This window comes from Helianthus annuus, chromosome 1 (assembly GCF_002127325.2).
Source record: "Helianthus annuus cultivar XRQ/B chromosome 1, HanXRQr2.0-SUNRISE, whole genome shotgun sequence".
Classification (NCBI taxonomy): Eukaryota; Viridiplantae; Streptophyta; class Magnoliopsida; order Asterales; family Asteraceae; genus Helianthus; species Helianthus annuus.
Window position 1 is genome coordinate 121,145,921 of NC_035433.2, and position 72,089 is coordinate 121,218,009.

At 40.0% G+C, this 72,089-nt stretch overlaps 2 protein-coding genes and 2 pseudogenes across 3 annotated transcripts; 1 reads left to right on the forward strand and 3 right to left on the reverse strand.

The window, feature by feature from the left end:
- Positions 1–16,162: 16,162 nt before the first annotated feature.
- LOC110875341 ((R)-specific enoyl-CoA hydratase) lies at positions 16,163–18,056 on the forward strand. Of its 2 annotated transcripts, none has more exons than XM_022123541.2 (4): positions 16,163–16,319; positions 16,779–17,112; positions 17,541–17,656; positions 17,727–18,056. In XM_022123541.2, exons 2-4 carry the CDS (start codon positions 16,855–16,857, stop codon positions 17,824–17,826), a joined length of 474 nt encoding a protein of 157 aa, XP_021979233.1. In that variant the 5' UTR covers positions 16,163–16,319; positions 16,779–16,854; the 3' UTR covers positions 17,827–18,056. The 2 variants fall into 2 exon arrangements, with proteins under 2 accessions (XP_021979233.1, XP_021979240.1); XM_022123548.2 differs by having other exon boundaries at positions 17,745–18,056.
- Positions 18,057–18,680: 624 nt separating this feature from the next.
- Positions 18,681–22,491, reverse strand: LOC110875354 (ruBisCO large subunit-binding protein subunit alpha). Its single transcript, XM_022123554.2, has 8 exons — positions 22,331–22,491; positions 22,057–22,246; positions 21,502–21,623; positions 20,898–21,105; positions 20,674–20,819; positions 20,280–20,586; positions 19,273–19,724; positions 18,681–19,183 (listed from the first exon to the last, which is right to left on the reverse strand). Exons 1-8 carry the CDS (start codon positions 22,382–22,384, stop codon positions 18,896–18,898), a joined length of 1,767 nt encoding a protein of 588 aa, XP_021979246.1. The 5' UTR covers positions 22,385–22,491; the 3' UTR covers positions 18,681–18,895.
- Positions 22,492–23,812: 1,321 nt separating this feature from the next.
- LOC110929586 lies at positions 23,813–24,243 on the reverse strand (annotated as a pseudogene).
- Positions 24,244–58,131: 33,888 nt separating this feature from the next.
- Positions 58,132–65,521, reverse strand: LOC110929602 (annotated as a pseudogene).
- Positions 65,522–72,089: the final 6,568 nt, after the last annotated feature.

The following is a 72,089-nucleotide window of genomic DNA, read 5'->3' on the forward strand; positions in this document are numbered from 1 at the left end:
GATTAAGCATATGCCAAAGTTGTAAAGACGCGTCCCTTGATTGTGATGCTAAGAGCGAATCCTGCTAGACATTCCTGCAAATTGACATTTAAGTTTAATGAAAGCAACTGTTATCATGAGGATCCTATGATGGTCCGTGATCCTGATTCTGGAACTCTGCTGAGGATCACTATCTGCCAAAGAAACAAGGATCACTGGTTAGGATCACATGTAAGGATCATGTATTATAAAAATCCAGCCCTAACAGTGATCAACAGGAGGCTAAGAACTGCTACACCTCGTCAATGAAACCAGCCTCAAAGTCAAGGGAGCAATAGCAATCAAAGCATCCTCCAAGAGATGTCTTGGAGGCAACAGAGCAGGATGTAGTAGAAATCCTTATGGATCCTGATGATCCTGAATCTAAAATTTACATAGGATCAGGGATCCTTGGCGAAATGAAAGAAGACCTAATATCCTTCCTCAAAAGGAGAAAGACTACCTTTGCATGGAAACACGAAGATATGACAGGTATATCTAAAGATATAATCACTCACAAACTTGGCATTGACAGGTCGTTCAAACCAATCCATCAAAAGAGGAGAAAGTTTGCACCAGAAAGAAATGCCATTATCCAGGAAGAGGTAGAAAAGTTACTCCGAGCAGGTATGATTAGGGAGGTCAAGTATCCAAGATGGTTAGCCAATGTGGTTGTAGTACAAAAGAAAAACGGAAAGTGGAGGGTGTGTGTCGATTTTACAGATTTAAATAAGGCATGTCCCAAGGATCCTTTCCCATTACCCCACATTGACTCCATGGTGGATGCAACCGTGGGTCATGAACTGTTAACTTTTATGGATGCTTCATCTGGATTTCAGCAAATTCAGATGGAACCATCTGATCAAGAGGATACAACTTTTATGACTCCAACTGGTATATACTGTTATATTGCTATGTCGTTTGGACTAAGAAATGCAGGTGCAACTTATCAAAGGCTAGTGAATATGATGTTCAAGGATCAGATTGGACACACTATGGAAGTTTATATAGACGACATGGTGGTTAAATCTAAAAAAGCTGAGGATCACCTGAGAGACTTGGAGGAAGCGTTCAATATCCTTGATAAATATAATATGAAACTTAATCCTTCCAAGTGTCACTTTGGTGTTAAAGCAGGTAAATTCTTAGGGTATATGGTGACAAAGAGGGGCATTGAAGCCAGTCCAGAGCAAATCAAAGCTATAGTAAACATCAAGTCCCCTGCCAATGCTAAGGATGTTCAAAGGTTAACAGGCAGGATTGCAGCTTTAAACAGATTCATATCAAAATCCTCAGAGAAATGTAAAGAATTCTACGATATTTTGAGGAAGAACAAAAAGTTTGATTGGACTGAAAAGCATGAAAATGCTCTCAAAGCTCTCAAGGATTACCTGTCCTCGGCCCCTGCCTTGATGAAGCCAGAAAAAGGAGATGTATTATCCTTATATCTGGCGGTATCCTCAAAAGCAGTAAGTGTTGTCCTTGTTAAGGATCACGAAGGTACACAACATCCTGTTTACTATGTAAGTAAGAGTTTGCTTGATGCTGAGTCCAGGTATTCTCATTTGGAAAAACTTATTCTTGCTTTAATCATGGCATCAACTAAATTAAGACATTATTTTGAAACTCATGCAACTATTGTTAAAACTAATTTTCCAATTAAGAATGTTCTCAGGAAACCTGAAATGTCAGGAAGGATGGCTAAGTGGGCAGTGAAGCTCAGTGCTTATGATTTAAGATATGAGCCTAGGACAACCATTAAATCCCAAACCTTAGCTGACTTTGTGGCAGATTTCAGTAGTGACTTGCAAAGGGAAGCCGAGTTAGAAGTCCAACAGCTAGAGGAAACTAAGGATCATTGGATACTCTATACTGATGGATCCTCGAATGTCAAAGGAACAGGGCTTGGAATACTACTAAAATCGCCACAGGGGGACATAATACCCCACTCTATAGCTTGTGAGTTCCAAACTACTAACAATGAGGCTGAATATGAAGCCTTGATAGCTGGTTTGCAAATTGCCAAGCATATGAGGATCAGGTATCTTGAGGTACATGTAGATTCATTATTAATCACCAATCACTTTAATGGATCATATGTTGTTAAAGGTGAAAAGCTAACCAAATATTTGGAGATAGTCAAAGAATTGGCACTCTCTTTTGTTTCCTTTAATTTGACACAGGTACCAAGGGAAGAAAATACAGAAGCTGATGCATTCGCTAATTTAGGATCATCTTTGAAGATCCCAGAGGATATAAGTATCCCCATTATCCACATCCTGACCCCTGCTATTGAGGATCATGTGGCTATGGAGATAGGAGAGGATTCTGCAATTATCCCTAGTAATGATACTCAATCTCATTCAGGATCATGGATCCTCCCAATCATGAGATACATACAACATGGATAGATTCCTACAGGAGAAAACCCTAGGGCTTTCAGAGCTAAGGTATCCCAATTCACAATATTAAATAATATGTTGTATAAACGATCTCTTGCAGGACCGTACTTGAGATGCATTGAGGATCCTGAAATCCAAGAAGTGTTAAAAGACTTCCATGAAGGAGATTGTGGAAATCACACTGGGGGCAGGGAATTATTCTCAAGGATCCTGAGGACAGGGTACTATTGGCCAACTATGAAGAGAGATGCTGTGGAGTATGCCAAGAAATGTGATCCTTGTCAGAGACATAGTAATATCCTTCATCAACCGGCTGAATTCTTGCATCCTATATCCTCCTCTTGGCCATTTATGAGATGGGGAATGGATATAGTTGGTAAGCTTCCTAAGGCACCTAGTGGAAAAGTGTTCATGCTTGCTATGACTGATTATTTCTTTAAGTGGATAGAGGCTGAAGCCTTTGCCCAAGTCAGAGAAAAGGAAGTTATATCCTTTATTAAAAGAAACATTATTACTATATTTGGTATTCCTTCTGAAATTATATGTGACAATGGTTCCTAATTTATTGGGAGTAGAACTACTAACTTTTGTGACAGCTGAGGGATTAAGATGTTAACATCAACACCAGTCTACCCACAAGCTAATGGTCAGGCAGAATCATCTAACAAGATCATCATCAACAACTTGAAAAAGAAGCTTGGGTCCAAGAAAGGAAAATGGGCAGAAGAACTACCTTAAGTGCTTTGGGCTGATAGGACAACCCCTAAGAATGCTACTGGCCAAACGCCATTCTCTTTGGTATTTGGGGCAGAATCAGTGATCCCTACAGAAATGGTGGTTCCAACTGCAAGAACAAGCATTCGTGATCCTGAAGAAAATGATGGAAACTTGGTTCAAGATCTGGATACTATAGAAGAAATTAGGGATTTGGCAAGGATAAGGATGGCCAGTTATCAGCAGAGGATGGCTGGAGCATACAACAAAAATGTCAGGATCAGGAAGTTCCAAGTTGGTGATATGGTACTAAGGAAAGCGTTTCAGAATACCACCAATCCTGCTGATGGAAAGCTGGCACCAAAGTGGGAAGGTCCTTACTTGATTGAAGCCGAGGCAGGAAAGGGGGCATATCGATTGCTAACAATGGAAGGTGATTTGCTACCAAGAGCCTGGAATGCTGTCCATTTGAAGAAATACCTCATGTGACAAGGATTTGTGATCCTCACCAGATGAGTATCCTTGAAGGATTCCTACAGAATAGATGATCCTCATTATGGTAACATTCTAATCCCAAACCATTTCATTCTTTTATTTTCTCATATAAGGATAGGGATCCTGCATCCTTATCCTCCTTTCACTTAATGCTGAGTTTTGAAGGTTCAGGTATCCTTAGCAAAGGGTTGATTATCCACGGAAGTATCCAGTTATATGGGCTTGACCCCAGTTGTTTGGGCTTGACCCCAGTTTCGCCAGTAGCGCACGATGATCCTGGTGCAGTTCATGGCAATGGGACCAGTACTCGTTTTAGGGGCTGACAATTTCATTGTACTGGCTGTACCCAGGATCCTACGTATAATGGTAGACGTACCATACATCTGTTCCTAAGGTTTCTAACGTTTTCACGTTAGCTAAGGTTTTGGCATTTTCATGTCACTAAGTTTGGATAGTCGCCAGTAAGGGCCATACTCCAGTTTACACACGATCCTTTGGGCTTGTCCCCAGTTATCCTTTGGGCTTGTCCCCAGTATATTGGGCTTGTCCCCAGAATTGTTGGGCTTGTCCCCAGTTACTAACTTGTCTTATATGTTGGCTTAGTCCCAAGTTATGTTCTATTTCAGGTTGTCGAAGTTAAACAACTAAGGATCCTTGATCCTTATCTCTTACTAAGGTTTGTCTTATGGTTATCCTGATTATAACATTAAGGGTTAGGATCCTAACTTGGATTCTCAGGTATGATCCTTAACTTTTTTGATTTTATTCATTGTTCATTTGAATAACCCTTATACTTTGACAACTGAACTTATGATCCTTAAAATATACTACTTTTTGGAAATTTTCGACTATAGGACATTTGATCTTAGATCATATCCTAGAGTTTTTAAGCTTCATTTATTTAACTTTTCTTATTTAGACAAGTATATATCAAAACAATCAAAAAATTTAAAGGATACACAAGGATAACGTCACAGGATAAGTTAAAAGTTAAAATTTTATTTATTAACAAAATATTTAACCCTTTAAGGTTGTCAAAATTGCCAACTCATGCTTCTACCAGCAAAACGTGGCCCGTCCACATGGGTTGGCAAAGGGTGTCCATTGTTCATGCGGTCATAGCAGTGCAGGAAATAAAAGTCGGCAGGATAACAAGTGGCTTCATCCCCCAAACAGAGGATCCCTCCACCACCTATTATCCTACCTATTGTCCAAAGGATCCTTCATCCTTAAACCTAAAGCTATTGTTCAAAGTACAGACCATCATTGTTTAAAACATCACAACCAAAAAACCACTACCAAATTTAAAAAATGGGCTCCGGCTATGTCTAGAAGTGTCCATCATCGCCCATTCATGCAGCCTACACCTTCGCTGCATCATCCTCATCTGCTCCACTAGCTTCTCCACCATGATCCTTTCCACTGCCTCCAGCCTCGATAGCCAAAACCTCCTCAGCCTCCTCTTCCTCATCCAGCTCAGCCAGCCTTGCCTTCTAGCCCTCAACATCCCAGTTCCTTCTATCGAAGTCAGGATCCTGAGCTTCCTGGGCCATCTTCAGTTTGGTCTTGTACATGGCAATAGCAGCGGAGACCTTGGCACCTTCCATGAGCTCATGCTTCTCATAGTCAGTATTGATCAGGACTTTAGCTGTCTGGGTCTTGGCGTCTTGGAGGGCTTTTTCAAGATCGGCAATCTTATGATCCTTGAGCACTGCAACTTGTTGAAGGTCTGCATACTTCTTATCCAGCTCTTCAACCCTCCCAACGTAGTCTTCGATCTCAGCAAATTTCTGCAAAAAAGATAGAGCACAGTTCAAGATCGTGTGATCCTTAAGTCAGCAGGATATATAAGCAGGGACAGTGATCCTTACATCATTGAAGTATTCAAGGAACTGGTGGCGGATCAAGGGCAGGCCTTGCAGATCCTCAACCTCAGAGGTTTTTCTTTTCTTGCCACCCCTTCCTTTGGTGGGTGCCTTGGGGATCGAAGCAGTTGGGCTGGCAGGGAGCTTCTTTTTGGAGGATCGTACAGTGTCCAGATCGGTGACGCTGAACTTGGAGGCAGATTTTGAAGTTTTTCCAGCACCTACATATTCGAAACAAATAAGTATCCTTATTTTTATTTAATCATTTAGTCACACACAAATACAAATACTTACTTGACATGGTGACTGATCCTTAGGAGACTTCTTGTGAATATTGGGTGTTTGCTTTGAATGATCTTGTCGCAGGGTCAAGCCTTCGAAAAGCAAGAAGCCTTTCTCTTGTTGCAGGAGTTTTGAACAGGTGTGAAACAGAAATAGCTGCACAAAAGGATGAAAACATGTTAGTGATCCTGGTCAGAAGCAAGTTTTCATCTAGTGATCCTTTTAAGGATCCTCTGTCCTACCATGAGTGGTCCATTTGCTAGGCAAACCCTTTCCGTCAGGAATGGAATCCCTTCTGATGAAGAAGAATCTCTGTTTCCAGTTGGTGTCGTTTTTGGTAGCTTTAAAGATGGGATGTTCTTCACCCGGCTTGTGTTTGAGAAGGTACCGGTGAGATCCATGGCTGACAAGGTCATACATTTCAGAAAGCTCTGGCATTCCTAGATCGATACCATGTTGCTCAATGATCCTCTCAAGGGTGATCAAAACCCTCCAGACCATGGGCATCGCTTGGATGAAAGAAATGCCGGTAAGAGAGAAAAAGGATTGGGTAAAGGCTGGAAAAGGATAGATGTATCCTATGCTGAATGGGGTGACGGGAAAGGCAATCTAGGTTTCAGAAGAATAATCACTCAAAATGGTGGGATCAAACGGTTTGAAAACAGTGTTCGCCGGAAAACAATGGCGAATTCTATCAATTTGTGCATCGGTGAAGCAACAGCGTTCTTTAACGGAATCTTTGATGATCCCTTGGCTCTTCAAGGGGATGTCCTTCTTGTGATCCTTGCCCGGTGAGGATCGGAGCATCATTTTTGTTGTGATGGTGGTAAAGAAAGAAAAACAGAACAAGAAGATGAAGAGAGAAAGGAGAGAGGAGTACCTGAATAAGTCTTCTGATGAGGATTTAAAGAGAAAACGCTCGAATTTAAATGCCCTCTAGCTCTTATCTCTAACTGCCATTTATAATGATGATTTTGCAGGATAAGTCACCTCAGTGACGTCAGGATCTCAACGGCTAGTCCGCATATAACGGCTAGTTTGGTGAATGGTTCGTTGCGGATAGGGACGACAAAATATAACTCATTATTTACAATATTACTCCTTATATTTTGGGGGCAATTGTTAGGGGTGGATTCACCTATGATCAGTGATCCTCATTTAATGATTGGATGTGGTGATCCTTATTTCTGCTTCAGACAGTGATCCTCAGGAGGGTTGCAGGATCAGGATCATGGTAAGGATCCTTATTCTAACGGTTGTCTACTTTGAATATGTTGTTGTTTTGCAGGAGTACGAGCTTGGACTTGGTCTTGACGAGATTCCTGGAGCATGTTTTGGTCAAAAATCAGACAAGGATAATGCAACCAAACTCTCTGTCACGGGGTTTGATGCTTGAATTGGTAAACAACAATGAGGATCACCCAGAAATGTATTGCACAAGTGACACAAATATTTATACGAGGAAAAAGCCCTTGATCAATGAATGATCTCCGGCATAAAAAACCTCGGGTGATGGAAACTACCGATCACCAACTCAAATTAAACAATAATTCTATACAACTTCGGATGATAGCGAGCTAGGTACAAGGATCACTATAGTGTATCGTGTAGAAATGTATGAAAATTGCTAAGTGTTTTGCTGTAAACTGATGAGTGCAGTTGTACGAGTGTGTGTAGCCAAAATTAGCCAAGTGTTCTAAAAACTAGCTCGCTACCCTTTTAAAAATAGAAGTTAACTATGCTAACTAACATCCCACAATTCATGCAAGCCTTCCCACGACTCCATAACGTCCATTTTCAGTCAAGCACGTGCGGAATAACCGTGCAATATTCTTCAGGAACGTTGCCAAGACCAAGTCCAAGCTGTTACTCCTGCAAAACAACACTGAATTCAAAGTGAACAATCGTTAGTATAAGGATCCTTAGGATGATCCATGATCCTGATCCTGAAGCACTTCTGAGGATCACTATCTGTCACAGAAGTAAGGGTCACTAAACAGGATAACACATGAGGATCACAGGTCATTAGGAAATCCTCCCCTAACAATTGCCCCCAAAATATAAGGAGTAATTATGTAAAATAAATGAGTTATATTTTGTTGATCTTATCCGCAACTAACTAACGGATATATAGCCGTTTAAATCGAACTATCCGTTGCAATCCTGACGTCACAGAAGTGACTACCCTGCAAGATCATGATTATAAATAGGAGTTAGAGATAGGATCAATTTGCATTTAAATCTTAGAGAAACTCCCTTTATATTCTCATCTGAAGATCAATCAGGTATTCTCTTTTCCTCTTCTTCCTTCTCTTACTCTGTTTTACTTCTTTTATCATCATCTTGCCGAAAATGTTGCTCCGAAACTCTCCCGCTAAGGATCACCAGAAAAACAGCCCACTGAAAAGTCAAGGAATCATCAAAGATTCCGCAAAAGAACGCTGTTATTTCACTGATCCACAGATCGATAGAATCCGCTATTGCTTCCCAGCGAACACCGTGTTTAAATCCTTTGATCCCACTGCTCTGAGTGATCATGTTTCTGAAAATTGGGTTGCCTTTCCTGTTACCCCGTTCACCATAGGCTATACCTATCCTTTTCCGGCCTTTACCCAATCCTTCTTCTCTCTTACTGACATTTCTTATATCCAAGCTATGCCAATGATCTGGAGGGTTTTGTGTACCCTTGAGAGGATCATTGAGCAGGAGGGGATTGACCTAGGAATGTCAGAGCTGGCCGAGATGTATGATCTCACTACCTTTGGATCCCACCGATACTTGTTCAAACGTAAGCCTGGTGAAGAACACCCAATTTTTAAAGCCACCAAGAACGACACCAACTGGAAACGGCATTTCTTCTTCGTCAAAAGAGATTCTATCCCCAATGGAAAGGATCCACCATGTCAAAGGCACAGGGCTTGGAATACTACTAAAATCGCCACAGGGGGACATAATACCCCACTCTATAGCTTGTGAGTTCCAAACTACTAACAATGAGGCTGAATATGAAGCCTTAATAGCTGGTTTGCAAATTGCTAAGCATATGAAGATCAGGTATCTTGAGGTACATGTAGATTCATTGTTAATCACTAATCACTTTAATGGATCCTATGCTGTTAAAGGTGAAAAGCTAACCAAATATTTGGAGATAGTCAAAGAATTGGCACTCTCTTTTGTTTCTTTTAGTTTGACACAGGTACCAAGGGAAGAAAATACAGAAGCTGATGCATTGGCTAATTTAGGATCATCTTTGAAGATCCCAGAGGACATCGAGATCCCTATTATTCATATCCTAACTCCTGCTATAGAGGATCATGCGGCTATGGAAATAGGAGAGGATTCTGCAATTATCCCTAGTGAGGATACTCAATCTCATTCAGGATCATAGATCCTCCCGATCATGAGATACTTACAACATGGAGATATTCCTACAGGAGAAAACCCTAGGGCTTTCAAAATTAAGGTATCTCAATTCACAATTTTAAATAATATGTTGTATAAACGATCTCTTGCAGGACCATATTTAAGATGCATAGAGGATCCTGAAATCCAAGAAGTTTTAAAAGACTTCCATGAAGGAGATTGTGGAAACCACACTGGGGGCAGGGCATTATTCTTAAGGATCCTGAGGATAGTATACTATTGGCCAACTATGAAGAGAGATGTTGTGGAGTATGCTAAGAAGTGTGATCCTTGTCAGAGACACAGCAATATCTTTCATCAACCAGCTGAATTTTTGCATTCTATATCCTCCTCTTGGCCATTTATGAGATGGGGTATGGATATAGTTGGTAAGCTCCCTAAGGCACCTGGTGGAAAAGTGTTCATGCTTGCTATGACTGATTACTTCTCCAAGTGGATAGAGGCTGAAGCTTTTGCCCAAGTCAGAGAAAAGGAAGTTATATCCTTCACTAAAAGAAATATTATAACTAGATTTGGTATTCCTTCTGAAATTATATGTGATAATGGTTCCCAATTTATTGGGGGCAGAACTACTAACTTTTGTGACAGTTGGGGGATTAAGATGATAACATCAACACCAGTCCACCCACAAGCTAATGGTTAGGCAGAATCATCCAATAAGATCATCATCAACAATTTGAAGAAGAAGCTTGGATCCAAGAAAGGGAAATGGGCAGAAGAGTTACCTTATGTGCTTTGGGCTGATAGGACAACCCCCAAGAATGCTACAGGCTAGACTCCATTCTCTTTGGTATTTGGGGCAGAATCAGTGATCTTGCAGGGTAGTCACTTCTGTGACGTCAGGATTGCAACGGATAGTACGATTTAAATGGCTATATATCCGTTAGTTAGTTGCGGATAAGATCAACAAAATATAACTCATTTATTTTACATAATTACTCCTTATATTTTGGGGGCAATTGTTAGGGGAGGATATCCTAATGACCTGTGATTCTCATGTGTTATCCTGTTTAGTGACCCTTACTTCTGTGACAGATAGTGATCCTCAGAAGTGCTTCAGGATCAGGATCATGGATCACCCTAAGGATCCTTATACTAACGATTGTTCACTTTGAATTCAGTGTTGTTTTGCAGGAGTAACAGCTTGGACTTGGTCTTGGCAACGTTCCTGAAGAATATTCCACGGTTATTCCGCACGTGCTTGACTGAAAATGGACGTTATGGAGTCGTGGGAAGGCTTGCATGAATTGCGGGATGTTAGTTAGCATAGTTAACTTCTATTTTTAAAGGGGTAGCGAGCTAGTTTTTAGAACACTTGGCTAATTTTGGCTACACACACTCGTACAACTGCACTCATCAGTTTACAGCAAAACACTTAGCAATTTTCATACATTTCTACACGATACGCTATAGTGATCCTTGTACCTAGCTCGCTATCATCCGAAGTTGTATAGAATTATTGTTTAATTTGAGTTGGTGATCGGTAGTTTCCATCACCCGAGGTTTTTTATGCCGGAGATCATTCATTGATCAAGAGCTTTTTCTTCGTATAAATATTTGTGTCACTTGTGCAATACATTTCTGGGTGATCCTCATTGTTGTTTACCAATTCAAGCATCATACCCCGTGACAGAGAGTTTGGTTGCATTATCCTTGTCTGATTTTTGACCAAAACAGAGCATATTCGTTATTTCTTCTGCACGTGCTTGACCAATATGGACGTTATGGAGTTCGTGGGGGACTTGCATGAAATGCGGATAGTTAGTTAGCTTAGATATTTTCCATTTTTTAGGGGATAGCGAGCTAATTTTAGAACACTTGGCTATTTTTGGCTAAACACACACACTGCAAACCGCTCTCTTTAGCTCGTTACCATTCACTTGGTGATTACACATTTCCATACACTTTACACTGTAGTGATCCTTGTAACTAGCTCGCTATCATCCGAAATTGTAACACATTTCTTGTTTAATTTGAGTTGGTGATCGGTAGTTTCCATCACCCGAGGTTTTTTATGCCGGAGATCATTTATTGATCAAGGGCTTTTTCCTCGTATAAATCTTGGTGTCATTTGTTCATTACATTTTAAAGTGATCGTTCATATCGTTCAATAATTCAAGCATCATTCCCCGTATCATAAAGTTAGGTTGCATTATCATTGCTTGATTTTTTGACCAAAACAGAAAGCATACATGAAAAATAAAGAGGGAAGAAACAACAATAGATGTAGCTAAAAAAGTTTAATGTTGTTACCCATTCATTATGTATCAAAATCATCTGGCATGGATTTCATCAGCAAAACCGTGGACCATCCATCCAGGCCGGACAGGGCTATCTAACAGTTAAAGTGTCTATGCAGAAATTAAAATGCAGGAAGGTTAATAGCGAACGGTGTAGAAGGATTCATCCTCCATAAACAGAAGGATCTTCTGATCTTTAAAGACACTTGAGGAGTTATCTCTAACTCTATATTTTGCAATGATGATTATAGCAGGTCTTATCGGTAACGACAAGCAGTGTAACGACTAGTTACCAGCAGCAACGGCTAGTCCGCTTCTAACGGAAATATGACAGCTGTGAATCCTTATCACAACTGCCATACTGGGGGCAATTGTTAGGGCATGGATTTTATGCTAAGGATCATCTATCCTGAGACTGGGCATGGATCACGGATCCTTAACAGATAATGTAGGGAGTCTGAGGATCAAGGATCCTTAGTATTGTTTATGTTTTTAACATTGATATGCAGATAATGGACGTAGTGGACTAAGGGGTTGTTTGGTAGCCTCTGAATGGTCATTAAGAGGCTACCTCTTAATGGAACCATTAAGAATTTTACCAATGAGAAAGTAGAAGAATGTGACATGTGATGATTTACCATTCAGAGGTTACCTCTTAACCATTCAGACTTGAGGTTACCTCTTATTCATTCAGAGGTTTTAAAGCATTAAGAGGTAGCATCTGAATGGTCATTAAGAGGCTACCAAACAGCCCCTAAATCTTAGCTGGAATTTCTGGGAATATTCGTTCTTTATGCTGCATGTGCTAATTCCATTAACGGTTATGAGAGTGGACATGATCTTCCTAGAAAATAGGACTTTTTGTTAGCTTATTTATTTTAGGGGGTATTGAGCTGATAGAACACATCTTTTTTCAACACAACACCTCTGCTACTCGCTCTCTCTCTCACACACACACACACTAGAATTCATTGTAACAAGCTCAATATCATCCAAATTTGTAACCTTTTTTGTGCAATATAGTTGGTGATCGGTAGTTTCCATTACCCAAGGTTTCTTATGCCGGAGATCATTCATTGATCAAGGGTTTTTTCCTCGTATAAATCCTTGTGTTCATCATTGTTTACATTTCATACTTGTTCATACATTTGAGCAACACAATACGCACTCAACCTCACAAAAATCAGATTTGGTTACATTATCCTTGTGTGGTTTTTGACCAAAACAATACGACATGATAAATTTTTAAAAATATTTTTTGTTTAGAAAATAAAAGAATTCTTTTATTAAACTTTGTTAAAACTATAATTAAATGTATACAAAAATTTGTAAAAAAAAAAAACCAAAGCAATACGACCCGTATTAGTCCAGATTAGGTATAGGTCCTGTATGAGCATATATAGGTGTAGTAAATGTCCCGTGTATGTATCGCATCTACACCCTAATACGACACTTACAGACACTAAACATGAGAATACCAAACGTCATTAACACGACCCGTACTGTTAATATATGCCATAATATGGAACATATTGACAATATACGTCATAATACGACATTTAATGACAAAATATGCCAAGTATACGTTAAAATACGCCGAAATACGTTAAAATAACCTAAAAATAGGTTAAAATAAGCTAAAATACGTCAGAATACGCTCAAATATGTCAAAATACTCTAAAATACACAATAATACGATAAAATACGTCAAAATACGCAAAAATACGTCAAAATATGCAACTAATGATATTTCCACACGCGTATACATATAACACGGCACTATACAATACAATTGGATTTCAAACAAAACTGTACGTAATCATAGAATACGATAATCGCACGCAACCGAACTTATTGAAGGTATACGTCATAAAATGACAAAATATGCGAAAGTTCGTCAAAAAACGACACGTATACGCGTCGAACCGAGGAAAACACGATAAAAACAAATTTTCTGATTATGCTATATACGATCGTATAGGCCTATGTTGTATCGTATAGCAGATTAATACGTATCGTATAGGCCTATATAATGCGTATTAACCTCTGAATTTCTCAAAAATATCCCTGAATTTATCAAAAACAGGGGTACTTCAGTAATTTCAAGGATATAATACGCATCGTACATGTTTATACGATGCGTATCAGATGGTTTGATACGATGCGTATGGCCCTATACGCATCGTATTGATTCAAAATTCATGTTTTTTTTCTGTTTTATAAAGTATAAAAAATGTTTTATATCTTAGTTTTTTTAAATGTTTTACTTATAAGTAGAAATAAAAAAAAAGTGTAGTATATAATATGGTTGTAACATAGATAGTATAGTATAATAAACATGTACCAAACCTATACGCATGATAAATTTTTAAAAATGTTTTTTGTTTAAAAAATAAAAGAATTCTTTTATTGAACATTGTTAAAACTATGATTAAATGCTTACAAAAATATGTAAAAAAAAGTGTAGTATATAATACGGTTATAACATAGATAGTATAGTATAATAAACATGTACCAAACCTATACGACATGATAAATTTTTGAAAATGTTTTTTGTTTATAAAATAAAAGAATTATTTTATTAAACTTTTTTAAAACTATGATTAAATATATACAAAAATTTGTAAAAAAAATAAAAAAACAAAGGAATACGACCCGTATAGGCCTATACGATGTGTATTGAAAAAGTCAGCCACCCGACAAGAACTGACACATGCAGATTTGACTTTTGACTTTTGAACCAATACGCATCGTATAGGCCTATACGATACGTATTGAAAAAATAAGGTGTGCAGATAAACAAAAGGGGTGTGCCAATAGATTCTCCCTTTTCGAATCCATCGTAGTTTTTTTTTTTAAGAAACGGAAACAATTATTTGATTAAAAAATATAATGGGTAAAATAAATTTTAATAGAAAAGGAATTAGATAAAAGGGAATTTCTAGGATATCTAAATTACATATTTGTGTAAGATTTTTTAATTAGTATAATGATTAGTTTGCCTAGAACTTTCGGGGCCAAACCGTAAACTTCCACTAAAGTAATATAAGTAGTTATTCAAAGTAAGTAATTGTAACAAGGGAAAAGATCAAATAGGAAGTTAATTTTCGCTAGGAAGGATAGGAAGTCATAGGATTATGACATGTGGCAAATTTTAAAATAAAGAGAAAGGGTATTTTAGTCAATCCAACTCCTTCTTCTTCCTTTTTCAAAACCCAGTAAATTCAAAAACCTACCATTTTCAAAACCCACCATCTTCAACTATTTCTTCACTTTCCATCTCAATAATCACTACATTATAGTGCGATTTTCATCACCAATCAATGATTCAGAACCCGATCAACGTGTTCTTCAGCTTTTTTTGAAGAAAACCCAGTTTAATTTCATAAAAAAAATCTCTGTGTTTCCGGTGATTTTGGAGATAATCACTCGATTCGTTCGATTCGAGTGTTGATAAGTGTTTCTATCATTCAAATTTCGTCAATTGATGAAGAAATCGGCTTCAATCCATGTAAGAAATTATTTAATTTCATTTTCATGATCTGGGTTTTTGATTTAGTCATTGCGTTTTACGATCTTTGCGGGGGTCCGGGGGCGGCAGCCCCTGGTAGCGGGGTCCCAGGGGCGGCAGCCTCTGGCGGGGTCCAAGGGGCAGAGCCTCTGGCTGGGGTTGAGCTGCTGTACTAAAAACGCATCAGAAAAATTAATTTTCCATAAATTGGCTCATTTCGAAGACAGTAATTCATAGACAATTCAGACAGTTCACAGTGACAGACAGTTTTATGTGTCCATTGCGTTTTAGAAATAAGAGAGTTTTATGTGGTTTCTGGCTATTGCGTTTTAGAAAAAAACACATCTTTAAGTGTTTTTAGTCATTGCATTTTAGGTAAAACACATTTTTTAGGTGTTTTCAGTCCATTGCGTTTTAGAATGAGTCATTTTTAAGTGTTTTCTGGCCATTGCGTTTTACATATGAGACATTTCTTTGTGTTTTTGATGCATTGCGTTTTAGGTAAAAACACTTTTTTATGTGTTTTCAGTCCATTGCGTTTTAGAAAACAGACATTTTAAGTGTATTCTGGCCATTGCGTTTTACAAATAAGTCATTTCTTTGTGTTTTTGGTGCATTGCGTTTAGGTAAAACACTTTTTATGTGTTTTCTGGCCATTGCGTTTTACAAATAAGACATTTCTATGTGTTTTCTGGCCATTGCGTTTTACAAATAAGTCATTTCTTTGTGTTTTTGGTGCATTGCGTTTTAGAAAAATGTCATTTTTTAGGTTTTTTTTTTCATTGCGTTTTACGTGGTTTTTCTATTGCGTTTTACGCAACTGGGTTAAATTTTTTTTTTTTAAATATAGCAATAGTATACTCGTTTTAAAGATAAAAAAACGCTCGTTTTTTTGGTGCAATTTTTATAAAAAAAAATAATGTCGTATGAAAGAGTTATTAACGTTTAAAAAATGGGGGGGGGAATTGGAGGAGAGAGAAACTATTGGCTTGGATTGACTAGAATACCCTTGAACAAACTCACGCGCCTATTTTCTTCCTTTCAATTTCCCTGATTTAATCTTAGCCCTTGATTAACTTAATGGATGGTCAAGATCACTTCCTATTCTTCCTAGCCAAATAAACTTCCTATTGTATCTTTGTAACAATACAGTTTTATTTATTATCAACTTTACGACAAAAGAAATAAACATTTTTACTATTTATACTTTTTTTATTATCTAAAATTCACTAAAAGCCCACATGACCCAACTTGTACAAATCCTCCCAATCTTATGTTAGTATTTGATTGACTTTTAAAACTGAGCCATCTCGCTGTAGCCGTTAGCTGGAAAACCCCCCTCCGATTTCTGCTCAGCCGGCGCCATAAGGTTAGGGTTTTGCAATGTGCAAATTGATGATGAATTTATTGTAATTTTGGTTTGACACATTGGCTGATTTATGCAAGTTTTTGCAATCATTTTCGATTTAGTTAGTAAGGTGATATAAGTTATAACCACATGACTCGTTACCCGTTTTGACCAGTTACCCAATCGGTCTGACCCTCTTGTTCTGCACCTCATATGTTGAACTCTCATGGGGTCTTGGGTTTTTATGTGTGTAATTTGTTTTTCTTGTCATATGTAATTTGCACGCCAAGTGTTTGATAAAATGCTTGATAGAGTTGTGACTTTCGTAATCTCGTTGTCAAGCTTTCGTTGATGATTAATATATATTTACCTTTGCGTTAGATCTTGTTTTGAATCATTACATCATTGATCATGGCACTTGGTGTGGTAATAATGAGATAGATTAGAATCCGCTTTTAACACTTTTGAAATGTACTTCAGGGGTTTCTGATACTGGTTAAAGAATTAAAGACCCTGAAGAAACCTATCATTCCGCCTTTAAGAAGCTTTTAACACAATGGCAATCAAGCGCGCGTTGTTTAACTACGTTTCAGTGTCGAGATACTCCTCAACATCGTTACTTAAAACTGGCGACAAGTTGAAACAAACAAGAATATTTTCTACTCAAGATCTTGTAGACTATTCAAAGGTGAGTTTTGACGCAAACCCTTTACATCTTGATCCTCAATATGCACGAGATGCTGGATTTAGTGATATACTAGTTCCTGGAATGCTTGTGGCCTCTTTCTTCCCGAGGATCATTGCTACTCACTTTGTAAGTCGTTTACTCTTTTCTTGCACATACGTCACCAAGATTTAGACTTAGGAGCTGTTTGTTACATCTTAATGAGACTCTTAATGGTTCAGACATCTTACTTGTTCAGCACTTAATGGTTCAGACTGTTTGTTTCACAAGCAGATGTCTGAATGGTTCAGACATTTGTCTCTGAATGGTTAAGATTTATACAGAGTCTGAATGGTTAAGACATCTAATCTGAATTGGTCAGACATTTGCCTCTGAACGGTTAAGCATTATACAGGCTCTTAATGGTTCAGACCTCTTACTAGTTCAGCACTTAATGGTTCAGACCTCTTACTGGTTCAGCACTTAACTCTTCAGATGTTGCCAAACGGCCCCTTAGACTTACTTAGATTTAAACGTGACCCATTTACACTAACGGCTATAAGTTGTGTTTTTGGTAGCCTGGAGCGGTATATGCTTCACAGACCTTGAACTTTAGATCTCCGGTTTATGTAAAGGAAGAGATTGTTGGTGAAGTTGAAGCTACTAACATTAGAGGATCAAAAGATAAATACATGTGAGTTAAAATCCAAAGTTTTTAATTTGATTTGGTTCTAATTTGTAACTCATTTTGTCACTTTGGTTAGTGCCAAATTTATAACCAGGTGCTATAACAACACTGGGGTTGTGGTTCTTGATGGAGAAGCTATGGCTGTTCTACCAACATTATGTCCAGCACAACCGTGAACTTGGGTCGTTTATGGTTTAACCTTTGCTGCCATCAAAGTGGAATTGAGCCGTTTGTGTGCTGTGTCCTGCCTGCCTCACAGGTTGGGTAACGGATTTTAGTTGGATCAAAATTGGTAATGTTTTCTGATGATACAAAACGGGCCGACGGGACACAAAACATTATTGTCTTTGTATTTGTAGGTTTATAAATGCACATTTTATTATATATGATTCCAAATGAAAATTTAGATCGTCAAGGCGTACTCGAGACGCAAACAGTTAGCCCATCTAAGCGCAAGACGGAAAAATAAACGCAATAATAAAAAAAAAAAAAACATAACTATTTAAAATACATAACTATTTATAAATCCGGAAATAATAAAAATAAAAGAATCATTCTACAGTATTTATACCTTTTGGATCTTCAGTCCGGTTTTGGTTGGGTGACGAAACAAGGTGATCGCCTAACCAGGTCTACAACCAAGATGACAAGACCAAGACGAGTACCTCACTTGTGCTTTATCGGGATCGAGGGTTTTACTGAACCAAGTTGCTCGTAAGCTACCTGGGACCAGCTTAAACGAGCTACGAGAACAAAAGCTTTAGATACCAAGTTTACATTCTCTCAAGCCTAAGCGAGCAAGTCTGTTATTTTATAAATGATCATCATACTTAGTAAATCTCACCAAAAACAAAGCTAAGGTATGAAGAGGGCAGCCTTACCTCCTAGGAATGGAGAGACTGCTTCCAGTGAGACGCTCGGCTCGTGTTATATTTATTATATAGCAAAAGAGCCTAAGTTTAAGCTTCAAAATTATTAAGCTAAACTCAAGCAAGAACTCAATTAAATTAAACAAGTCAAGCTCAACTCATACACCAATGATCATATCTTGCATTTTATTATTCTTGATAAGAAAAGTGGAAAACTGAATGGATGTTCATAAGAGTAGTGATCTAAGAAAACAAGTAACGAAAAACTAGCACGAATACTGTCGGATTACATTTGGCCATAAAAAAGTTCCATCTCAAATTGGTACAAAAAATTGACCCTATTTGGTCCAATATCACCTCTAAACTTGTTAATCAATCATACAGTAAGACCTTGTGGTTCAGCAGCCCTCGGTGCCCTAGGCTTAGGCTTCTCAACCACAATAGCCTGTGTGGTCAGAACCATACCCGCAACCGAAGCCGCATTTTGCAGACCACATCTCGTCACCTTTGCTGGATCAATCACCCCAGACTCCACCAAATTCTCATACTTATCTGTCATCGCATTGTAACCCATCTCCCATTCACTCTCCTTTACTTTCTCCACCACCACTTCACCTTCAACTCCCGCATTCTGAGCTATTAAAGATGCCGGTGCCACCAACGCCTGCAAAAAACAAAGTTCATTGTTCAGTTAAAAACCATCAAAACCGAACTTTGAGGTTTGAACACCCCTAATTATGATGCATAACTTGCCTTTTGAATGATGTCTGCACCTAACCGTTCATCTGCGTCCTCGATCGTTTCTTTAATGGCTGGAACCAATGTCGATAGATGAACAAACGCAGCACCACCACCAGGAACTATACCTTCTTCAATAGCAGCAAAAGTTGCATTTTTAGCATCTTCAATACGTAGCTTTCGGTCTTCTAATTCGGTTTCGGTTGCGGCACCGACTTTAATAACAGCAATTCCACCTGATAGCTTTGCGATTCTTTCCGCTAGTTTCTCAGTGTCGTAAACAGAGTCGGTCTCAAATAATTCCTTTTTGATCTGGGCGATTCGAGATTGAATCTCGTCCTTTGTTGCTGCGTCGGCAATGATGGTTGTTGAGTCCTTGGTGATTGTGATCTTCCTAGCGGTACCGAGTTGATCCACGGTGGCGTTTTGAACTAGCAGACCCATATCACTTGCTAGATACTCGGATCCTATTATTAATTCATAAAATAGAAAATGAATAAAAAGAATTACTTAAAAGGATATGGTCAGTTGGTCACACGTATGGGTGCAAACGAGCCGAGTGGCTTGCAAGCTGCTCGATATCGGCTCGAGAAAAAGCTCGAAACGAGCCAAGGCTTATCGAGCTCGAGCCAAGCTTGAGCCTAAAATAAAGCTCGTTTAATTATCGAGCCCAAGCTCGAGCCTGACATGTGATTATGTGAAGCTCTCGTCAGGCTCGTCGAGCCTTATTTAATAAGATTTACCTTATTTAAAGTTGTCTAGTAAACAAGCCAAGCCGAGCTTATTTAAACTTGTTTACGAGCTGAGCTCGAACCTAAAAATAAGCTTGTTTAGTAAACGAGCCAGAGCCCTAGCTTCACTTATCGAGCTCGCAAGCCTAAACAAGTATTATTTCTACTATTTTTTATTTAATATTAACTAATAGATAATAGATGAGCCAAGCTCGAGCTTGAGAACCTACCAACGAGCCGAACTCGAGCTCAGCTCGTTTGCACCCCTAGTCACATGGGTCAAAAGTCTACCTGTGACGATGGCAATATCTTGTAGCAAAGCCTTCCTTCTCTCACCAAAACCAGGTGCTTTAATAGCGGCAACGTTGAGAATACCGCGAAGTTTGTTCACGACAAGTGTAGCCAGAGCCTCACCGGTAATATCTTCGGCAACAATCAACAAAGGAGCTCTTAACTGAGTGGTTTGTTCCAATATTGAAATTATATCCTTTATTGAAGATATCTTCTGGTCGGTAATAAGAACCCTAGCATTCTCGAATTCAACTAGTAGTTTCTCAGGGTTGGTAACAAATTGCGGGGAGATGTATCCTCTATCAATCTGCAAAATCCCATCAAGATGTTATGAAAAACGGAAATCAATTTCATCGAATACAAAACTAGTGATTCAGAGTTGCAATTTACAAACCTCCATTCCTTCTTCAACATCAACCGTTGTCTCAAAAGAGGACGATGACTCGATAGACAAGACACCGTCTGGTCCAACTTTGTCAATAGCGTCAGCAATCATGGTTCCAATGATATCATCGTTTCCAGCAGAGATTGAAGCAATAGCTTGTAAACAAATTCAAAATTTTGATCAGTTGATGAGAAAATGTATGGGAAAACTTGAGAGTAAAGAAGCCTTGCTACCTTTAATATCTTCACGGCCTTTCACGGGTCGTGCTTTTTTCTCCAGTTCTTCGATTAGACCCGCTACAGTCTTATCAATACCTTTCTTCAATGACACCGGGTTAGCACCAGACGTGACACTCAGGAGACCAAGTTTAATAATTTCACGGGCAAGAACCGATGCTGTGGTTGTACCGTCACCGGCTGAGTCGTTGGTTCTGCTTGCCACCTGTACAAACCAGTTCACCATTGTTAACCAAATAAGTAAAGAAGTAATCAATTAGCAGTCTCTAGTTGCAACTGAGAAACACATCAAACGGATCAAGTAAGATTTTATCTTTATTTGTGATTTACTCCATGTAATTTGTATTCTTGTTAAGATTTGTAATTATCTCTTTCGATTACGTAGGAAGTTTTAGCTTATGAATTGTACCAAAAAGTATACATGAATTCATTAACTTGTTAATAATTGCTTTTTGTCATTGATTGATTAGATTGTTCTTGAATATTATACATGTTCTAAAACATCCACTGCTAATACATCAAAAATTGATCTAAAATAGGTAATTAATCGACCCAACAGTTACAATTACAGATACATGATGTAAAAGTGCAAGTTTCAAACCTCTCTGATAAGAGCTGCACCAGCATTTTCCATAGGGTCAGGTAGTTCAATCGCTCTTGCAATTGTAACTCCATCATTAACCACCTTTGGGGAACCATATTCATCCAACACAACATTCCTCCCTGACATATTCAAATACTTAGTCAACATTCTAAGCTAAACCCGATAAATTATACTTCAAATAAGAACAATGCAAAAAACAACATGAAACTAAACCTAAATCAAATCCAATACATCCTTACCGCGTTAAATTCATCGCATTTGCCATTATCAAATTTGATTAATTCAAAATTCCCTTACTGTATTACAACTAGAATAATCTATATAGCTACAGTTATCTAAATCCAGTGTTGTAAAAATCAGGATTAATCAGTAGTTTACTGATTAAATCTCACCTTGTTGGACCAAAATCGGTAGGCGGTCAAAATCAGTCAAATTGCAGTCAAAATCGGTAAAATTTCGATCAAAATAAATGAAAAATGGCAAAATCGGTCAACAAACTAATAACAAACTGACAACAAACTCTTAACAAACTAACAACAAACTCATAACTACCTCTAGGGCCAAGAGTAAGTCCAACACAATCAGCAAGCTTATCAATCCCAGCCTGCATGGCAGCTCTGGACCGCTGATCAAATTCAATATCTTTAGCCGCAGCTCGAACCGCAAACCGCCGGTTGGACCGTCTCATCTTCTGACCAGGCTGAAACTGAAGAGTTCTCTTGCTAGCATCAATAACACTCGCCTGCACACACAAAACGCCCAAATTATCACCACAAAACACAATTAAGACATCAAATGGAGTGTAATTGAAGTGAATTGTACTTACTTTCTTGTGTGAAGAGAGGATTGAAGGTGTGGAGATTGCGTTTGCGGACGCCATGGGAGAGTGTGAGGGGTTTTGGATGTGGATAAGGAGATGGTTCTGGAATGAAATGAAATGGGTTGGTGATATGGGGGTTATATTAGGGTTTCGGGGTTTAGAGGACAAATAAGTTAGTGAATACGACGTCGTGTGGGTGTTTTGTGAGGATAATGTTTGTGGATATTGGTTTTGTGACCCAAAAGTTTGAAATTTTAACGAAACCCCACCATTGTTACGTAGGGCTGCAAACGAATCAAACATTTGATGAACGGTTCATAAACTATTTGGAGGAATGTTTGTTTGTATTCGTTCGTTTATTAAACAAACGAACATAAACAAGAGATTTCGTTCGTTTAGTTAAATGAATGAACATGAACAGAGGTCGTGTTCGTTCATTTATGTTTGTGAACGTGTCCGTTTGTGTTTGTTAGTTCATTAGTGTTTTGGCTTATATATTTTACTTTAATACTTCAAAACTCTGACAAATAAAATATTTAAAATATTTAATAGGTGTCAGTGTATTATATATTTTGTTTCCGTTCAGGAACGCTTGTTTGTTTCCATTTTTGTTTATTAACATTAGTTTGTGCTCATTTATACATCGTTCATGGTCTAATATTAACAAACACAAATGAATACGAACAAGTTCATTTCCTTAACAAACGTACACGAACATAAAATCTCGTTCGGTAAGAGTTCATGAACAGTTAGTGAACACATATATTTCTTAACAAACGAACATGAACAAGGTCTTGTTCTTGTCCGTTCGGTTCGTTTGCAGCTCTATTATTATGTAATAATAAAATGGGTATGAAACGAAATAAGCGAAAAAAGACAAACCGAAACAAAAATCGACAGTTTGGTTTTATGATTTCATAAAAATCAAACTTTCGGTTTGGTTTTTGTTTTGCATGTAATAAAAACAGAAGATACTGAAACCATAGCAAATCCAAACCGAAAAACTAAAACCGAACAGTTTTCAAAACCTCAAAAAACTAAAATTTTAGGTTTTGGTTTGGTTTTAGTCTAAAACCAACATATGCACACCCCTAGTAAAAAAGATTAAAGCGAATGGATTTCTTTGGCCGTATTCTTGTTTCTAGCTCCTGTCTAGAATTGTTTTCAATAAAATTATTCACCCATTTAAAAAAAAAACAGTGAGATTATTCCATGTAGGGGAGTAACCAAGCGGGGCTAACTTTTGCTTGGGCTTGGTCTCGAAGTTAAAACAAGACAACCCGTCACTGTTTGTTTATTTTTTGAGTAAACTGCCATTTTGGTCCCTGTGGTTTGGGTACTTTTGCCATTTTAGTCCAAATCTCAAACTTTTTAAATCTGGGTCCCCGTGGTTTGCACTTTGTTGCCATTTTAGTCCAAAAGTAAAATTTGACCATAATCCCCAAATTAAAACCCCCTGTTTTGTCCTTACTCTCAGGGGTATTTTGGTCATTTTAGAATTATTATAACTAAATATTGATCAAGATACAACACCCAGTAATCACCGGTAACTGGGATAATAGGCAAAAACGGGGGCACATAAAACTTAACTTTCAACTTAGCTTCATCACTGTTGGGTCAGCTTTATAAGCAGTCCCTTTAATAGACCCTCTCTTGCCATCACTCCAAGTCTCATTCAACACATTTACAGTGCCATCATCTCTCAGTGTGTAGGTAGCCCTCTTGTTTATCCCGTTTTTGGGCTGGAATCTTGATGGGAATGAAGCTATTTCGTACCATCTGCCCATGTATCTTGCGAGATCTATGCCCTTTACGACTTCCATCGATTTTTTTGTCATTGTTTTAGGGTTTTGCTTTTGCTTGAGGGTTTTTGTTGGGATAAGAGTGAGTAAAGGAGGAGGGATTTATGGGATTTTATAATTGAGGGGGTTTTAGTGAGGGTGATATGGAGGATTGGTAGCCTCACAAGTGTAAAAGTGAATAATAATCGGTGGGTTTGTTCAAAAATGGGTTTGATTTTGGGAGATTTTTCTAGGGATTTCCTTGTTGAATAATCTATTGAAATCTTATCTCTTAACGACTAAGTTTTCAGAGAAGAGATAGAGAGAGAGGAGAGAGAGAGACACAGGGGTGTTAGGGAGAGAAAGAGAGTTGAGAGGGGTGAGGTGTTAGAGAGAGAGGCAGATTTTTGGGTTTAATTATTTTTAATTAATATTACTCTATAATAAAGCCAGAATGACTAAAATACCCCTGAGCATAAAGACAAAATAGCATGTTCTTTTTTGAAAATCTGACCTGATTTTGTTTTTGGACCAAAATGGCAACAAAATGCAAACCACGGGGACCCAGATTTAAAAAGTTTAAGATTTGGACTAAAATGGCAAAAGGGGAGGCTGTAACACCCCGTGTTTTCGAATGTCAAAGTCAAAGTCAAAGTCCAAGTCAACTTTGACTTCTTTGACTGTTAATGTTTCTTTTTACCTTTTTGTATTATATGGAGTAAGTGTTGTCTAATGAAAAGATCGAATGTTTAATCAATGCGACCGATTTACGACTGTGAATAGTAGGAAGTAACAATGCGATAAAGTTAATCAATCAATAACCAAGCTAATCGATTCATCAATCAAACTCGAGACTCGAATTATGTGAACTCTGGTGTTATTATACGTGTGTGTGTGCCTTATGTGTTACTTGTGCGTGTTTACTTATATGTTTGGTGTGGTATTCAAGCGAATCAATCAAGAATCGAATCGAAACTCGAAAAGCAATCGAACTCAATCGAAACCGACATCGAAACGTGACTTATAGAAGATTGTATGTTAGATATAGTAGCTGGGACTAAAAGTAATTTGACTAGGAACTCTATCGTATCGTATCATCGTCCATCGAAATCGAAACATCGAAAATCGTCGCGAAATACTCAAAGTGGGTCGCAGATCGAACAGGAGACATCCGGATCGAACAGGCCAGCCGATCGGCTAGCATCTTCCTAGCCGATCGAGCAGCCCATTCGATCGGAGCTCCTGGCCGATCGGCTGCCACTTTCCTCTTTTGGAGCCTATAAATAGGGCTGTCATTGTCACACTTTCCATTTTTGGAAAGCTCTGACCGAACCAGCCTTCTTCCTCACCTTTTCTCAGATTTCTCTCAACTCCGGTAAGTTTTCACTCTAATTCTTGTACGTTTTTTATCACTACATGATTCTACACCTTTCTATCTTTCAAAACTCGATTTCTAACCGTGAAATCACCAAGATCTAAGTGTTCTTGGGTGATGTCATCATGGTGTTCTTGAAGAACACCAAACTTTGGCCTCATTTAACCGTGAATAGCTTAGATCTGACCGATTTCCACATAAACAAACTAAGATTCTTACAAATCTTAACATTTTATGAATAATTTCCAATTATCTTCAACCTTTTACACTCAAAACCTTAAAACCGATAGAAACGGAGCTTGAACCGGCTAACTAATCATTCTAACAGTTAAGAGATTCAAGATTCGGATTCTATATACTAGGTTCACCGACGATGGGTTAAACTCTAAACCGACGTTCCGAACCGTTCACCGGCCGGACTTGGGTGATTCATGTCCGAGTCAAAGAAACGAGTAGGAACGGAGGATATCATAGTTCAACTCGTTATCAAAACTACCTCGATATGACGACAAGTAATTAAACAGCCAAGAGTTAGACGAAAGGCCGACCAGGTCAGACTTGCTGGCCGAACGGCTAGGTTGTTCGAACAGCCCAGCCGATCGGACATGCCAGCCGATCGACCGGGCCAGCCGATCGGCTAGCACATGGCCCCACACTTTTCGAATTTTATGAAGTATGCTATTTATGAAGTGATGTTCGATCGAATACGCTACTCGATGGGTAAACATTACTCTTCGGATCATGAGATACTATGCTTCAACACTTAATCGTTTTTACAACTCGTTCGTAGTATGGAATGCCAGCCGATCGAACAGTTCGTTCGATCGAGCGACATCCTGTTGAGCATCACTCTAAGGTTCCCAGCCGATCGATTAAGCCGGCCGATCGAACGGACCGTTCGATCGATCGACCTGAAAGGTAAGAACATTTTAGTGTTCTCATATACTACAACGAAAACTTCAAAAGTTCAAATCCTCAAACACAAACACACCAGAGGAAGAAACAATCCACTCGAATGGCCCAGCCGATCGAGCCTACCGGCCGATCGAACAGGACTGTCCAAACAGACATACCAACCGACCGAACAGCCCGTTCGATCGAACCTGCCGTTCGATCGACCAGCCTATTCGATCCATTCACACTTGTCTATCTTTCCACGTTACTCTTTGTTGTGCTATCAAACTATTCAGGCTAATCCTACTCTCAGCGCTCCCTTCAATCCATAATCAATCACTGTGAGTATACTCGATCCCTTTTTGCTTTTAGCACTTTTGGGTGTTACATACGTTGCTTATATCAAAACATAAACGATCACACTACTCAAACTATTTGAACGCTAACCAATATGCATGTATTATGTGACTTAATGAATGCTTGTTGATTGTGTTTACACGTGGAATGCTGTCTACCTGCCTTAACGACGTAGTACTATAGTTTGGACTCAGCACCCGTTCACACGGGGGTTGTTAAGGACAATTACTTGCATGGATTACGGTGGTAATCATGTATTGCGAACCGTCTCGGACGGTCAACCCGCAGTCATTGGTATCGACAGGTCCATGTCGATAATTAACATGCTTCGTTTTCCTCTGTGTACGTGTTGGTTATGCGTAAACTATTCGAACTCTATATGCTATTATCAAACTTGTATGCTCACCTTTACATTTTATGTATTGACTTTATTTTAACGTATGTGACAGGTAATTAGGATGCTTAATTGCTAGGAAAGCAAGGCTAGAATAAGTTTCTAGAAGCCCCAAACAAATAGTTGTCTGCCAAGAACAAGCATCTGAGGCATAGTTGTCTGTAGATCTTGTCCTCTGGCACTACAGCCAGAAAGTCAACAGAATAGGGGTCTAGAAGCAGATAAACAATTGCTGTAATAATATTTGAATCTGAGTTGTCGGAACGGAATTTTCTTATTTGGATGCTTATCTGTAATGACATGTTTGTTTATTCGGGATATGGTATGGGACGTATCTTTAACTGGATTATATAAATAGTTGTTATGGAAACTTCTGAACAATCTGTTTCGCTCAGTGCCGCGCCCCGATGATTCCGCCATCGGTTGGGGTGTGACAGATTGGTATCAGAGCCATAACTATAGGGAATTAGGTTAGACACGACCTAGTCCGGGTCGCTGTCTTAGAGACCTAGACTATAGTTAGGAACCAACAGACCCAGTTTATGTGCCTTATTCTGCAATTCTTCACTATCACTGCACCCGAATTTCCAATTAAAGTCAAACGATTTGGTCTGGAATAGGCGTGAAAGCCGCAAACTCCTGACCAAATTGCCTGACTAATGCTGATTTCATCTATTATTTCATGCTTATCGTATTGTTTTCCGAAAATGTATGAGGAGGATTTTCATCAAGAATAGGTGTGAAAACCGTGAACTCTCGACGAAATTACCTGCTCAATCTCCTTGAATTTTCTTAAAACAAGGAAGAAATTGCTAAGCCAAGGGGTGAAACCCTAACCTTGGCAGTTTGTTCTGGACTTTATTTATCTCACCAAGGCCTCGACGGACTCCAATGACCTGAACTCACAAGTATGACCTAGGAAACGCGTGTGGAATGCCCAAGAATCGAGGTAGAAACACGACCTCTAGAGTCGGAAATGAAGACAAGTCTAACTGTGAATAGTCGAGCTGCCTAGGGTAGTCGATGTTTAGTAGCCGCAGACAATCTATCTTTCGATTTTACGTATTTCGATTCTGAGAACCGCAGTCGCGTACTCGGATGACTCGTTGATTTTATGTGATTTTGTGTGCTTTATCTGCTTACGTGTTTATATTTTGGATATTGTTCAATTTTACTGCCATTTCGATCAACACACACGACTCGTACTGTTATTCTATCCCCATTCGATCTCCAGTTGCTGCAAACCAGACGATGTTATGCTATTGTAAAACCCGATAGGATCTCTCAATGATATCACAAACAACTTGTGAAGTGCGGAATCCAAACACAAGTGTAGATCCAAGAAAACTGTTAAACAAATAAACACAAAGATTCAAACAAATATACTTGCATTCACCTTTAACGATGACTAATACAAGAATACCAAAACCAAGATCTCGAGTGGTCTCTCTCTCCCTACTGCGTAAAAACCAACAACCCTTAAACTATTGCTAAGGGTGACTTATATACTACCACTAATGGACCGTAAACAAACCAAGGCCCACTCGAGATCTCCCAACCCATTACATAGTTCGACCCAAATAACATAGTTAAACTAGACAAAATCAACCCTGTACTATCATACTTCTCTATGTATAAACCTTAAGGTTCCAACAATCTCCCCCTAGGTTTATGCATAGAGTGACTTGAGATATCAATCTTCACGAGCACCACCCAAACGATCCTTAAGCCCACCAAAACCCTTTTTACGAATATGAATAACTGAAGCAACAGCTGCAGTCCATCCTTTAGCAATTTCTTCGTATTTTTCAGTAGCTCTAATTTGATTCTGAGCTAACACCTGCAGATCTTCATAATCAACATTCAACAAATCAACTTGATCCACCAAGCGGAAATTCACATCGTCATCACACACAATCACCGCCAGCCCTAGTCGTTCATCATATGCCCAGAAATGCAACGTCTTCAAGGCACCCTTTGGAATCTTTCTCACTAAAGGAATCACCTTCTCTTTGTCAGTAGCAGGCCAGTGAACCGCTTTCATTCGCTTGTTAGTATATGGATCTCGAACACCTTTGAGTGGTTTTACAAGAGATTCAGCAGTATGCATAGAAGGAAACCCACGTAGAACCTCCCTCTTCAACCTCTCACAAAATAAATGACCACGACCACCCGGCTTGTCGTCCACATAAGGTGCGTTAGCTAAGTTTGTCAGATCAATCTTGGTAAACGTCTGAAATTGAGCTGGAGCCTTGTACCATTCAACAGGACCAACTTTTCTCTTAATCCACCATCTTTTGCGATCATGATCAAATCCCCAACTAACCACGCCAGATCTGTTTCCAACTTTGTCATAGAGAGTTTCACCAACATCCATCAAATGATGTGTTGCCTGAGCATCATCATCATCTGGATTAAGATTCTTGTTCTTCAGTATCACAACTTCCTTTTCTTCTTAATTCTCTCAGCCTTTTCCTTCTCTGCAACAGGATCAACAACCTTTTCAAAATACTTCTCCATTGCAGCACTACGCTCAGCATCATCTTTATCAAAGGCTTCTTTTCTTTTCTGTATATCTGTTGGATCAGAAAACTCATTCCCAAACTTCCTTTCCAACTTTCCTCGCAAATCATAAACCATGTTGAACAACAAACTGACATCTCCTTGAAGCTGTTCAATTTGTCTATTCTTTTGCACTAAAGTATCTTCAAGTTGAATGATCTTGGCTTCTTTATGAATTGAATCTTGCTCAACTACCATTAACCGTTTCTTCATCTCTCTCATACTAATAAGCTCATCATCATCACTTGAATCATCAAACAGCATTCTAAACGGTTCTTCAGGTCTCTTACCACTTGAACTGCTAGGCATATCAAGATCAACTCTAGAAGGACCAGCAGAATCGGAAACATTAGGTGGCATAGTATCAACATCAACATTTGAAACCTGGACATCTGCAGTGGCAATTTCCAAAACATCCCTTTCAGAATCAGTGTTGGACTTAAAGAAATCTTCAATTGTGGTGGTGGTATCAGTGAGATTTTTCTCAATATCGAAGTTATACAAACCATCTTCATCTTCTATCGCACTCTCAGGTTGATCTTTGCTTTGCTCAACATACATACCGAGTCGAGGATCCCTTCTCTTTCGCTTCAACGGTAAAGAATCAGGATCTCTTGGGTTTTCAACAGGCTCTTCATTTGATACTGTAAGATCAGAAGGAGGATTTCCTATCTTATCAGTCACTGATTTTAATAACAAGGCCAGATTTTCAGCAGTAATCACCGGAGGAACAGTAGAAATAGCAGTTTCAGCTTCATTCTCGGGAGGAAGTTATTCATCATCTCCCGAATCACACATAATTTCTATGCCTTCATCGTCAGAGTTAATTGTCAAGATCTCTGTCTCAGGCTCGTCAGCAACTGCACCCTGAACATCATGCTCTTCAGCTACCATCGCATTAACAGGCACAGGTTGGACTATTACTGGATCAGCAACCACATCCTCTGTCTCAGCAAACTGACCAAATTTCTCCAGAGGAATCAAACCCTCGAACTTCTTTTCAGTACCCTTTTTCGGAGTTAAAGCACCAAAGCAAGCAGGACCCATGGGTTTCAACTCCAGAGTGTCTCCAGAACGCGCTAAGTCTGGATAACGGGCATTAAAAATCATCTGCAAAAACCTCGGATACATCAGAAATTTATCTTTTCGAACTCCCGTCACATTCCTCTTCATTCCTTCGAATATGTATTTCGAGTAGTTGAATGGCGTGTTGGTTATCAAGCAAGTTAATGTAGCAGATTGAACATGTGTACTAATAATCGCCAATAAGGGTGCACAAACTTCTTCACCAATGGAGGATACTTTCCTTCATAGCTTAGTCTCGGCAGAATTGCTTCTACTGTACCAGCTGGCATCTCAATAGAATCTGTCTCCTGATCGTTAAACTGCAGTACCTCTCTGATCATCTGTTCAGTCACAGTGATTAGTTTCTTTTCAATTTCAGCAATTAGAGCTCCCTTTCCTTCAGCTCCAAGAGCATCAAAGCTAGAAGTCTTCCAAAACGCTTGAACTAAATTCTCATAGACAACTGGATTCTCTCGTAGTGCATGAACCAATCTGCAGCTATTTAATCCTTTAATCAGCGACGTATATAGTTCTCTATGCTTTGCTGGAGGAGCAGCCAGATAACCTGCTTGATTGTGAGTTGAAATAAATTTCAAGTCCATATTCTGCACCAAATGGAAACACTTAGTACAAAATTGAAAGTAAAATTTAATCCATGTAATAAAACAGATTACACAAATCAGCCTCCAAAACAGTTGAAATAATCATGAGTCAACTCGAGACTGTAATATTTTGAGTCGAGACCATGAGGTTTCGAGTCGAAACCTCAATCGAAACATCAGTTGAGACCTATTACTTTGAGTCGAGACCTCAGTCGAGACAAGCGAGGTTGCGACTCGCAACCACAAGTCTCGAGTCCTCACACCTGTCCAGTCGCAATCTCAGTCGAAACCTCACAAACAACTCAAGTTCACTGAGATTTTGGATCGAACACCACAAACACCCCATGATTTTATGAAGACCAACATAAACTCAAACTAGGGTTCATCATAATCTTCAAACATTCATAAGATTTCAACGATCTTCATCAAAACTTCAAACAATCTGCAAATCTTTAATCATGCCTTCAACAAGATATCAATAAACCCAAAAATTACCTTAAACAACAAGTCGAGACCGGAGATATATCGGAAAAACACAAACAGTTGCCGGAGAATTGAGAGAGTCTTCAACGTTGACTGAAACGTTTTCGAGTGAATAAAGGGGTCTCGAGTCGAGATCCCTTTTAAATACCATGTCAGTGGGCCGGCCTCTAATGAATTTGGGCCAAGTCCACTATCTCGATTCGAGACCACTATTCTCTTTTAAAATTTGGATTCAAAAGATAATTACCATTAAATTAACAGATCCAATTTTTTTATTAAAAAATAATTTCTTATATGACCCCTCTACTTCCTGAGCATGTTTCACAACAGCAAAAAACCTAAAACACAATAAATAATAAAGATATTATTTACAAAAATAAATAGGAAATACTATAGTTGCTCAGGGATCAAATCACTAGGCTTTTGGGCTTGACCACATTTATCAACACTGATTTATCACCGAAAGATCTACACGACTGCTAAAGGTTATATGATTATGGACGACTTGAAATAGCATTTGAATTTCGCTGCTACAATTGTCATGAACAGGGTCATTTGGCTAGAAACTGTACTAAACCTAAGGTAAATGGTGAACAAACTCCAGTCCAGCCTGCTGCTCCTGCTACACCCAACCGAGAAAGGGCACTTGTGACTACTTCGAGCATGTCGACTGATGCTGCCAGCAGTGGAAGTCCTCAACCTTTGGGATTGGCTCAAGCCTTGGTGGTTCAGCCTGATTCGCCCTTCGATTGGAGTTCGGAAATTGAGCGATTGAACATTTCAGCTCCAGAAAATCAAACCAACTCGAGCAACATCGCTTTCATGGCCACAGAGGATCAAGTTCCAGTAAATGCAGATGAGACATCAGCACCTCAGGAGGAGCTATCAGCTGAAAATCTTGCCTTCATGACTCAGATTCTGTCAGCTCCTGTCAAGGGTCTCACGAAAGAAGAGGTAATTTCCGTTTTCTGTACTCCTGAATGTAGAGAACGGGTTGAAGCTTATAGGATACACAACGCTGAGACTGAGGTTGCGAGTCAAGTAGCAACTCGAGACCAGCGGATGTTAGTCGAGACAGTAAGTCGAAACAAATGTCGAGACCACAGATTCAATACTCGAGAACACCGTAGTTTCGAGTCGAGACTAATGTCGAGACGGATGTCGAGAACCAAATCTTTAATACTCGAGAACACAGTTGTTTCGAGTCGAGACTGAAGTCGAGATGGACGTCGAGAACCAAATCTTTAATACTCGAGAACTGGCAGTTGCGAGTCGAGATCTGGTTGCGAGACAAAACCTGCAAAACAAATTGATGAGATAACAGCAACCGTGATTCCTGATTTTCAGCAGCTTCCCAAAATTCAAAGATATGAAATCTTTGAATCTGTTATCCCCAACAACCTTCTGAAATATCAGCAAACACCTTTACAATGAATCACAAAGCAAAATCAGCAACTTTAAACAATATTCACCAAGAACAATTTACTCCGAGCACACTCGCAAAAGTCTAAAATCTGTAAAACACTTAGCAGACAATATTAGTACCGATAAAAGTTTTCTTGAATCTGATGATATCAAAACCGAACCAAGACTTGGTTTCTTGGCTCTGATACCAATTTTGGAGGTACTGATAGTGACAGGAAATCTACATCAGCTGGATGCCAATTTCTGGGTGATAGGCTTATCTCTTGGCAATGCAAGAAACAACAGACGGTGGCGATCTCTACAGCTGAAGCTGAATACGTTGCTGCTTCTGCCTCTTGCTCTCAAGTGGTGTGGATGCAACATCAATTGCAGGATTACGGTTTGACTTATCTCAATACTACAATTTACTGCGATAATGATGCTGCAATATAAATTGTTAGAAATCCTGTTTTTCACTCCAAAACCAAGCACATAGACATAAAGGTTCATTTCATTAGAGACTGCTTTGACAGAGGTCTTATTACACTTGAACAAATCGACACGGATGCAAATGCTGCCGATTTGTTTACTAAACCTGTCAGCAGCTCAAAATTCAAAGTGCTTGTTGATTTTCTGAAAATGATCCGGTATGCCGACTGAGCATGGTCGTTTGTATTTTGGTAAATTTGTTCATAAAGTTTTTTTTAGGAAGTTTTTATTTATGCACAAATTTAGGGGGAGAAAAATTAAAAAAAAATAAAAAAAAAATAAAAAAAATAAAAAAATTGAAAAATACAAAAACAATAAAAAATTGAAAATCCAAAAAGAAGCTTTGCCATGACTGGGAGATGAAATGAATTTTCACATTATGGTCAAGGGCTGACCCATGTAAGACCAGTATTGTGTTACTGTCTGACTCTAGAACGATGTGTTGGTAGGCTCTATCCTTAAAGACTGAAATCATTGACTGTTCTGTTCAGAACTAATTAGTACATGGCCTCAGGAAAGAAAATCACTTGGAATTAGCTCATTTCTATTTGAATGTCTGTATGTTGTCCCGATACACACAATTTTGATCTGATTCTAAAATCTTCTCTGAAAAAAGTCGTGTACCTCCTCTGCTGCATCCAGATATATGCTGACCTGGAGGTGCTAGGCAACGACAGCTTCTGCTGCATCCAGATACATGCTGACCTAGCTGTACGTTGTCGCGCTATAGATCTAATACACCCGAAAGAGGCCCTCTAGTGCCCAAAAGAAACCCAAGAAACCTATATCAAATTGAGAAAAACTCATTTGATCTGTATATTATACCATCTCTGCAAAAGATCTATTCTGTTCTCTTCTCAACCTACTCCCAGTTAAGATTTTAGAAATCTGGATTGGACTTGTGAAATATGTGGTAGGGAAGATACTTGCATGATAGAGTGTGTTGTTTATATTTCCGGGATTTGATTAGTATTTATTTGGGTGTTCATTGTTAAGAAATCAAAATATGATAAAAATAGATTATATGCAGACCTAGACACAGTCATGATATCTTAAAGGATGACATCAGTATACTCACCTGCTACAATGAATCGTTGTGCTTACCTTGATCGCGGGGGTATGCCTTGGAATGGGACACACAGGTATAATAGTATAATATTACCTTAAGCATATCACGAAGTTGAAAAATTGAAAGTTGAGCGTTAAAGTTTAAGTGGACAGACATATTGGCAATCGCATAGACCAGTTTGATTAGGCTCGTACTGAAAAGTGTTCCTTAGTCTACCTGAGAACGAATTTTGATCCCATTGCAATTGTAATTGTACATTATGGTAGTTGTTTATATTTTGAGTTTTTATTTGTTTTTAGTTCTAAAAATAAAAAAAAATAAAAAAAATAGAAAAATTCAAAAATACAAAAATAGTGTCTTGTTTTTCTATAAAACCAAAAATCTAAAAATAGAGTTTTTAATTGTTTTTCTTAAAATTAAAAATTATAACCGTTCTTGAAGATTTGACTGATCATAAAAAGTTGAAAGAGTTTGAATTGTGAAATCCGAGTACAAGTACTTGGATGTACCTAGTGTTCATATGGTACTCTCCCTGTTGCATAAGAAATATTTACTTAAAAGTTTGTGAGCATGTGCAGAACTTGGTTTCAATCAAGAACAGGGGTTGATGAAGACTGAGATGCTGTTAGTTGCTGAAGAAGCCTGGAGCAGCTCAACAACAAGATGTACCTGAGTCAGAAGAACCGGATACGAAATGCCGTCTGACAGTGAAAGTACATTTGAAGAAGTACCATGAACCTGCTTGAAAGACAAAGACTGAAGAAGAAAAGAGCTGTTGAGAATCCTCCTCTCACATTCTTTCTGACAAAGAATTTTCAAGCAAAGCTGATCATGATCCTAGTATGAAGCTAACCATAAGAGCTGAAGAAAGAGACCCAGTGCTGAGAGTTCAGAAGTCAAGCACTTCCACAACATCTGCAGCATAGTGACGACCATAGACTTCGTTGAAGACGTTGCTGAATTCAAGTTATGAAGACAATTTGATGGCATCAGTCTAGGGGGAGATTGTTAGGCCCTAAAGTGTGAGACTGACGCATCAAATTAATACAACGGGCTATGGTTACGAACTGGGCTTTACCGGGTTAGTTTATATTAGGTTGTGGACCTTTATAGGTCACTTGGGCCAAGCTTTAGGCCATGTGGGCCAAGCAGGCCCAAGGGGAGCCCATGTAGGGAAGTGGGCTTGAGTTAGTATAAAAACAAGTTTCTAACTTGTTTTTAGTTGGGAACTTCTTGGAACCTCATTGTTACAATTTCTCTAGAGAGGGAGGCGATTGATTGGTAGTCGTGAGCACTTGTACTAGACGGTTTTGCTAATTCATAGTAATAGAATCGTGTGCAAGTGTTTAAAGGTGATTCGGTATTGTTCTGTGTTCTTGGTATTTTCTGATTTTCGTGTTTGTTCTTGAATCTCACCAAGTTTGGATTCCGCACAAACTTGGTGATTGTTTGATATCACCGAAAGGACCGGTTCATCCTTCAGGGCCTGCAAGAGCTACACAACCTGATCAGAATGCCTTCTACGTGAAGAGACAAACATGCTTCAATTGCGGCATTGCTGGTCACATTGCTCGGAACTGCACAAATCGTCCCTACGTACCCTATTATATGCAAAATCAGAGGGTTACACCAAAGGATAACTACCATTCTAAGCCAATGAAGGTTTCTTCACCTAAGGCAATGAAGAATGTGAATCCCAAGGTTAAACCTTATGATGGGGATTGGAACGCTGCTAAAAACAAACGCAAGGCTGTTCAAGAACAAAAACGTTTTTCTAAAACTAACAAGCCTGAATCAGCTAAAGTTGCTCAACCGAAGGCAACGAACACGTTTGTTAAACCGAAACAGATTTGGAAACCCAAATCCAAAGCAGCAACGTCTCCCATCCTTGAAATTAAAGGGGACTTGTGTTTGAAGGAAGTGTCTTACTTTGATGCTTCAGGTAAACCCAGGACCACGATGGCCTAGGTACCCATGTCTTACTAATCTCCTTACTTTTCAGGAACAACCAAGGAGGAGCTGTTGACAATCTCTGGAATGTTGATAGCGGTTGTTCCAGAGATAAAAAAAACGGGTAACATCTCAGTGTTGCAAAAAGTTCAATTTTTTTTTTACAGATGATATGTTTCCTTTGGAGGAGATTAGAGAAGTAAGAAATGATCAGCAAAAGGTACCGTTTAAATTCAGTACTTTGATTTGATTTTGATTAGTCTTCAATCTAATGATAGAACGGTTAAACAAAAATATTTTCTCTCTTTCTTAGTTCATTATTTTGTATATAAAGTGTCCTTTCTCTAGTAAATAGTAAATTTGTACAAAAATACAAGATTTATGCACAAATTTAGGGGGGAGAGGAACATATAGATAGATATAGAGTTTAGGGGGGGAAAACTCAGAAAAGAAAAATACAAAAAGAGTTTGCGGTATATATATGTATTGCTTTACTGTATATACATGTATTGCTTTAGGGGGAGAAAATGAGGGGAAAAAAAATGAGAGGCCTCTAACAATAAACTAGATAAGACAATATATAGGAGCCTCTAACCAATTGGCCCACATGGCCTAGCCCAAACCCAAGTCCTAATCTAAGCCCAATAAATATAAACTTGTACAATAAAGATAAGCGTAAAACTATACAATTTCTGGGCCTTACAATATCCCCCTAGTTTTATGCTATCTTTATTACGGCTTAGAAAAATAATATCTTCAGCTGTTAATCAGCTGTTATGATCTTCAATGTTGGGTCTTTTTCTTTCAGTGGTACAATAGTAAACAGGCCCACTCTCTATAAACCTTCCGGTCCGATAAAAAAACTTAAATAGCCCATAAGGCCTGTAATAGAACTAAAAAATCCATATCATTCTTTTCCCGATGACAAGAGCTGTCACAAAAAGTCTGCGTCTTTTCTTGGTTTAAACGAACACACCCAAATCAAAACCCTAATTCTTTAAAAATAGTTTACCGCTCAAAAACACTTCTATCCCTTGCAAGTATTTTGTTTGTTCTGTTCCTATACTACGTCACATCTAATATGCTCTTGTCTTCTCTGTTTCACGATGAAACACAAACACAAGTCAAGCTTGTGTAGTGATGGGTGTAATAGGTTGATGGTGACTGTTGCGTGTACGTTTCACGTTATCGGAGGTCATGGTGCGATGTTGAACAGAGGAGATGATCAGAGAATAGATGAAGATGATGACCGGTTGTTAATGGCGATTGCAGATTGGTGGCGAATGACAGAGATGGTCGAGATGGTGATCAAGTTGCAGGTGCACGGTTGTAGTGTGAACGACGATGAAGATGATCGTTGAGCGATGTTGTACGGTAGTCGGTGCCTGACGGTGTACGGTGAGCGGTGAAGGAGACCGGAGACTGATGGTGGTGATGGTGTGCAAGGTCGGTGTACGGTTCCGGTGTGCGGTCCCGGTATGGTGTGCGGTGATGACAGAGTATGTTGAAGGTGATCGGTGTAGCCGTTGATGGTGATCGACGGACTCCACTTCAGTCGCACAAGAATGATTTTATCACACAAGATCCCATAATCGCACAAGAGAGTTGATCGCACAAGATTGAATTTGTCTGGTCGCACAAGGAGTTTCGGTCGCACGATACTTTTAAATTGGAAATGATGATGACTAATGATTGTTGTTGTAGTCGCACAAGTCAGTCAACAAATGTGGTCGCACAAGAACCAAATTGTCGCACAATTTATCTTCGTAACAACTTCCTTGTGAAGAAATTAACGATCCCGAAAATCAAGGAATTGATTTTGAAATTTAATTTCTAAAAGATTGTTTCCACCAATATTTTCATTAAAACATGCAACAATAGTCTCTCTCTTCCCCCAACAGATCAAACACGAAGATTTGAATTATTTTTACAATATTCAAACTGTTCTTCGTGTTCTTCGAATCTTCAAACAATTTTTTCGTTCTTCGATCTTCCAAATCATACACATCCATAGTTCAAATCATGATTCTCAACAATAAGATAAACTACTAACCTTGTGAACCGGAGATCTCCCTTTTTGGCGAACATACATCCCCCGACACTGTGCAAATCCTTCTTCTTGTTCTTCGAGTGATATCAAAACCGAGCCCTTGAATGGCTTCAATGGCTCTGATACCACTTGTAAGTCCCGTTAAACCGGATCTTTCAATGATATCAAACAATCACCAAGTTTGTGCGGAATCCAAACTTGGTGAGATTCAAGAACAAACACGAAAATCAGAAAATACCAAGAACACAGAACAATACCGAATCACCTTTAAACACTTGCACACGATTCTATTACTATGAATTAGCAAAACCGTCTAGTACAAGTGCTCACGACTACCAATCAATCGCCTCCCTCTCTAGAGAAATTGTAACAATGAGGTTCCAAGAAGTTCCCAACTAAAAACAAGTTAGAAACTTGTTTTTATACTAACTCAAGCCCACTTCCCTACATGGGCTCCCCTTGGGCCTGCTTGGCCCACATGGCCTAAAGCTTGGCCCAAGTGACCTATAAAGGTCCACAACCTAATATAAACTAACCCGGTAAAGCCCAGTTCGTAACCATAGCCCGTTGTATTAATTTGATGCGTCAGTCTCACACTTTAGGGCCTAACAGCTATGATATGCCGTACGACTAAGTTAGGCGAATACGATGCTATTCGATATGCTATACGAACGACACGCGAGCTTTGAAAGATAGGATCTTGAGGCAGTCAGAATGCTATATGTGCTTATAGGGGAATTACGTGACATTACCTGTCTCTGTGATTTAGGGCGTATGTGCTTTCCGTGACTATGTGCTTCTGTGCTCTACTTGCTTATGTGCTTTTGTGGTTATGTGGATTCTGTGCTTTTATGTTTAGATTTTGTGATACGTGTTTCGACGTGTTCCTAAGCTTTAGTAATCTAGACGTGTGAGGTGAGAATCGATTACGTTGTGTTGAGTCCTGTGACGATATCTATTGTAGACCATGTCGTCGTCTGGATCCCGACACCGACTGACTCGCCAAGAAAAGAGAGATCGACGCCTCGCTGCTATCATCTCCAAACAAAGTGGCGAAAGCCGTGAGTGAGGTGTATGAAAATGCCAGCAAAATGTCTGAAGAATCCCGAGCTGAGAACCCTAAGGATTCAAGCAAGACTAGCTTCAAGCAGTTTAAAGCATGCGGACCGAAGGAGTTCACCGGTGAGGATGGCCCTACTGCCATGTTTCATTGGTTCGACTCGGTCGAAGTCACCCTGCGACAAAGAGGATGCCCCGAAAATCTCCGCACTCTCAATGCTACTGGCGTCTTCCAGTCCCGTGCTCTAGACTGGTGGACTGCTGAACGAAACAAGCGTGGGAATGATGCAGCTTACGAGCTGACATGGGAGGAACTGAAGGCAATTATGATCGATGAATTCTGCCCTCCTCATGAACGCCAAAAGCTGGAGGATGAATTTTGGGTCATCAAGCAGAAAGACGGAGACAACGCTGCTCTCACTGCTCGCTTCAAGCAGCTCAGTATCATCTGTCCCGATCAAGTCAAGACTCCAGAAATGACCATCAAGAAGTATATCCGAGCTCTGCCAGACTGTGTAGGAGATTTTGTTCACGCCTCCAAGCCAGCAACGATCGAGGAAACCTACCTGCTAGCCGCTGAGATTAACGACAAGCGGGTAAAGGCCGGTTTCTGGGATAAGCAAACCAAGTCTCTGCACCAAGCTACAACAGCATCCACCGACAACACCACTGCTCAACCCTCCAAGACATCAAGAAGGAAGAAGAAGCACAACAACAACAGCTCCAGCAACAAGAGCTGTGCTGCCGCAACCACTGCTGCTCCTCTACAAGCTGTACCAGCTCAACAGCAGCAACAGCACCGCTCAGCTCCAGTGATCAATGCACCGCCAGCAAAGCGTGCATACACAGGCCCTCACCCACTCTGCCCAACGTGTTCGTATCATCACCCGGTGGGTCTAGCCTGTCGTTTTTGCGCTCACTGTAACCTTTACGGTCATTTCACTGCGAACTGTCGCTATGGTCCCCGTCAAGCCCCAGTTCAAGCTACTGTCAACCAAGCTCTACTCCCTGCCCCTCAAGGCCGACAAACAGCTCAAGCACCAGCCGCCAATGCTCGAGTCTGCTTTGCATGTGGTGACCCTAACCACTTTGCAAACAGGTGCCCGAACAGGGTGGTTAAGCAAGAGCCTCAGCAGCAACAGCAGCCTCAGCAACAACAGCAAGCAGCCCATGCCCGAACCTTCAACATCAATGCCCGTCAGGCTCAGGCGGATAACAACGTGGTTAATGGTACGTTCCTTGTGAATGGTATTTATGCATCATGTTTGTTTGATACTGGAGCCGATAACTGCTTTGTGTCGTTTAAATTCGAGAAGCTCCTTAGTCGTAAGCGCTCTTATCTGTCCTCGTCATTCGAAGTCGAAGTCGCTACAGGAAGAACTATTGCCGTTAATTCGGTACTCCGTGATTGTACTCTCGAACTCAACCATCACATTTTCCCAATCGACCTTATTCCAATGCAACTCGGAAGCTTTGACGTCATAATAGGCATGGACTTTCTTCGTGAAAACCATGCTAAAGTTGTGTGCTTTGAAAAGATGATACGATTCTCGCTCGCGAATGGTGATCTATTGTGTGTGTATGGTGAAACAGCGTCGAAAGGTCTCAAGCTTATGTCATGTGTCCAAGCTAGCAAGTATCTCCGCAAGGAATACCGAGCTTTCTTGGCCAACATTGTAGTAGCGGAGAAGGAAAAGAAAAAGAAAGTTGAAGTCAAACACGTTCCAGTGGTTCGTGAATTTCCTCAGGTGTTCCCTGACGATCTTCCCGGACTACCACCAAGTCGTGATATCGACTTCCGCATCGACCTCATTCCTGGAGCTAAACCCGTTGCTAAAGCCCCTTACCGACTCGCACCATCCGAAATGAGGGAACTCTCGAACCAACTCCAGGAATTACTCGAAAAAGGCTTTATTCGCCCAAGCACCTCTCCTTGGGGCGCGCCAGGATGGATCGTTCCGGATGTGCATCGACTATCGGGAATTGAATAAGCTAACCATTAAGAACTGATACCCCTTGCCTCGAATCGACGATTTGTTTGATCAGCTACAAGGTGCAGCATGTTTCTCTAAAATCGATCTGCGTTCAGGATATCATCAGCTACGGATTCAAGAGGAAGACATTCCTAAAACCGCCTTTCGAACCCGTTATGGCCATTACGAATTTGTTGTTATGCCCTTTGGTCTAACCAACACACCCGCAGTGTTTATGGACCTGATGAATCGCGTGTGTAAGCCTTATCTTGACCGTTTCGTCATCGTGTTTATCGACGATGTCTTGATTTATTCCAAAACGAAAGCCGAACACGCGCAACATCTACGTTTGGTTCTCGAGTTACTCCAGGGGAACCAACTCTACGCCAAATTCTCCAAGTGCGAATTCTGGTTGGAGGAGGTTCAGTTTCTGGGTCACATTTTGAATAGTCAGGGTATCCATGTCGACCCCGCGAAGATTGAAGCCGTCAAAAGCTGGGTTACGCCTAAGAACCCGTCTGAAGTTCGTTCTTTTCTCGGACTCGCGGGCTATTATCGACGATTCATTGAAGGATTCTCCAAGATCGCTGTGCCACTTACCGCTCTTACTCATAAGGACTAGCCTTTTGTGTGGGGAAACGCACAAGAGACTGCCTTTCAAACCCTCAAGCATATGTTGTGCAACGCTCCGATTCTTACGCTGCCCGACGGAAGCGACAACTTCATTGTCTACTGTGATGCTTCTAACCTTGGTCTTGGCTGTGTCCTCATGCAGCGAGACAAGGTTATAGCCTACGCATCTCGTCAGCTCAAGATCCACGAGAAGAACTATACAACCCATGACCTCGAGCTAGGCGCGGTTGTCTTTGCATTGAAGATTTGGCGACACTACCTGTATGGCACTGGGTGTACAATCTACACTGATCACAGGAGTTTACAACACATCTTTAATCAGAGAGAGCTTAATATGTGTCAACGCCGATGGGTAGAACTTCTCAACGATTACGACTGTGAGATTCGTTATCACCCAGGCAACGCGAACGTGGTTGCTGACGCGCTCAGCAGAAAGAGCTACGTGCTCAGTACCCAAAACATCCAAGCCCAGCACAACCTCAAAACCCTTATTCGTGAAGCTCAACATGCTTGCTTTAACGAGCGTACCTTGAAGAAAGAGAGAATCTATCATGATGGAGCTCAGTTGGTAAGCAAATCAGATGGGATATTCTATTTTCTGGACCGAATTTGGATCCCAAGGCGGACCGATTTGCGAAAGATTATCATGAATGAAGCCCACAAGTCCCGGTGTTCTATTCATCCCGGCGCAGATAAGATGTACCAGGACCTACGCTACAAGTACTGGTGGCCGGGCATGAAACGAGATATCGCCCTATACGTTGGAAGTTGTTTAACTTGCGCAAGAGTCAAGGCTGAACATCAAAGACCTTCTGGCTTACTCGAACAACCGCCGATACCTATATGGAAGTGGGAGAGTATAGCTATGGATTTCATAACAAAACTCCCGCCCACGCCATCAGGTCACGACAGTATTTGGGTCATAGTCGATCGTCTAACGAAATCAGCCCACTTTTTGCCGATACGAGAAGACTACAAGGTGGAGCGACTAGCCCAAATCTACACCGACGAGATCATTTGTAATCATGGTACGCCTCGTGACATCATTTCAGATCGTGACGCTCGGTTCACTTCGCGATTGTGGGAAACGTTTCAAGCGGCCCTTGGTACGTCGCTTAATCTGAGTACTGCATTCCATCCTCAAACCGACGGACATACTGAAATAACGATCCGTACTCTTGAAGACATGCTCCGAGCGTGTGTCATAGATTTTGGTGGTAGTTGGAACAAACACCTGCCATTGGTGGAATTCTCATACAATAACAGCTATCATGCCAGCATTCAAGTGGCACCTTTCGAGGCTTTGTATGGTAGAAGATGTCGATCGCCTATTGTATGGCACGAGATCGGTCACTCGCAACTAACCGGTCCCGAAATTCTACAAGAAACGACTGACAAGATCCATCAGATTCGAGACAACTTGGTAAAAGCTCGGAACAGACAGAAAAGTTACGCCGATCGAATGCCAGCCGATCGAACAGTCCGTTCGATCGAGCGACATCCTGTTGAGCATCACTCTAAGGTTCCCAGCCGATCGATTAAGCCGGCCGATCGAACGGACCGTTCGATCGATCGACTTGAAAGGTAAGAACATTTTAATGTTCTCATATACTACAACGAAAACTTCAAAAGTTCAAATCCTCAAACACAAACACACCAGAGGAAGAAACAATCCACTCGAATGGCCCAGCCGATCGAGCCTACCGGCCGATCGAACAGGACTGTCCAAACGGACATACCAGCCGACCGAACAGCCCGTTCGATCGAACCTGCCGTTCGATCGACCAGCCTATCGATCCATTCACACTTGTCTATCTTTCCACGTTACTCATTGTTGTGCTATCAAACTATTCAGGCTAATCCTACTCTCAGCGCTCCCTTCAATCCATAATCAATCACTGTGAGTATACTCGATCCCTTTTTGCTTTTAGCACTTTTGGGTGTTACATACGTTGCTTATATCAAAACATAAACGATCACACTACTCAAACTATTTGAACGCTAACCAATATGCATGTATTACGTGACTTAATGAATGCTTGTTGATTGTGTTTACACGTGGAATGTTGTCTACCTGCCTTAACGACGTAGTACTATAGTTTGGACTCAGCACCCGTTCACACGGGGGTTGTTAAGGACAATTACTTGCATGGATTACGGTGGTAATCATGTATTGCGAACCGTCTCGGACGGTCAATCCGCAGTCATTGGTATCGACAGGTCCATGTCGATAATTAACATGCTTCGTTTTCCTCTGTGTACGTGTTGGTTATGCGTAAACTATTCGAACTCTATATGCTATTATCAAACTTGTATGCTCACCTTTACATTTTATGTATTGACTTTATTTTAACGTATGTGACAGGTAATTAGGATGCTTAATTGCTAGGAAAGCAAGGCTAGAATAAGTTTCCAGAAGCCCCCAACAAATAGTTGTCTGCCAAGAACAAGCATCTGAGGCATAGTTGTCTGTAGATCTTGTCCTCTGGCATTACAGCCAGAAAGTCAACAGAATAGGGGTCTAGAAGCAGATAAACAATTGCTGTAATAATATTTGAATCTGAGTTGTCGGAACGGAATTTTCTTGTTTGGATGCTTATCTATAATGACATGTTTGTTTATTTATTCGGGATACGGTATGGGACGTATCTTTAACTGGATTATATAAATAGTTGTTATGGAAACTTCTGAACAATCTGTTTCGCTCAGTGCCGCGCCCCGATGATTCCGCCATCGGTTGGGGTGTGACATAAACCACAGGGACCAAAATGGCAGTTTACTCTTATTTTTATAATATGAAACTTTGAGATTGAACTCGGCTCATAAAAAGCTCTAGCACCTCGTCACTGGTGAAGCTTGACCATGAAAACGGGGGGGGGGGGGGTCGAAAACGTATATACCCAAAAATTTCTATAGAACCGGGGGGTCGAAAACGTATATACCCAAAAATTTCTATACGAAAACTACATATATAACTCTACTGAGCGAAAAGTTCGGGGGGGTCAGGCGCCCCTCCCGGCCCCTCTTAAGCTACGCCCTTGCACCTTGTGGCTCATCAATTCAACTCTTTAATTAAAACTAGGTTTATCACCCTAGCCGCGTTGCGGCGAACTTCTTTTGTTATTTAGTCTGTGTTTACATGTGTTTTGAAATCACTACGAGCGCGTTGCACGCGGAACCACTAACAAAAATAAAAAGAAAAAGTAAAAAACAGTAAAAAATAATCGAAAGAAAATCAACCAAAAAAGTTGTATGTTAATGATGTTGTTCGTATGAAACCCGTGGTCAGAGATGAGCAAATAATACTGGGTACCGGTACCGAATTTCCCAAACCGAAGGATCCTAAGTACCAATTCGGTACCGACTTTTGGCGTTCCTAGTACCGGTTCGCTACCGATTTTTACCTTCATATGTCGGTACCGTAACCGGTATTTTCGGTATCGGTTGCCACCGAGCTCATCCCTACCCCTGAAACTAAAAAAAGAAATCATTAAAAGTTGAAGAAAATCAAGAAGAAAAAGTTGTACGATTTGTACGGCACCCGTGATCAGGAATGAGCAAATGATAACGTGTAGTAGTACCGAATTTCCCGAACTAAAAGATTTTCAAACTCAATCCGGTACCGACTTTTGGCGTTTTCTGTATCAGGCTGTTGCCGATTTGTACCTTCATGTACCGATAATGAACCGGACCGTACCTGTATTTTCGATACTAGTATTGGTTGACACCAAGCTTATCCAACTGAGAAAGTAAAAAAAATAATACTAATTAGTATTATTATATGAAGATATTATTATTATAGTAATATTATTACTGTTCATTTCCTTTGTAAAATTAATATATAGTAAGAGAAAAGATCAAATAGGAAGTTTATTTTGGCTAGGAAGTGTAGGAAGCAATAGGATTAGGACATGTGGCAACATTTAAAATAAAGAAAAAGGGTATTTTAGTCAATCCAACCCTTTCTTCTTCCTTTTCAAAACCCACCGTTTTCAAAACCCACCATCTTCAACCATTTCTTCACTTTCTATCTCAATAATCACTGCATTATAGTGCGATTTTCATCACAAATCAATGATTCAAACACCCGATCAACGTGTTCTTCAGCTTTTTTGAACAAAACCCAGTTTAATTTCATAAAAAATCTCGTTTTTTCCGGTGATAAGTGTTTCTATCATTCAAACTTCGTCAATTGTTGAAGAAATCACTTCGATCCATGTAAGAAATTCTTTAATTTCATTTTTACGATCTGGGTTTTTAATTTAGTCATTGCGTTTTACGATTTTGGCGGGAGTCCGGGGGCAGCGCCTCTGGTAGCGGGGTCCCAGGGGCGGCAGCCCCTGGCGGGGTCTAAGGGGCAGAGCGTAGACAGTGTAAATTGCTGTAATAAAAATGCATCAGAAAAATTAATTTTCTGTAAATTGCCTCTGGAAAACTGCATTCGTAGACAGTGTTTCTGGTTCTGTAAACAACAGGTTCTGGTCATTGCGTTTTAGTTAGATTCTGGTTCTGTAAACAACAGTTTCTGGTCATTGCGTTTTAGACAGTTTCTGGTTCTGTGAACAACAGTTTCTGGTCATTGCGTTTTAGAAATAAAACATTTTTTAAGTGTTTTTACTCATTGCGTTTTAGGTAAACACATTTTTATGTGTATTCAGTTCATTGCGTTTTAGAGAGAACAGTTTCATTTGTGTTTTTAGGCCGTTGCGTTTTAGAAATAAGACGTTTTTATGTGTTTTCTAGTCATTGCGTTTTAGAAATAAGACATTTTTAAGTGTTTTCTGGCCATTGCGTTTTAGAAATAAGACATTTTTAAGTGTTTTGGGTGCATTGCGTTTTAGGTAAAAGACATTTCTTTGTGTTTTTGGTGCATTGCGTTTTAGAAAAATGTCATTTTTTAGGTTTTTTTTCATTGCGTTTTACGTAACTGGGGGGTTTTCTATTGCGTTTTACGCAACTGGGTTTTTAATTTTTTTTTTAAATATAGCAATAGTATACTCGTTTTAAAGATAAAAAAACACTCGTTTTTTTGGTGCAATTTTTATAAAAAAATAATGTCGTATGAAAAAGTTATTAACGTTTAAAAAATGGGGGGGAATTGGAGGAGAGAGAAACTATTGTGCTGGATTGCCTAGAATGCCCCTAACAAACCCACGCGCCTCTTTTTTTTGCTTCAATTTCATTTATTTAATCTTAGCCATTGATTAACTAAATGGATGGTCAAGATCACTTCCTAGCCTTTCTAGCCAAATAAACTTCCTATTGTATCTCCACCCTATATAGTAATAATAATTAGAGAAAAATGCAGTTTGCGTCCCTGTGGTATGTCCCAAACATCAACCTGAGCCCCCTAAATTAAATTTTTGGTTTTTTGAGTCCCTGACTTTATAAATTCATAACAGTATGAGTCCCTGCCGTCAGTGTTCCGTTAGTTTTACCGTTTGACAGTTGTGAAAAGTCCATAATAACCCCAACCCTTAAATAGCGAGCTTAACAAATTGATTACCAGTTTCATTATCATCACCAGTTATCATTATCACCAGTTTCAACTCTCAAGAACATCATCATCATCTTCAACAGATCTCTTCATCATCTTCATCGATCATCATCATCATCATCATCTTCAACAGATCATCTTCATCATCTTCGTCGAACATCTTCATCATCGAACAGATCAGGTTCATCTTCATCCTCATATTGATTTTTGGTTTGATTCGATGATTTGAATGTGTTTATATTGTGAAAAACAGAGGGTTGATTTTGGGTTTGATTTTGGGTTCCATTCGATGATTTTGGGTTCCATTTGATGATTTGCGGTTTATTTTGAAAAAACAAAGGGTTGATTTTGGGTTTGATGTATCAACAGAGGTTTTGATTCTTGTGGGTTTAGGGTTTAGGGTATCAAAATAGAGGGTTTGCATGTGGGTTTGAATGTGTTTTGGTTTTGATTCTTGTGGGTTTAGGGTATCAAAACAAAGGGTTTGAATGTGGGTTTGAATGTGTTTTGGTTTTGATTCTTGTGGGTTTAGGGTTTAGGGTATCAAAACAAAGGGTTTGAATGTGGGTTTGAATGTGTTTTGGTTTTGATTCTTGTGGGTTTAGGGTTTAGGGTATCAAAACAAAGGGTTTGAATGTGGGTTCGAATGTGTTTTGGTTTTGATTCTTGTGGGTTTAGGGTTTACGGTATCAAAACAGAGAGGGTTTGAATGTGTTTTGGTTTTGATTTTTGGTTTGAATGTGTTAGGGTATCAAAACAGAGGTTTGAATGTGGGTTTGAATGTGTTTTGGTTTTGATTCTTGTGGGTTTGAATGTGGGTTTGATGTGTTTTGGTTTTGATTTTTGGTTTGAATGTGTTAGGGTATCAAAACAGAGGTTTGAATGTGGGTTTGAATGTGTTTTGGTTTTGATTCTGGTTTGCATGTGTTCCTCATTTGAATGTGTTTTGGTTTTGATGCTGGTTTGAATGTGTTTTGTTGTATCGGATCAGTTTTAGATTGAATGTGTTCCTCGTTTGAATGTGTATTGGTTTGATTCTGGTTTGAATGTTTTTGTTGTATCGGATCAGTTTTGGATTGAATGTGTTCCTCGTTTGAATGTGTTTTGGTTTTGATTCTGGTTTGAATGTTTTTGTTGTATCGGATCAGTTTTGGATTGAATGTGTTCCTCATTTGAATGTGTTTTGTTGTACAAATGGCTGCGGACGTAAAGATACTACGCAAAACACCAACTACGAATGCGAGAACACTTGACAACCTCCTAGAAGATGGCGCGGTGCACATAAGGAAGTGATTGATATGAATGAATACAACCCCAGTAGCAGATATGTAATTAGCGAGCTCTGGAATTTCATATCTACCACTTGGGTTATATATTCATTCATATCTACTACATTCCGAAGTGCACCCGTCAGTAAAGATCCACAATTGCTTATGGATCTTTGACGTTTTGTCTCTGTATTGCATGTTTCGGTCTTTTGTTATCGAGTCTGTAAGTTACGGTCTTTTGTTATCGAGAATTTTATTATGAATGAATATAACCCAATTGCTTGTGGATCTTTGATATATATAGGATACATTTAATTATTATATTGCATTTATTTAAAAAGAGTTAATTATTAGATTGCATTTTTTAAAAAATAAAAGAGTTAATTTAATTTGAATTATTAGATTTCTTAAGAAAAAAGCAAAAAATGAATTTAGGGGCTCAGGTTGATATTTCACTCATACCATAGGGACGCAAAGTGTTATTAATATATGTCAAAAGACGGTCTTACCCTTGCCTCAAACAGTCAAACTGACGGCAGAGACTTAAAGTGTTATGAATTTATAAGGTCAGAGGCTCAAACATCCAAAAATTTAATTTAGGGGCTCAGGTTGATGTTTAGGACATACCACAGGGACGCAAATTGCATTTTTCTCTAATAATTAATAGTTATATTACTACTTTACGTTAAATGAATATAATAAACTTATATTAATTAATAGAGTTAAATGTTATTTTAGTCTTTGTGGTTTGTACCATTTTGTCAGTTTAGTCCAAAAGTTTTATTTTTCGTCCCTGTAGTTTATATAATTACATATAAAATGACTGAATTACCCTTCTCGTTAATAGAAAAAATGGATGAAGTTTACCCAGTGGACTAAATGGATGAAGTTTACCCAGTGGACGCACAAGCGAAAAATGAAACCTTTGGACTAAATTGACAAAATGGCTCAAACCACAGAGACTAAAATTGCATTTAACTCTATAAATAATATTGAGTTGGAAATCATTATAAAACACTAATTATTGCGATAACAAAAATAACAACTCTAAATTACTAAATTTTGGAATTTAAGGTTCATATTTTTTAACTTTTATGTTTCTTACATTTATATGTATTATATACACAAAAAAAACCCATATATTTTTACCTATAATCACTTACATACATGTAAATATATAACCTACATATGTGTAAATTATATAAAAATAGAAATTATTCCATATTTTGTCTTGAATTTTAGCATTAGAAACAATAAATCTTACATTTGTAACATTTTCATTTACTTCTCAGGTTTTTATAATTGAGGGTATGGTGACATCCCATCCTTGGAGGACCGTCCGCCACGTAGGCGCCACGTCATAGTCCTCCCAAGGATGCTCCATCACCCAAAACTAGAGGTGAAGGGGTAAGGTCCCAAAAACCTCATAAAAAGTATTTGAGACCATACCACAAACTGGCCTTTCAACCTTTTAACCTTGCGCGGCCGCGCATTGGTCTTACAAAAGGAAGAAAGTAATCAACAATTTATAGTCGCGCGCCCAAAGGAAAGCATAAAATCCTTGCGCCTTCTTCCATTAGCAAAGGATTAAAATCCTGAAGATCAATACTTCCGCCCAAATATCCAAACTTGGATATTATTTTGCCCAGACTTGGGATTTATACATCTGTGTCCACACAGTAAGGTGTCACACTAGATTACAGCAGTAATCTTCTAGAAAGAATATGATCGTGCACCACCCAGACGGTTATAACCGTCTGGACACGTGTCATTACCACAGGCATCCCTGAAACCACAACGAAAGCATGCAATTGGAGAATGATCTCCAAATTAATCACTTTCCACGTGGCAATTCCCCAGCCATAGATCAAACCACGATCCGTGTGCATTCGCATCGGATCGAAACAACTTAACGTGGGATCAAAGAATTTAACGGAAGAAAATATAACCGCTACGGCGTTAGCATCTTCCGTCATCTTTTCAATAACAAGTTTTCCCTCCCAAACTCCCGGTTATAAATACAAGAACTGTTCAGGTATAAACTCAGATCACACTCACTTCTCAAATACTATCTCTTCTCCATTACCAATACTTATTCTCACACCGGAGTCGGGTCAAGGAGAGAACCCTCTTCTCCCCTTGGCGAGGCTAACGGTGCTCTTTTTTTGCAGAATCACCGGAGAAGAAGTTCGGTAGCAACTGAATCGACCGAGAGAGAGCTAACCCTTTTATGCGGATTCAAACCCCCTAGATATTTCGGTTCCGACCATTTATCTAGTGTTTCTTCATTGGCGCCCACCGTTTTCTCAGTTTTCTAGTTTCTACCTCGTTTCGATTCAGTTCATCCCATTTTTCTGTTTTTGCACATGGCAGAAAATTCATCTTCTCACCGGCAACCTGGTCCTCGACCAAAAGTCGGAAACAATTTCCAAATAGAAAGATCCCCAGAACATTGGGTTAACAGATGCCAAGCTGCTTTAGACACAATCGTTATGCAAATCGCCAGATCTGATTTCCCAAACATCAGATCTGGAAAAGAAATCAATACTACAGAATTGGACCCATCAACACCACGTTGGGGGGACATCCAAACCAGCCAATCCAGAGATAGCAGTTATCAGAAACAAATACACATGGTTCAAGGAGGTCCGTCACGAAGACCAAATAAACGAAACTATGATCAACATTGGAGAGAACAGCAAGTCGTGTTCCCTGTTGTTCTTGGGGGCCCTCAGGAAGAACGACCAGTGATTATCACTGGTATTTTCGGTCATTACCGAACGGACTATATGTTCATAGATCCAGGAAGCTCGATGGACATCATATACGAACAGTGCTTTAAACAGCTCGATTCAGAAGATAAAGCACGTTTAGAACCGGTCGATTTTCCCCTCACCGGATTCTGTAATGAAGCCGTATTCCCATTAGGGCAAATCGCTTTCCCGGTGACTTTATCAGATGGCAAACATTCACGAATAATTACAGTCAATTTCATGGTCATGCCAGCAACATCACGTCATGATGTTTTGCTCGGGAGAAGGTCACAAAGAGAATTCAAAATCACTTCCATTCCACATGCTGCTTGTGGATTTCCGACAGAAACCGGAGTTGCAATTCTCTATTCAAGCAAAGAAGTCATGTCCGTGGACGATGAACCACCAGCAAAGGTAGTCAAATCTTCGGCACCAAACGAACCAGAGAAATGGGTTCTGAACAATGAATACCCAGAGCAGACCATTCTGCTAGGACAAGCCATTTCACCAGCAACACGCATACAACTGAAAAAGTTGTTGTCTAACAATAAAGATATATTTGCCTGGTGCCCAGCAGACATGACTGGAGTTCCACGCGACATCGCGCAACATTGTTTAAACATCAAACCATCAGTAGAACCTGTTGCTCAGGGGAGGCGCAGCTTCAGTGAAGAAAAAGCAAAAGCGATGGACGAGCAAGTGATAGAGTTACTCAATGCGGGAATCTTGCGCGAAGTGAAATACCATACATGGGTTGCCAACCCAGTGATGGTACAAAAACATAGCGGCGGATGGAGAATGTGTGTCGACTTCAAGGACCTAAACAAAGCATGCCCCAAAGATTGCTACGCGCTCCCAGAGATAGACAAAAAAGTCGACTCTCTGGCATCATTCAGATGGAAATGCTTTCTCGATTGTTATAAGGGTTATCACCAGGTCCAGATGAAAAAAGAAGACGAAGACAAAACCGCATTCCGCACAGATAAAGGCATCTACTGCTACACGAAAATGCCGTTTGGCTTGCGCAACGCAGGCGCAACTTATCAACGCCTAATGGACACAGTCTTTAGCGAGGATATTGGCAAAACTGTCGAAGTATACATGGATGACCTCGTCATCATGAGCCATGAAGAGGAGACAATGCTCAACAATATCCAGCGCACGTTCGATTCCTTACCTAGCGTGAACTTAAAACTTAACCCGACAAAATGCTCCTTCGGCATGGAAGAAGGAAAATTTTTGGGTTTCATAGTTACAAGAGACGGCTTTAAGGTTAATCCAGAAAAAGTGCAGGCCATCCAGCTAATGCCATCACCTGCAACAGTCAAAGAAATGCAAAGGCTCGCCGGACGATTAGCAGCTCTGAACAGATTCTTGGCTAATCATGCGGCAAAATCTTATCCATTTATCAGTACGCTGCGAAACTGCGGAAAGAAAACTCCTTTTCAATGGACGCCTGAAGCAGAAGCAGCATTCAAGCAAATGAAAGAATGTTTAATTCAACTGCCAACACTGACCGCGCCAAAAGAAAAAGAACCGTTAATCTTATATTTGTCGGCCGCGGAAGTAGCAGTAGGCGCAGTATTAATGGTAGAACGGGAAAATATCCAGACTCCAATCTACTATATCAGCAAAATGCTCACTGGCCCCGAAACTCGTTACTCAATGATAGAAAAATTGGTTCTAGCACTAATACACGCATCCAGACGCTTGCGCAGGTACTTCTCAGGCCATGTCATCACAGTTCTCACAAATTATCATTTAGGCCAAATCCTGTCAAAACCTGATGTGGCGGGAAGGTTAGCTAAATGGGCCATTGAGCTGGGAGGCTACAACATTTTTTACAGACCAAGACCAGCAATCAAAGGGCAAGTTCTAGCAGACTTCGCCACTGAAGTTCCCATCGATAAAATACAAGAATGTGAGGCAATCCAGAACCCAACACCTGTTTTTGACGACAGAGTCTGGACCTTACACACGGATGGTGCTTCCAATGATGATGGAGCAGGAGCAGGCCTCCGATTGGTCAGTCCGGATAATCACGAACTTACATATGCCATACGCTTAGATTTCCAAAGTACCAACAATGAAGCAGAATACGAAGCATTTTTAGCAGGTCTCCGTCTAGCACTCAAAATAGGGGCAAGAAACCTTGAAGCCAACGTTGACTCAAAGCTAGTAGCCGAACAAGTTAACGGTCGTTATGATGTGAAAGGGGAAGCTATGGCATTGTACCTTGAACAAGCGCGGATGTTAATCAGCCAATTTCAAACATTCAAAGTTAATCACATAAACAGAAGCGAGAACAAGCACGCTGACGCGCTAAGCAAGTTAGCTGCTACCAGCTTTAAACACTTAGCAAAGGAGGTACGTATAGAGGTATTATCCAACCCTTCCATTCATCTCAAGCAAGTAAGCGTCATAGAAATGGGAGATCCATCCTGGATGTCTCCAATCATCTTGTACCTTCAACACGGAAAACTTCCGGAAGGAAAGGCAGAAGCTCGAAAATACAACAGAAAGCAATAAATTATGAGATGGCGGATGGCGTCCTTTATCGAAAATCATTCATGGGCCCATTACTACGCTGTGTTGATAAAACAGACGCCCAATACCTAGTCAGAGAAATCCACGAGGGATTATGCGAGATACACGCGGGACCGCGCATGGTCGTGGCAAAAATAATGAGCGCTGGATACTACTGGCCAGGAATGCACATGGACGCAGTTGATCTATTAAGAAGATGCGAGGCATGTCAACGCCACGCACCAAAGACACTCCGACCCAAAAATCCGCTAAATCCCGTTACTTCCGCCTGGCCATTCCAACAGTGGGGCATCGATCTTGTTGGCCCATTTCCTGACGCGCCGGGTGCAGTAAAATTCATCATCGTCGCGGTGGATTACTTCACAAAATGGGTGGAAGCTAAAGCTTTGGCCTCAACAACAGCAATGGTAATCTGCAAATTTATATGGGAACATATCATTTGCAGATTTGGATTACCATTGCGCATTATTTCCGACAATGGTACAAACTTCGCCGCAGAAGATCTTCAAAAATGGTTCAAAGAAATGAAGATCGAGCACAACTTTGCCTCCGTTGCGCATCCTCAAGCGAACGGTCAGGTAGAAAGCGTAAACAAACAAATCGTTGACGGCATAAAAGCGCGACTTTTGACAGCGCAGAGGGTGGGTTGACGAACTTCCCAGCATCCTCTGGGCGCATCGAACAATGCCAAAGACTAGCACCGGCGAAACTCCGTTCAGTCTAGTCTATGGGTCTGAGGCCGTCATTCCAGCTGAAATAGGTTTACCGTCACCGCGCATGATAGCCATGGAAAAACAGAACAATGAACAAGAGCGCAGAATGGATTTGGATCTTCTGGAAGAGAGGCGCGAGAACGCCGCCATAACGGAAGCAAGGTACAAATCCAAGCTCGAAAAATATTACAATGCGCGCGTTCGTGTTTGCACCTTTGTCCCCGGCGATTTTGTCTTGCGCGACAATGAGGCTTCAAACGCTGAAAAACCCGGCAAATTAGCGCCAAGATGGGAAGGACCATACGTCATTAATGAGGTCCTAGGCAAGGGGGCATATACCCTAAAAAGGATCGATGGGACCCTAGTCCCCCGCACCTGGAACGCACAACAGTTGCGCAGGTGTTACATATGAACCAAGTCTACAAAAGCGGAAAGAACATACAGGCAATGTATTTCTTTATCATGTCTTGTATCACAAGCCTTGCGCTCTTATCAATACACACATCATTTTTACTTATATCACTGTTTATTACAAATTGCATATAATTTCTTTGGTTCGCGCGAAAACAATATGGTCAAACATTGTACACCTCATGAACAGTCTAAAACAGGCAAGCTGTCGTGCCTTTTAGACAAACGTTCACACATGAGCACAATACCATCCCTCATTCGCCTTACCTATCCAAAAGCAATTATACACATGCAACATATTGTAATCCACACATACAAGAATTAAACCCTACGGGAGTAGAAGTATATCACAATATACATCATCAAAAAAGTGTAACATAAACAATTAACAAGATCATAGCAATGATCTTCAAAAAAATTGTCCAGTACCAAAAACTTACAAAAAGCATTAACAAAAGACGAAAACTGGTCCTAAGGTAAAACACCTAACCAGCATCGGAATCATTATCAACAACAGACACCTGCTCACTCCGACGAGTTTTCCGGCGTTGATACACTAACCGGCATTCTCCTTTTTGAAGCATCGGGAACCGAGCCATCAACCCATCGACATCCAACACAATACTAGCACCAGCAGTAACATCCGTATGCTGAAGAGCCTTGCTGTCAGAATCAACAACCACCGGAGAAACAGGTTTGACCAGATTCTTTACCGGAATAGTAGTGAGTGGCGGTGAACAAGAAAGAAGTATAAGACCTTCAGCAGCTTCATACACCCTAAAAACATCCAACATGAGACGAGTATGGTAAGAACGTTTCATCTTTTTTGATAAGAATCAGCTAGGAGACAAGGTATCTCGAAAATACATATATATAAAGAGAACTCAACCTCGGGAAAGGAGAAACCTACCCATCATTAACTGTCAGAATTACATCACATCTAAACGGCGCTACAGGAACCAGGGTCATTTTCTCATTAATGAAATCTGACAAGCACCACTACAAATCTCAAGACCAAAGAAAAAAATAAATAAATAAATACCCACTCTTACTGCCAGTTGATGTCATTACATGTCAGAACATGATTACAAAGTCGCGTTTTTTCCTTTTCCAACAAAATAAAGCTTCCAAGAGAAGATTTCCTACGTCTCGCGCCCAAAAAAGCATTTCCCTCTCATAAGTCCAGTGCTCCACTTATTTGCATAAGTACAACACTAGACTGGGGGGACTTGAAGGGGTAAGGTCCCAAAAACCTCATAAAAAGGATTTGAGACCATACCACAAACTGGCCTTTCAACCTTTTAACCTTGCGCGACCGCGCATTGGTCTTACAAAAGGAAGAAAGTAATCAACAATTTATAGTCGCGCGCCCAAAGGAAAGCATAAAATCCTTGCGCCTTCTTCCATTAGCAAAGGATTAAAATCCTGAAGATCAATACTTCCGCCCAAATATCCAAACTTGGATATTATTTTGCCCAGACTTGGGATTTATACATCTGTGTCCACACAGTAAGGTGTCACACTAGATTACAGCAGTAATCTTCTAGAAAGAATATGATCGTGCAACACCCAGACGGTTATAACCGTCTGGACACGTGTCATTACCACAGGCATCCCTGAAACCACAACGAAAGCATGCAATTGGAGAATGATCTCCAAATTAATCACTTTCCACGTGGCAATCCCCCAGCCATAGATCAAACCACGATCCGTGTGCATTCACATCGGATCGAAACAACTTAACGTGGGATCAAAGAATTTAACGGAAGAAAATATAACCGCTACGGCGTTAGCATCTTCCGTCATCTTTTCAATAACAAGTTTTCCCTCCCAAACTCCCGGTTATAAATACAAGAACTGTTCAGGTATAAACTCAGATCACACTCACTTCTCAAATACTATCTCTTCTCCATTACCAATACTTATTCTCACACCGGAGTCGGGTCAAGGAGAGAACCCTCTTCTCCCCTTGGCGAGGCTAACGGTGCTCTTTTTTGCATAATCACCGGAGAAGAAGTTCGGTAGCAACTGAATCGACCGAGAGAGAGCTAACCCTTTTATGCGGATTCAAACCCCCTAGATATTTCGGTTCCGACCATTTATCTAGTGTTTCTTCAAGAGGGTATGGGAACTACAAAAAAATTGCCATCTAGTGGCATGCAAAATGTGCCACAGAAAAACAAGAAAGTGCCACTAAAGAACTTTGTAAGAATGAGCGGCACAATAAAAAAGTGCCACAAAAGCGCTGACGCTAAGCCTTTTAGTGGCACTTTTTCAATGTGCCACACAAAGTTTTTAGGCTTCTAGTGGCACTTTTTATCAGTCAGTACAAACTTTTGAGCTTTTAGTGGCACATATTTTTTGCCACAAAAATCACATCAAATTAAATGCCTTTGACGTTTATCATATTAATTTTAATTAATTACAATCATCATTTATTTACATTAAAAAAATAAAAAAACAAAATTGTAAAATATGGAAATCATAAAATAATCACTTCAATTAAAAGTTCAATCAATCTTCCAAAGATTCCAAATGTATAATAAATGTCGATTTAAATCTAATGATCAAACATATAACCCAAATAAACTAAAAAGTGTATGAATAAAAACTCAAAACTTAATTGTGTTCATGAATCTCTTTCACAATCTTCATGCGTGTTCAATAATCATCTTCAACAATTTTCTTGGCAGCAGCTTTAAATGAAGCGCCATTCTGCATGGAATGCTTAATGATGCCAACGATTGAACCAAGATTTCGCTCATTATATGGGTCTCTCGATTTCAATAAGTGTTGCAATTTTCTAGTTGTCACCGGCATTTTCTTTGCTTTAGAAATAGAACAGATAAAAATAATAAGTTAATATCATAAAAAAAAAAGAGGAATGAAATTATGAAAGAGCTATTGCATTACCAATTTCAATAAGAACTTTGTTTGACAATATATAACTGGTACTTTCATCTTTTGAATGAGCAATAACATCTCTCCACTCACAAAGTCCCTGTATTCCACAAGAAAAAGCCCTCAAATATATTATTTATTATATCTTTAAGAGAGAAAATAAAAAGCAGTGACTTACTGCAACAATCGCAAGTTGCTGGCCGTTGAGATCAGCATCATACAACCTGAATCAGCAAAAATAAGTGGTGTCGTACTCTAAACGTATCACAATCACAAACACAAACAGAATTTACCCATATATGTTTAGATATGAGTTCTTAGTCAGAATCTCTTTCTGATAGAGCTGCATACATAGATCATAACTACGTTGGTATACCTGAAACCAACAGTTTTTTGACTGAAATTATAAGACCAAAATATTTTTCAAACTTTATATAGAAAAAAAAGAGCGATTAATTTATTACCTCAACAAGAAATGCTTCGGGGCAATTTGGATCTGTTGATGAAAGCAGCTCTTTTTTCATAAGATCGTATATGTACAGAAGATAATGTGTCTTCTCTAGCATATCTATCGAAGATAAAAGTAAAAGGCACACATAAGGATGAAGAAACATGTAATAAAAAGGAAAAAATAGAGTAAATTTGTAGCAACCAACAACTACCTCAGCATTTCACCAGTCAACAGTCGCAACTGCCGGTCCACATTTTGGTATCTGTTAATAAACAAAACAAAATGTAAATTACATGTGATGTGTTGTGTCATGTGTGCAAAAGAGACGTATTCTTTATTTGCAGCAACGTCACAAAAGTGTTTCAATAGATACTCTAGGGAGTCTCTCCAACTTTAACACCTTTGAGACCTATACAATTTCAAATTCACGCTCAAATTAAACTCAATAAAATAAAAACAAAAATAATTATTTTCAAAAGCATACACTAAATATAAGATGAAGAAAGCATACTCAAAATGAATTAAAGATAACCTGTCCAGGATCAAACATATTGCAGACATATATACCAAAGTCACGTTGCAGCCATATAATATCCCGATCAGCTCCATGCATAACCTGATATGTTGTAGTGTCAAAATGTTTAAAATGTTTAAAGATTAGCTTCGAAACCTTTCTTTAGGTAAGATAATTGAAAACCTCTCGCAGATACGGCAGTGGCGGATCCAGCCAGTTTTTTCACTTGGTTCCTTTTTCCAAATCATACAAGGTTTACACTACAAAAAAACGTTTTTTTTTTCAAATCGACTGGGTTCCTGGGAACCCGTAAAAAGGCTCTAAATCCACCCCTGAGATACGGGCCAATTTGAAGCCGTAGTTTCAAAGTCTCTACGATAAAATCTTCCGTTCTGGTAGATATTTGCACCAGCAAGTCAAACCTTGAAAAGATCGATAATGATTGTGTTCTAAGTCAACCTAAACAACACCAAAATCATAATAGTGAGTACTGACCAATATTATTACTAGGTGCATTTCAAATAAAATAGTGTAATATAAAAGATTACCGCAAATTCATTGGCATCACACAATTTAACAGTTAATTCCTTCAAATCTTTAACATCTTGTACGAGCTTAAAAGTACTTTCAACCGGAGGTGGTTTCATAGGCTCTACATCACTTACCATCTTATCAATGAACTCCGTGACTCTGAAAGTTTCTCCTGCAAATACATAAGTAAATCTTATTATTTTGAGGGACCCATCTATATCTATCCCTTTATTGACTAACAGAACCTTCATATGCAAATACATATGAAGTTAGCAAAGCAGATGTATACAGTTCCAAGGAACGATATAAAGAAGCCTATACACATACTGATTTGAAGAGGTTAAAACTAAAGTGTAGACTAAACTAACAAAAAGAAGATTTCTTATACTATTACCGCCCAACATAGCTCAAAGCAGATAAAAGAGTAGATATTGTTAACAATTTATGTTTAGCGTTTAAAGTCAAACTTGTGTACTAACATCTAACCTATAGCTACTATCCCAAAAAGATTTTGTATTCACTTACCTGAGAACGAAGATTTTCAGTTTTATCCACAGGAAACTCTATCTTCTCGCCACGATCTAGAACCTATAGATATTCAAACAATTATAATATCAGAATAGAGTAAATTACGTTTTTGACCCCTGTGGTTATATCACTTTTACTATATTAGCTCAAAATAAGAATTTTTAACATATCTGCCCCCATGGTCTTTATAACTAACCATTTTGGCCCCCATAGTTTTTATAACTAACCATTTTGGCCCCCATGATATCTAGACTTAGGGGCCAAAATGGTTAGTTATAGAAACCATGGGGGCAGATATGTTAAAAATTCTTATTTTGGGCTAATATAGTAAAAGTGATATAACCACAGGGGCCAAAAACATAGTTTACTCTATCAGAATATATCCAACATTTGTACTTAAAAACTTTCATGTTCCATTAATTACTGGAAGGTGTATGTGTGTGTGTGGCAGTTTAACTTACACACCCAAAAAGGATTATCTTTTCAATGTTCTCTCCATCATCACGCCTTTGACTTCTGAAACATGTGCCTTGACCTTTGAAAGCTTGCTAATTTCTTGAGGATGATCCACACAATACTGCATCTAGGGGTGTTAAACGGGTCGTGTTTGCAGTTTGGCAGGTTCAACCCGAACCCGAAAATTTAGATAAACCCAAACCCGAAAATCGTGTCACACATATGAACCCGAACCCGACCCGAATATTCACATGCTGACCCGAACCCGACCCGTTCAACCTGAATCTTTTTATTTATTTTTATTTTTTATTTTTTCAGCAAATTAATATGTTAAAATTAACATCTACTAAAATTACACAAATTTATACAATAAAAATACATTAAAATCATTAAATCTTATCTCAATTTCCCTTTTTAAATTATAACTATAGCATAAAATACACACCCGATTTAATTTATGACATGGAACATATTGTAAAAAGAATATATAATATAATAGAAAAGGGTTAAACAGGTCAACCCGCCAACCCGACCGGGCTGACCCGAACCTGACCCGTTTAGCTAAACGGGTTCTTGGGTTCAACCTGAAACTAACCCGAACTCGTTTAGACCAAACCCAAACCCGCGAATTTCGTGTTAGGTTCGTGTCTTGTTTTCGGATCGTGTCAGTAATTCACACCCCTAACTGCATCTGCCCCTTCAACTTAGGTCTGGTAATGGTAAGTTTAACCGTAAACATGTAACTATTCTACAAAATGTGTACAAATATGAAAATTGGAAGAACTTAATTACGCGAATTCTTTGTTCAGACTATTGGCTATAGCTGTAGCAGCTTTCCCACCACCGTATTTGGTGTTAAAGTCGTCCTTGATTCACTCAAGAAAAGCCATTGGAACTTGTCTACCAACAGATTCAGCAGCCACAACACATTATGCTTCAAGATTCAAAAGCAAACAATTAAAGATAAAACTCATTATCCATTAACATCTATAACATCTGCACTTCCTGTAACTATTATTTCTTAGCACCGTTCCTTCTTTCCAGTATAATATAACATAAGATGTGTTTTTTTATAGATACGACTTACCTTAATTCATCTTTTCTTTCATTATTAACAAATAAAGAAGCCGCACAATACAAAAGAGTATATTCGAAGTCTTTTATACTAAGGTCTAAGGTAGAAAGAGAATCTTTATAAGATTACTATAAACTTACAACATTGCTTTTTTTACCAGATCTTATGCAAAATAAATAGTTTACATCTTAAGTAATAGATATAACGGTGCAGAATCATTAATGTCTGCTTACAACGGTCATATCACGATTCAAGTGTCGAATCCATATAGAGTACCAGAGTACCTGATGAACACTTTCAGTACAATATACAAATATTTACTTATAATATATATGAAGTTATTGTATCAAAGAGAAGACCATTGCAAAAGAGATAGCAGAGTTACAGATGTGGTTACACCCTCTAATTATTACAATTAACAATTAACGAAAGCAATCAGCAAATTTAGCATAAAAATCATGAGTTAAACATACAAAAAGCTCACTAATCAAAGTTTAATAATTACAAAATTACACGTAAAGCATACAAAAAGCTTGTCAAATAGCGGTGCGATATAAAGTAAAAAGTTCATAAATGCTTACTGAAGCCATCTTCAACAAGATAATTAAAGGTGTGACCATCAAAATATAAAAAGTTCATAAAATCTACAAACAGGATCTGTAAACAGGATCTATAACGGACAATAAAAAGATTAAAAAAAAACCTAGAAACATCATCAAATCTACAAACAGGATCTGTAACAGACAAGCAAAAGATAAAAAGTTCATAAATGCTTACTGAAGCCATCTTCAACAAGATAATTAAAGGTGTGACCATTGCAATTGTAAGTAAACTTATTGTTAGTTGTAGGAAGCTTCTAGAGACACTGAGAAGCAATAGAGGTGAAATTGCCGGTGAACTATGTGTACTCAGCGAGAATAACGGTGCTTCTGGACACAAAGCTGTAGATCAACGACTGCTGCCCCAAGATTATGATTGCAAAGGTGTTGATTGATCTACGAAACCCTAGCAGCCAATCTGATCTGATTTGGTTGTTAAAAGAGTAAAGTGAAAAAGGGGATTTACCGGTGCATAACATCCTCCATTGGTCGACTACAACAACAAAATAAAGTACATCATTAAGATTTGAAATCTAGGGTTTGCTAAAACGCAATTATATACCTAATCCATTCCATCTGGTGATTAATCTATATAGAGTGGGGGAAATTGTTTTTTTTTTTTTTTTTTTTTTTTTTTTTATGAGAATGAGAGGGAAATGGATGAGGGGTTAGGGGTTAGGGGAATGAGCGGGAATATGAAATTATTTGAGGAGGGAAATTGGATTTTGGTGAAAGAAAAGAAGAAATTTCTAGGGAAATTTTTTGGTTTTAAAGAGGGAAATGGTGAAAATTTTAAACGAGTTGGTCAAAAATTTTTGTGGCACACACAAAGTGCCATTAAAACATATAGAAAATTTTGGTGGCATATGCAAAATGCCACTAAAAGCCTTGATTAGTGACATAAAAGTTAAATGCCAATAAATGTATGTGTTAAATACCTAAAGTGCCATTAAAAACAAAAATTAGTGGCACAAAACCTAAATGCCATTAAAAATGTGTGCCACTAGATGGCATTTTTTTTGTAGTGATAGTCCTCCCCACCATTTCTATATATTTTTTTAATCTTCTATATTTTTTTAATCTTCTATTTTTTTAACATTTAAAAAATAAACTAACAAAATATTTTCATTAATATTAAAACCACATTACATAAATTTAAAACAAAACATAAACTTAAAGAAAAAAAACAAACATAGACTTAAATAATATTATGCTTCTTCATGATGTCGTTTTGAAGTTTTTTCAACATCGAACGTTTCGGCTCGGGATACTGATCGATATCCATCGTTATCATTTCCCATTCATTGAGCCGAATTTTTTCATCCGAAATTCTGATTTTCTCATTCGACAATCGGACCTTCTCGCGTAACTTTTCTTCCGCTACACGAGTTTTTTCTTCGACGACCCGCCCCTTCGCCTTCGTCTTTCGGGCCGAGACTTCGTTGTACATTTTTAAGTTTTCCATAAACTCTTCCATCTTCGGGTCCAACTTTTCCTTTTCTTTCCCCTTGGCCCGCTCCTTCTTTGATTTGTCTCGGCCCGGTGGACGCTCCGCTTCATGTACGGCGTACTCCTCTTCGTCAAAGTCGGCGTCATCATTTAAGTTTATGTGACACCTCGCGTCCGATCCACCGGCGCTAAAACTACCCGTTTCCGATGTTTTTTGGCGTTTCGCCATCTCCACCTCGTTAGGAATCGGCGACCATTTCGGTTCCTTTTTCATAATTTCCCACGCGCGAACGTGAGCAAAGTTGGTATTACCATTGTTCGACTTATACTTGTCCAAAGCTTGTTTGAAAACATCGTCGTCGCTCATGCCGCTACGACGCCCACTTGTATATATTTTATTATATTCTTCGCAAAACCTATTGACGGCCGAGTTCAATTTCCGCCACTTTGACGACACCAAGTCGATATCACGATACGGGCCTTGGTCCATAAGTTCGAGGAACTTCGCCAAAACCTTGGACCAAAACCCGTCACCCGTTTGGTTATTACCTATAATAAAACAAACAAAATATATTAAAGTTAAACAAATTAAACAAACATTTAAAATATGTAAACTGTTAAAAAATAAAAAAATTTCAAACAAACTAACCAAACTTTAAAAACTTAAAAACTATTAAAAAAATAAAAAATAAATAAACAAACTTTAAAAATACGATTTAAATAAAAAATAAACAAACTTATAAACTGTTAAAAAAATAAACTAACCAAATTGTTGACCAACAAATTTAAATAAAAAAAATAAACAAACTTTAAAAACTTATAAACTGTTAAAAAAAATTTAGAAAAACAAACTTAAAAAAAAGATAAACCTTAAAAAAATACGAACCTTTGGTCTTGTTGTTAGACGTGGCTATGAAAGCCTTGGCTAAGGCTTCTTCTTCGATTGGCGTCCACTTAGTCGACTTCGGTTTGGACGATTGCTCACCAACCACTTGCTTGCCTTTGTTTCGTTTTCCTTTTCCTTTAGCCGGTTGGGTTTCGGGAACAACCTCCACATCGTCGTCGGGTTCGGATTGTTGAAAGGGTTGCGTCGGGATCGGTTGGGGTTGAACGGGTGGTGTCGGGTTCGGTGGGAAATTATAAGCACCCCGCAACATCATTTGTTGAAGGGCTTGATTTTGAGAGAATTGAGCGAATTGGTTTGGCGAGTGTTGGAATGATGCAAACGCATTTGATAAATATTGCGAGAATTGGTTCGGTTCTACCGTTGGATAATATGCCGGAACCGAGAAAACATTAGGTTGGGTCGGGTTGTTGGGATTGTTCGGGTTCTTCGGATTGTTCGGGTTGTTGAAGGGTTCCATGATAGAGTATGAGGTTTATAAAAGCGGGAAGAAGATTTATAAAAAAATAAGTGAGAGAGATGAAATTTTGGGTTAGATTTGTGAATGGAGGTGAAAATGGAAATGAAATATATATATATTTGAATATATGACCGTTTGTTTTTTTTTTCCTGGAAAAAGGAAATTTAAATTTTTTTAAATGGTAACTTTTCGTCGCAGGGGCCTACAATTGGTTTCGTCGCTGTTGAAACAGTGGTTATCACAAGGATAATCAATGGGGTTGTTTCGGCCAATGGGTTCAACCTCTTCTTCTACTCGTATTGATGGCTCGAAATCTGCAAAACAGTAAACACCGTTAGTCTCGTTAAGAGGGGGAAGGGGATTTTCCCTCTTAACCAGGCTCCGGCGTGAGAATAAGTACTGTTCCGAGAGGGAATAAATAGTGTGTGTATAGAGTGAGTAAGGAGAGTAAAGATCCTGAACCTGAATGATGAAGGGTCCTATTTATAGCCGGAGGGTGAAGAAGGAAGGAGCAGCTGTGCCAGCTGTGAGCGCGTGCCAGCTGTCCGACCAAGGGGAATATCCCCTTGGTCTGCTCTGTCATGGCAGGTGTAGTGGTACACGTGGCGTTCTTGCATTCGCCTGCGGTGGATACCTCGTACCGGTACTGTCAGTGCTGCTCCCTGAATTGTCGCAGGCCTATGTGGCATTCTGCTAGTGGTGACACGTGTTGTCCTTTATGTCGGATAGAGCATCTTTGGTGCCAACTGTGAATCATCCAGAACTTTCTAGAAGCTTTTGGAGTGTTTCGTTGACGTGGATGCCTTGTGTGCATAAAAGTGGTGTGGTCCCTGCCATGTAGGCAGGGAATTTGGACCATACCTCTTCAAGTCCCCCCAGTCCAGTGTGCCTTCTAGTTGAGTTGATCGTCTAGGAGGGTTCTGGACTTATGAGAGTTGTGGGTTTTGTGCATCGCGTAGAGTTTGGTACATGTAAGATGAACCAAAATGGGCGCGTTGCGTGTAGATGTTGGCTTTTTTGAAAGAAGTGAGCCAAATGAACACATCGCGCATGGGTTTTGGCTCTTTGAAAAAAGTGAGCCAAATGGACGCATGGCGCATGTGTTTTGGCCCTTTGAAAAAGGTGAGCCAAATGGACGCATCGCGCATGGGTTTTGGCTCTTTGAAAAAAGTGAGCCAAATGGACGCATGGCGCATGGGTTTTGGCCCTTTGAAAAAAGTGAGCCAAATGGACGCATGGCGCATGGGTTTTGGCCCTTTGAAAAAAGTGAGCCAAATGGACGCATGGCGCATGGGTTTTGGCCCTTTGAAAAAAGTGAGCCAAATGGACGCATGGCGCATGGGTTTTGGCCCTTTGAAAAAAGTGAGCCAAATGGACGCATGGCGCATGGGTTTTGGCCCTTTGAAAAAAGTGAACCAAATGGACGCATGGCGCATGGGCTTTGGCCTTTGATGTTTCCTTCTGTTGGAAGTTTGGTGGTTATGGGGAAGTGTTTGGTGTGACCATCTGACATCCCTGTCTTATCGGAGGTGAACAGTTGCTTTTGCAGTGACTTTCTGTCACGTCAGCCGGTCCTGTCGCCCATGCTTCCCGAAAAACGAGCCGATGTCTTCTCTCTCATCTGACGTGTCAGTCATCTATTGGATGCTTTTCCTGTGCTCTACCGTTCCACTACCCATCGCATTAAATGCGATGGGTATAAATAGGGGGCGGTTATCTCTTTCTTCCCTCATTTTCAAATTCTAAGTGTGATTTCTCTCTATCTTCCTCTTTTATTCTCCCGTCCTTCATATTTTTCTTCGATTCAGATCTTCCACTTCTTGATTTTTATCATGTCTGAGAAGAATCCTTCCCAGAAGAAGAGAAAACATAGAGGTAGAGCCTCTCCTGGTCCGGATCAGGCTGTTATTAACTGGAAAGAGGATGAGTTTCAGAACCTGGTGAGGGGGATGAACTTCCGTCCTGAGTGGGGGGCTCAGTATCCTCCTCCTGGATCTACTGCTTTGGATGCTCCTCCGGGCTATATCACCTTATATGTAGCATTTTTCCGGGAGGGTAGTTTCCGGTTACCGATAACGAAGTTTACTGCTGCTGTGTTAAGGGGTTATGGACTTCATATTTCTCAAATAAATGCGATTGGGCTTCCACGCATTACCCATTTTGAGTATGTTTGTAGGGCTTATCGTCTTGAACCTACTTTCGAAATGTTCAACGTTTTTTACAGCGTTACATACACCAGTGGTTTTTATTCTTTTCAAGCGAGAACGGGTGTTGCTCCGGTGTGCTCTGTGCCGTTAAAGAGCCTTCATGACTGGAAACAGAAGTTCTTTTACATCCGCCGTGGTGTGATTCCCATAGAGATGCCGTACATACATGTGAGTCAAGGGATTCCGAAGGTGGATTATATGCAAGACTATGCTGCTCAGGACTGGTATAAAAGGATAACTTCTAAGGCGACTGCCATTTCTCAGCTGGATGAGATGGCTTTAGTTGGGGCCGGGATGAGTTTGTTGTGGGTGCCCAAACATCCACTGGGTCAACCTGTGTACAGCCATCAGGGTAAATGTATGTTTCTTCCTTGAGTTTATTTTTGATTTATTTTTCTTTAGGTTTAGTATATTTTGAAGTGTTCCCTCATCTTGTTGCTCCTTTGCAGTTGGTTACAGCTTGCTGAACGTCTTGGATCCGAAGACAGCTGGTACCATGGTTGAGGCTATCCAAGCGGATGGTAACCCGACGTGGTTGGACCAGATCCGGGGTCGTTTTTTGCATCCGTCAGATGAGAGCTTGAATAGATATGTCACCGAAGTTCTAGGTGAAGATGTTTTGAATGACCCTCTCGTTGCGGGTCGCGAAGAAGTCATTGTTCTTTCAAGTGAAAGTTCTGGTCAAAACTTTGAAGGTCTAACCTCTCGTTGCGCGCGTGCAGGTACCGCGCAGGGTGATGTTACTGAACCTGTGCACGAGGTTGTTGGTGACGATGATGATGTAGAGGTGCCGGTTGATCCTTCTGCTCAGTTGGAGTCGAGGAAAAAGGCGAGAACTGATAGGTCTGGGAGGAGGGAGAAGAAGCCTGAGAGTAAAGGTGTTGGTTCTTCTCGTAAGCGACCCTCTACTCATCCTTGTCTAGGTTATGTGGTAGTTTCTGATACGTTATCTGGCTTAGGGGTTGGTGAAAAGAGTCAACAGTCGGATCCTGATGACAGTGCTACCTTATCTGAGCACATGAAGAAAAAAACTCTCGATGATCACAAACGTCGACTTGATGAGCACGCTGCTGCTGTTTTTGCTGCCAAGAAGGCTAAGCTTCAAAAGGAGGCCCCCCCCCAGCGCCCTCGGAGTCTGAGATTGATTTGGGCGTGTTTAGTGGGGGTCATGGGAACCTTTTGGAGGAGATATTTGCTGCCTCTGCTCCTCCAACTGGTAAGTAGCTTCTAGTTGTGCATTGTAGTGTTTTTCCTTCTTGGTTTTTTTTTTGTTGTTTTCTCGGAATTGTTCCTGATTCATGTTTTATGATAGCAGTCAAGATTGGTAAGAAACCTCGGGCGGTAGATATTTCTCAGATTACTCCACCTACTTCTCCTCCGTCGAGGACAGTTGGTTTGACTCCTCCTCGTGGTGGTGTTGAGGTGAACGTGGAAGGTGGTGAAGGTTTTGCCGAAGGTATGTTTGAAGCAGGTGATGCTGCTGGAGGTGATGGCGGAGGTGACAGGGGAAAAGGTGTTGAAGTGCAGATGGAGTCTAGTGAGACCACCCCACAACAAACCATCTACACTAAACGTCCTCCTGGTGGTGGTGGAGCTACTTCCGGTGTTGTCCGGAGTCCGCACTTTGAGCGTAATCCTGATGATTCCTGAGGTAACCCAGCCTGCGACGATTTGCCCCACGCCCCCCCGTTGGAGCCTTACTCAGGGCTCTCGGATGGATGATGTTAAGAATTGTCATGAGTTTTTCTCATTGTCTCTTCCGCCTGCTGAGAGGATGTTTCAGAAGAATCGTAACCGCTTTGCCCTTATGGACGATCATGTTAGTGCTGGGGTTCATTTCTTTGCCACCTCGTAAGAAATTCTTCGCGAGTGGCGGTCGATGGGAGAGGAGACTCTTGCGTTTGAGGAGGCGAAGAAGTCGTTTACTGAAGAGAGGGAAAAGTTTAATGCTGAGAAGAAGGGTTTGCAGTGGAGGGTTGCTGAAGCCGAGCGGAAGCTTGAAGAGCAGAAACAGTTAAATAAGCAAAAACAGAAGGATTGGGAGTCTGCGTGTGCGCGTACGAATTTGGAGATGCAATCGCAGCGTGATGCCATCGTGCGGTTATCTGGTGAGAAGACGGCCCTTGCTGAAGAGGCGCAACAGGCGCGTGTTGCTGCTGAGAAAAAGGAGAAGGAGTATGTTGCTCGGATTGACAAGTTGGAGCTTCTTGCTCAGGAGAAAGCTACTGAGTGTGAGACTGCTCAGGGCTTGCTTACTGAGAAGACGGCTGAGTGCCAAGCTTCCGAGCTTCTTGCTGAGGAAGCCTCAGCTGACAGCAGGTGGTTGCTTTCACGTGGTGTGCCTTTGGTAATGTTCTTTGTTTGCCTTATTTTCTCTTTTCTTTTTGCTTTTGCCTTTTTATTTTTATTTCCTCTACTCATCATGTTCGAGCTTCCTTTTTGTGCAGCTGTGACAAGAAATTTGCATGAAATAAAAGTAGCCAAACACTTCTTGTATTAGAGTAAATGTGTTGGCTGTACGCCCTTTACGATTACATGGTTGTGTTACATGTAGCACTTTCGTAGCTGTTGGGCATTCCAGGTTCGCGGAACCTCTTTGTCGTTCATGGTGCGCAGTTTGTATGCTCCCTTGCCGAGTACTTCGTCAATGATGTATGGGCCTTCCCATTTGGGAGCCACTTTCCCCGGTTTTTCTGCGTTCGACGCTTCATTGTCTCTTAGAACATAATCTCCCGGGTTGAAAGTGAAGATTCGGACTCTGGAGTTGTAATACTTTTCGAGCTTTGATTTGTATTTGGCTTCACTGATTGCTGCCATCTCTCTCCGTTCTTCTAGGAAGTCTAGGTCGATCCTCCTTTCTTCTTCGTTGTTGATTAAGTTCATTGAGAGCATTCTCGGAGATGGGAGCCCGATTTATGCTGGGATCACGGCTTCGGACCCATAGACCAAGCTGAAAGGTGTTTCACCGTTGCTTGTTTTGGGCATTGTTCTATGGGCCCATAATATGCTGGGTAGCTCATCGACCCACCCTCGTCTTTTTTCACCGAGCCTTGCCTTTATGCCATCGATGATACTCTTGTTGACTGCTTCGACTTGACCGTTCCCTTGCGGGTGAGAAACCGAAGAGAAGGTATGTTCGATGTTCAGTTCTTTGAACCATCGTTCGAGATCATCTGCTGCAAAGTTTGTTCCGTTGTCGGTGATGATTCTGAGGGGTAAGCCAAACCGGCATATGATTTGCTCCCATATGAATCGTTTAACGACTGCCGATGTGGTTGATGCGAGGGCCTTTGCTTCTACCCACTTGGTGAAGTAATCAACCGCGACTATTATAAACTTGACTGCTCCTGGAGCCTCTGGGAAAGGGCCTACCATGTCTATGCCCCATTGCTGAAAAGGCCAGGCGGTCGTTACTGGCACCAGTTCGTTCTTGGGGCGCATGGTCTTTGGCGCGTGCCTCTGGCAGCCACTGCATTTTCTCAATTCTTTGACGGCATCAAGATGCATCCCGGGCCAGTAGTATCCGGCATTCATTACTTTTGCCACTACCATTCCCGGCCCGGCATGGATACCACAAATGCCTTGATGTACTTCTCGGATCAGATAATTCGCGTCGTCGGCGTCAACACATCTTAGCAGCGGGCCGAGATATGACTTCCGATACAGTAGCCCGTCTGCCATCTGATAATGTTCTGATTTGTATTGGATCTTTCGCGCCTCAGCTTTGTTTTCTGGAAGTATCCCGGACTGTAAGTACATGATTATGGGTGTCATCCAGGACGTGGTTCCTGTTTGGATGACGCTTACTTCTCTGAGTGGAACAGATGGGTTGCTCAAAACTTCTATGCGCACATCCTTTGCTAGGTGCTGGAAACTTGTCGACGCAAGCTTGCTTAAAGCATCTGCCGGCTTGTTTTCGCTGCGGTTTATGTGATGCACCTTGTAGGAATAGAAGGTTTGTAGCAACGTCTTTGCTTGGTTGAGATATAGTGCCATTATGTCGCCCTTGGCTTCATACTGGCCGTTGATTTGGCCTGCTACTAACATGGAGTCCACATGTGCTTCGATGTGTCGGACCCCCATTTTGATTGCCAAGCGCAAACCGGACAGAAAGGCTTCGTACTCCGCTTCATTGTTTGTGCTCTTGAATTCTAGGCGTATGGCGTATGTGAACTCGTGTTTGTCAGGGCTTACTAGCCTTAGCCCTGCGCCTGCCCCATTTTCGTTAGATGCACCATCTGTATACAGTAGCCATGGCTCTTCTGTTTGTTTTTTCTCAGCTTTCTCCATCGCCTTACATTCTTTGTCTTTGTCATCTGGGACTTCTGTCATAAAATCTGCCAAGACTTGTCCCTTGATCG

What these genes read in the sequence shown, in the direction of transcription:
- LOC110875341 (XM_022123541.2), top strand. Translation starts at nt 16,855, where the DNA reads ATGGCAATCAAGCGCGCGTTGTTTAACTACGTTTCAGTGTCGAGATAC. An exon ending in GGATCATTGCTACTCACTTT is followed by an intron (nt 17,113 to 17,540) that starts GTAAGTCGTTTA and finishes TGTTTTTGGTAG; the next exon opens with CCTGGAGCGGTATATGCTTC. An exon ending in GGATCAAAAGATAAATACAT is followed by an intron (nt 17,657 to 17,726) that starts GTGAGTTAAAAT and finishes CACTTTGGTTAG; the next exon opens with TGCCAAATTTATAACCAGGT.
- LOC110875354 (XM_022123554.2), bottom strand. Translation starts at nt 22,384, where the DNA reads ATGGCGTCCGCAAACGCAATCTCCACACCTTCAATCCTCTCTTCACAC. An exon ending in GTGCAGCTCTTATCAGAGAG is followed by an intron (nt 21,106 to 21,501) that starts GTTTGAAACTTG and finishes TGGTTTGTACAG; the next exon opens with GTGGCAAGCAGAACCAACGA. An exon ending in ATGTTGAAGAAGGAATGGAG is followed by an intron (nt 20,587 to 20,673) that starts GTTTGTAAATTG and finishes GGGATTTTGCAG; the next exon opens with ATTGATAGAGGATACATCTC.